The 72,089-nt window shown below is 32.8% G+C and overlaps 1 protein-coding gene across 4 annotated transcripts; it reads right to left on the minus strand.

Annotated features, from left to right (window-relative positions):
• Positions 1-1,776: 1,776 nt before the first annotated feature.
• ich (zinc finger protein ichor) lies at positions 1,777-60,544 on the minus strand. Of its 4 annotated transcripts, XM_068772522.1 has the most exons (4): positions 60,453-60,544; positions 59,417-59,601; positions 32,282-32,317; positions 1,777-4,832 (listed from the first exon to the last, which is right to left on the minus strand). In XM_068772522.1, exon 4 carries the CDS (start codon positions 4,751-4,753, stop codon positions 3,356-3,358), a length of 1,398 nt encoding a protein of 465 aa, XP_068628623.1. In that variant the 5' UTR covers positions 4,754-4,832; positions 32,282-32,317; positions 59,417-59,601; positions 60,453-60,544; the 3' UTR covers positions 1,777-3,355. The 4 variants fall into 4 exon arrangements, 3 of the variants coding, with proteins under 3 accessions (XP_068628623.1, XP_068628621.1, XP_068628622.1); XM_068772520.1 differs by lacking the exon at positions 32,282-32,317; XM_068772521.1 differs by lacking the exon at positions 32,282-32,317 and having other exon boundaries at positions 60,419-60,538.
• Positions 60,545-72,089: the final 11,545 nt, after the last annotated feature.

The following is a 72,089-nucleotide window of genomic DNA, read 5'->3' on the forward strand; positions in this document are numbered from 1 at the left end:
GCGCCTTTGTTTGTCTCGATGTCTATACTAACCTACATTCCGTGTTTATTTTTAGACGTAAAGAGTTTGTTTATGTTCAAATTTCAATGTGAAGGTTTTATTAATCACATTTTACTTATGTATTAAATATATCAAATTATTATTTAAAGTTGAGGAGATTCGGAGACGATGAAAAGTAAGTCATGTATTTGAGTTACATCAAGTATTGTCAAGTCATTCAAGTATGTTAAAGTTCACGTGGCAGTAAGCCTGCCACTTAGCACAAAACAGACAGCTGGAGCTTGTGAAGGTTGTCGGAAGAATTTGGAAGCTGGCAGTTTTCAACAGGTTTTATTAGGGGAAAATTGAATTCATGTGATAGGTATATGTTCAGATGTAGAAGTAGTGAAATATATATATATATATATATATATATATATATATATATATATATATATATATATATATATATATATATATATATATATATATATATATATATATATATAGTTTACCTGCATGAAATTTTATGTCAAATTATTTCTCGACAAATTTATTCAAATATGTATTTATTTATGTTGATTTATCATTAGAATAATGTTGACTTTATGCAAGATAACTAATTCGAATAAATTAATTATAATTAATAAATTATTTATAATCTGTGTCCTAAACAATAAATAAATAAAATTTTAATATCTGTTTGTAATATAAAAATATAATTTTATACAATAGCTTTTTTCTACACGCATAAGAATAAAAATAAGGTGTATTTACCAAAATAACATTTTTTTAATTTTTTCTGCCCATCTGTATTTTCCCAGTTAATTTCTGAAATGTCTGGACCGACTTTGACAGGACATACTGGTAGGTAGTTGATGTAACTAAGGCTTCTTTTATTTAAGAAAAATTCTAAACGGATAAAAATTAACAAAATATTTATTTTGTTAAATTCCACAGTAAGTTATCTATAAAAAAAAAAAAAAAGTTTAGAGTACCTGAAATATTTGAAAAAAGAAACAATGAGTAAGTTAACAAAAAAAAATCTCCATTTATTTTTACAATAATTTACAAAATTTACTTATTTACTTGAAAACCTCTTGAAAAAATATAACATTTTTGTCCTTACATAATAATTCGTTACCTATACGAATGATGCGTTCATCTTTTCAATCTGTTCAAAGGTAATTTTGATTGATTTTGATTTAGAAACTTCTAAATTTTCGTATATTAATATACTCTTTAGAAACGAACATGAATAAAGATACATCCGACATCATTCCGGTTTGGGACAATTTATATTAAAAAATAATTACAAAATTACATTTATCAATAAATACTTATATTCTAGCATTAAAACTATTAAAAGGTACTTTCTTTAAAATCTGCAAATGACGAAGGAAACGCCGAGTGTGAAACACGACTTATTTTTAATCCAAAAAAATTTTTTTTTGTTATAAATGCCAAAGTTAAAAAGTTGTTATTGAATTAAAAATATATAAAAAATTACCTTCCATTTTTAAATAATTTTGACAAGCGTTTCATAGTCGCACGTTTATCCAACAGTGTAAATACTCCCTTAGTATCCTACATAGAGAGTAACAACATTTGCAGACGAACTCATCTAACAATTATACATACAAAGATAGAACGGAAGAAACACATATATAATCATACATATAAAACTATTTATATATCCACTGTAGAATACAATGGTTATTTTTTTCTTCGAAATTTAATTTAAAAAATAATAAAAGTTTTGTTAAAGAAAAATATAACATCGATGAAGTCTCGAGGTTTTCTATGTTCTGAGAGTTTGAACAGCGATTTAAATTAAACCAATTAATGGCCGAGCGATCATGTTTTAGTTTCGGAATTGTCTCTAAATATACGCATATATTTTTTTAAATTAGAAAGTCATGTTCACAATGACCAGTCAAAGTAAGCTATACAGGTCGTACGTGTTTATTGTTAATTTATAAATCTATCACAAGTTTGAGTCAATATTTATTAATGCGAATATTATATAGAACAGTATTTAAAATGTTTTTATTATATTTATGTATCGGCTCATATAATTATTTTCTGAATTTACTCAATAATTAGAGATATTTTATATCACCCAGATTGATATAATGCCTTCAGTATGACGTAATGTTTTGACGTCGGCGCCATTTTTAAAAATGGCCGATACATTTTTTCGGTTCGTACGGCTCTTGATAGGGTTGCGTAAGATCGGATTGTAGTTATTAGAACATTGGATTCCTTTGGTTTTTGTTCGTTTCCCGGACGAGAAGTTCCGTCGATCGCGTGTTTGCGTATCGAAGGACTTTTTAATACTTACTGCATTGCAGACCGACTATTTATTATTAAACGTATATTTTAACTTTTATTTTAAATTTAAATCAAGTTTTTGCTTTCACAAGTCACTGGATGGGCCTGTCTTACACTGGGCATTTATCGGCTTGTTTGATAAGAATTAAACGGATTTAAAAATGTCCATAATTTTACTTAAATCTAACATTAAAATTTTATTATATTTCCGTGTAAGAATAGCAGACATTTGAGCAATTTTAAAACACTTTTGAATATATTAAATTTTAACTTAATCGTTTATATTTTTTTGATCTAAAATTGAGCCTTATTATTACATCATCAATCTTTTAGAAATGAATTTGTGACTTATCTTTTATATTCTTAATTTTGTTATAATATAACCTATATATACGAATCTCTGAAATGAAGCATTTTCATTTAGCGAAATGCGAATGGAAAAATACAGGAAAATACAAGCTACTTAGTGAGTAATATACGATAGTTTATCGTAAACATATATATGTAGCCTCTTTTGCTTTGTCTTTTAATCATATACATATATAACTAATTAAATTCAAAGCGATATTAACTAATAATTTTTAATATATTTGACTATAAGAAGGTAAACAGAGTAAATATTCACAAGATATATCACTAATATACTAAGAAAAATAATGGACGACCGAAGAGGATTACCATCCAGAAAACATAACGCAACGAGTGAGGGTTTTGTAAATACAAAATCACTGAAATATTTAACATCGATAAAACTAAAGGTACTTAAACTAAATGGAATGAAATTACGTGAAATTACTTAAAGAACAACCTTCAGTTCGTAACAAATTATAAACAATGTTATCTACACGAAAATAAATCTGAAGACATCTTAAAACTAGTTAACATTGCACTTGCCTTAGGAGGAGCGATATACTAAAGAGATACGGAATAATACGCGACCTTGTCATGAGATTTGTGTTCCAATAGGTACAGTCCAATACGAGCTCACATAAGGACGCGTTCAATCACTCACACAACTATAATCTAGTGAAATGCTTGGATGCTAGTCGCGGCCGATTCGCTTGTGGATTTGCTGGTGTTTGATCAGGTGCGCCTTCTGTCGGAAGGCCTTCGCGCAGACGTCGCAGCGGAACGGCTTCTCGCCGGTGTGCGTGCGCAGGTGCACCTTGATGTTGGATTTGTTGAGGAAACCTCTGTTGCAGATGCCGCAGCGGTGGACGGGCTTCTCCTTTCCGAGCAGACCGCTGAGTTCCGCCGCTGTCGCTGAAGGGAAGGCGAGTGATGCACCGTGGATGCCGGCGCTTGCTTGTTTCGCTTTTGCCCGACTGCGCTTGCTCTTGTTTGCGGGAGTTACGGTGGTGGTGTGCGCGTGCGGATAGCCCAGCAGGCGGTCGGGACTACAGAGTCCGTCTGACTTAAGCCCAAGCGCATAGTGCGGTGCGTAGCGACCGTTGAGCAACCCGCTCACACCGTCCGTCGTAGACACAGCGTTACCGGGAGGCGACGACGTAGATATCACGTCCATGCCGTAGCTGGTCGAGCTCGGCGCCTCCTGTTTCACCGGCGGCCCGTTTTGCAGCCGGTTCTGCAGGAGAGGCATGTAGCCGTGCGTTAGCAACGTCTGCAGCGTCGATCCCGCTTGTCCGAGGTTCTTCTGGAGAAACTCCTGGCTCTTTGCGAAGTCTTGACTCGGTTTGCAAGGAAAATCGAGTCCTGAGTGGTGACTGGTCTGCGACGGAGGTGGCGAGCCGGGTAGTCCGAACTCGTCGAGGTTTTGCGGAACGATTTTATCTCCGTGCTGGCTGCAGGCGCCGGCGATCCACGCGTCTATGTCCATCCAGCTATCGCGTGAGTCATTCCGCTCCGGGTCCTCGGGTTGCGAGGGTACGGTGGTGTCGGCGATCGCGGAGCCAATGATGGCGGCGATGTCCTCTATGGAGCTTATGTCGTACATGTCCTGCTTGTGGCCCTCGTCGAAGAGCTTGGCGGGCGGCGAGCAGGACTGCGCGCAGCTGTCTGCTGCGCCGGGGGCGGTGGACTCCGTGACGAAGGGCTTCGTATCTGGGGCATCCAAGGCGTAAGGCTTAACGTCCTCCAGGTCGGGCGGCTCAGCGTCAGCGGCGCATGTCGAGGAGGAGACCACGTCGTGGTCGGCGCCGTAGCCGCTCTGCGTGGGGAAGTTGTTGTTCTCCTCGGGAAGGCGCTGGGCAATGGCGTGGTAGTGGTGTCCGGAGATACCGTTGATGGAGAGGTGTCCGGTATAGCCGGTGAAGGGCGGAAGCGGTTTAAGCTCGGCGAGCGGAGGCGGCGCGAGGAGCGAGTCGAGCAGCTCGTGGCAGGTGGGCGGCGAGGAGGCCGCGTCGAGCTTGGGGTCGAGCCAGCAGCCGCCCAGCAGCAGGTCGTCGCCGGCCGGCGCGCCGCCCACCGGGCCGCACTTCATGCCGCGGCGCAGCGTCACGCCCGCGCCCACAGACACGCCGCCGGCGCCATACTTGGAAGCCGCCACCCTGCCGCGCTGTCTGTGAACAAAGAACGCAATTTTATTTGACATCGTAAATAAAAACATGCAACTCTATTATCTTTAGTCGAGGCGTAAGAATGCCCCCACTTTGTGGCACGACGACGTATTCAAAAACGCGGGACGTAGCTGGATACGGGCATGGCCGGTCCTCGTGGCGATTTTTGGGGAGGCCTATGCCTTCCAGTAAGCATTTATCGGCTGACATGAACATGATCATGTGTCTATGTTTATAACATTTTTCACCTACGTTTCTATCTGAAAGTGAACGTTGTGCTAATTGTCTTATTGAAAATCTTTGGGATTCGCTTATGTATAGCTGTGATGTCGTTTGGCTTAAGGTAAGTAAATAAAAGAAGCTACGTTGTTATACGAAACAATATCAACACGTTTTTTGAAAAAACGTTTCTGTATAACCTATATTTTTAGTCCATGGACTTCCTCTGAAAAGCATCAGGCGCGCACAATGATCATCATGATGTCTGTTCCTGCTCAGTCTGCATCTATCGATTCCCTAGATCTTAACTATGTCGTCGATCCACTTATTGTGGAGCCTATTCACGTCGCGTCTACCAGGAGTCGCCTGGTCGCCACTTGAGCACTATTCCCCGCCCACTGCCATTTCAAACGAGTGAACTTTCAAATATAATTAAAAGACATCGTTATCAAGGATTCTTATTAGTGATGTAATAATTGTCGGCTCGTCTTAAATAAGTATACCTATCCCCCGATTTCCACGGTAGATACGTTCTCCTGAGAAAAACGTGTAAATCGAAAATAAAAAAATTTCAAGTCAAAACCGTGTAAATCGAATAGCTTGCAAAAAAATGCATATTTTGCTTTTTAACAGTTGTCATTTTTTTCAATATTTTTAGTTACACACAAAAATAAAAATAAAATACATTGACAAGTTAAAATATTTAATATATTACGGAAACACTATTTTTTTTATTTATAATAATCTATATTATGCACTCACTTGTAATTTACGAATATGGAAAATTAAATCTTTCTGAAACTGTGAAACTTTCACTCAAATACTATTCTCTGTAGATAAAACTTTAATTTTATGCGAAGAAATACAAACACAGTGTGCGTGTGCAGCAAGTCAGCACATAAGTTCGGGATTCCCCGTGAAATGTGTACACAGCACACGTGTTCAATCACAGTAGCATTTAGTAGAGTGCGATAAAAACAAAAAAATAAAACTTTTTTGGAAAACCGTGTAAGAGCGAAAACGTGTAAAACAAGCACCGTGTACGGTTGGGATTGGTGTATGTGTTTTGAACCCACTGGTTCTTCACCAATGGAGAAATAAATTCGTACATTGACTTTATTATCAACTGCATCGTATATTTCATTGTGTTCGATTATTTCTAGAATCTATACGGTTGTGAGATTGTCTTTAAGCGTTTTGTAATTTGGGTCCAGTGCGAAATTAAGACAGCGAATAAATTCGTTGCAGGCGCGCGTGCCCGGTGCCGCTTCAGTAGATATCGAGGCTGCCCGATAGCGGCAACCGACATGAGGCCCCTACTTCACTTGCCAGCAGCTTAACTTAACAGTATTATACAGTATAATACCCCGCTTTACGCGAGGGATACGTTCCAAAAAAATCGCGTTAACTGAAATTCGCGTATAACGAGGTTTATGATTAAACATAGTCAAAAATTATTACAAAAAAATACAAATCATTTTAATCAACTTTAATTCTAGGAACACTTTATGCAACACATACTCTTATTTTTTACGGAAAAATACATCTATTGTCTTTTGGGTAACGTTTTGTTTACGTTCTTGTAAAATACGTTCATAACACCCAACACTGTTTTTTATTGTTTGACAGATGGTCAAGACACCATAGAGAAGTTGATGACTACATTATATTTATACGCACTCTTTCGCGTAATTCGAGGCATTTGAGCGCGAAATTTGCAATTCGCGTTATAGTGAAACCGCGTATAACGGGGTCGCGTAAAGCGGGGTATTACTGTACTTCTATGTATTATTAATTTTATATGTTGTTATTAGCGATAAGTGCCTTTCGTGGCGATCTTTGGAAAGGCTCCCACCACTCTACTTATGAAGATTGTGCACCTGATTTTAAGTTTTAATCAGGAATGAAAAGAGTCCTAGATAAACCAAAATATTATTTACTGACTAGCTAATCCCGCAAACGTTGTTTTGCAAAAAAAAATAAAGTTTTTAATTAACAAATGTAAGATAAGGGTTGATCGTAGAGGGGTGAAAATTTAGGTTTGTATGTATTCTTATATACTGTATCATAAAAAAATAAAAACAAAAAATTTCATTAAAAAAATAAAATTTTTTTTTTAAGTGTGAACAATCTTTATCACTTAGGGGTGTAGAAAATAGATAGTAGCCGATTCTCAGACCTACTGAATACGCATGTAAAATTTGGTAAAAATCGGTCAAGCCGTTTCGGAGGAGTTCAAGTTCGAACACCGTGACACGAGAATTTTATATATTAGATATAATAAAAGAAGAAATAAACTTTGATTAATGTGAAAAGTAGACAGAAGAATAATAAAAGAACTTAAGAAGTATTAAAAAAGAAAATTTAATTAAAAATTACTTTTTATAATAAATTCCATTTCTCTCCAGTAAGAGTTACGAGAGATCCACAAAAACGGAGGCCGTATAAACTTAAGTAACCCGTGTAGATCAAAGTGAACTGCTAGTCGCTGATATATCAATACCGTCAACCGTGAACGACTTCTTCTCACATGGACAGTTGACTTAATGAAGGTCGGAAGTCGTGGTTCATGAATTTCAGGACGTCCAATATTGGACCTTTATTTGACCAATATCGGACCAAAGATCTTATATATTTCAAGAAGGATCCCAGCTGGTCATTTTGCATCTTGTGGGTGGACGTGATGCGTTATGGTTGTCCGTGGTGTCGAACCTTCAGGCTGCGCGATATATGACCTGTCCACTGCAACTTCAATTATCTATTCGCTGGACTATTCCAGTTGCTTGTATCCATTCGAGTTTATTATACTATTTACTATAATATCGTGGTCTTTTATTCTACATGTTTTAGTTGTATATATCTAGATTTTTATCTCTAATTAATCTACTTCCAGTATTATCTGATTTTCCATTTTCATTTTTATTTATATATTAACACTTGTTTGTGTATGTGTATGGTGCAATAAATAGAGGGGGGAAAATAAATAATTCATATGGTACCAGAGGTCTCTACCAGACAACCTATGGATAAAGATGATAGTTTGGGGTGCATGTACATACATTACATATACATACATATATACAAGAATACTCACATATATATACTATGTAAATATTTACGTATATATATATACAAGTATCTATATGTATACGTGGGAAAGGTAGTACATAAATACGAATAATTAAGAGATGCTATACAATATCCTATTTTAGAGGAGGTGGAAGTGCTCTTTAACAATTATTTTAAATTCTGACAGCGATTTAGCGCATCTAATTGATCCTGGTAGCTCGTTCCATAAATTACAGTGACAAAAGTGAAAGATTTCTTCATAAATTTTGTAGAATGAGCAAGCATAGTCAATTTCAAGGTTTCCGATGATATAAGCAACATATCATGTGAGTCACGTAAGAAAAGAAATCTAGATTTAAGGTAAGAAGGAATAAGCGGGTTAAACGAAATATGTTAAAGATTTTTATAAAAAAATTAAATATTTATTGTATTAAGGACCTTCGTTGTTTGACTTTTAGAAAAAGGATACTAATATTTACACAACTTTATCATTATTTTTATGAAATGGGAATCTAACATTATCCAGTATTAAATGAAGTCTACAATGGTGTGATATATTTAGTGAATACATATTAAAAAGACAACATACTGATTAATATACCAGACGAGGTCAGCTCCTGTGTCTGTCCTAGCGTAAAGTAAGTAAAGTGACAAGGACCTTCCGTCAAGTTAAAGTTCCTAAGGGAGCTTTCGAACCAACTTACGTAAACAACGTTTAGTATAGTCGATTTCAGAGCTTTGAAAGTCAAATCCGCCGAATAAGTATCGAAAAATGTCGACAGTTGTATGTAACATTTCAGTAAGAAATATTGTAACATTTTAATTTGTAAAAGGCGTTGAAAATGTAACCTATAATGTCAACACGCACGGTTGGGAACACGCAACGAATTGCGTTGGCTTTTGGTTAGAATAAAAAAAAATATTGTCTATTAAAGCATAGATTTGTCCCGGCCGTCAAGAGCGCGGCCTTGATTGGGTTTTTCGCAAAGTGGTTCTGTAGACAGCTATTGCATTCGGTCGCCCGCGACCGAACGCGCAACACCGAAGTAAAAAAAAAAACAATTACCAGAATCGTATTGCGTTTCGAACGTGACTTTGTCGGCTTTCAAATAAAATAAATAATTTTTAGGACAATGCTATAGATCAATAATTAATTACGCGGATTAATTTGTAATTAAAAAAAGAATTAATTCATCACAATTGTTTTGTAAAGATTAGATTTATGATTGTAATCGATTATTGTGAAACTTATATAATTAGTCTGAACGACACGATTTCAATAAGAAAAATCAACTTAATATAAATGTAAATATTTCTTCATTTCATTAAATTTAAACAACAATTTACAGTTTAAGGTAGCTCCGATCCCCAGCAAATTACAGGAAAGGAGATTACGATGGTATGGCCACATTCAACGAAAACCAGATGACCACGTGGTAAAAACTGCCTTAAGCCTCCCAGAATTCCCAAGAGGGAGAGGGCGTCCAAAAGCTACGTGGTGGTCTAATATCGGAAAGGAACTGGAAACCCTTCAACTTGAAGAGACAACCCAGGATAGAGTGGCCTGGCGCAAATTGATAAGGAGACCCGACCCCAAATAAAGGGAAAAGGGATGGAAGAAGAAGAACAATTACTACCCGACAACTTTAGCAAAGTGGAAGGACGTTCTCTTGCCTTCAACCTCACGGCCCACTTCTGCCATACTCGCTATGTAACCTGACCACTGTCATTTCAACTTGTTAATGACTCGCAGCTGACAGAATAAATATCCTTATTCTTCTGCAATCCCTCTACGAACCGTCTGCTTTCAGTAAACGCGAAACAAACACATTGTATATATAACATCCTATTTTATTCAAGTTCATAAAACACTTGTACAGGTTTTGATTTTTGGTGGAAGAAATTTATTCGTATGGCAAGAACGAGTTATCAAATCTCGATATATAATGAAACCGTGGGAACATTATTGCCAAACCCTCAATAGCCCTGCCAGGGCATCCCTGAAAAATCCTCTTTTTCGTCCTCTCTAGTCAAAATCGCTGCAGAATATAGGATACCTATGTTATTTATCATTTTTTTCTTAACAACAACCGATGAGGTAGTATGTATAAATTAATCAAGACATAGTATCAACAAAGTTCAAACCTCTCACGTTTAACGCTGTAACGTTTTGCACAATAAATGAAAAGCGAAAAGTAAAAAAAATAGATCACCGATGAAGTAACGCAATTCAGTTCACTCTAGTTTCAAGTTAATTGCTTTTAGAAATGACAGCGATCAAATCACAGCGGGTGTCAATAGATTTTTCTTACGATTTCTTTAAAAATAACGCGGTCAACTTCCGTAGACACAAGATATACAGTTTAACTATCTCTAATAGCTTTCTGTAATTTATTCTCGTGTCACATCTTACGGTCTTTATATCAAAATCAGTGCACTTTTTTAAATTATGATTAAATTCAAAGTAAAAATAGCTTTGTAATATTAGATCAGTGATTACCAAAGTGATCTATATCGACCCCTAGGGGTCCATGTCAACCTGCAAGGGGTCTACGTCCGCGAAAAAAAATTTGGGGGTCCATGAAATGAAAATGGGGGTCCACGATAGTGGATCTCAACACATACACTAATAGTATCTATTTACTTACGTCATACTATCTTATAATATCAAAACATTTACATGATTAATAAAAGTACCTATGAAGTAAAAAATTGGCAAGGGGTCCACGATACAAAAAAGTTTGGGGAACTCTGTATTAGATTATTAAAATCATTTATAATTTACAACTTAACATAAAATTTACGTTAGGCCATAAGCGCCACCTATTGATAGAATTAAATAATAGCTTAGAGTGGTTTGTAGTGGTTTATTTACAAATATATTTATGGTTAATGTACTATGATAGAGATAAGATAAAATTATTTTATTTAATATTGGAACTTTTAACAGAACTTTTATTTTATCGACAACTTTTTACGGTTTTTAGTCGATGTTTTTTTATCGCTACTCTGCTACGCAAGGTATAGTTGTGAAGAATAAGCAGGAAGAAACTCCACAACTAAACGTCTTTTAATAAAGTTTAACAATACAGGTATAGATGGACCGAAAAGTAATGTCGCTTTCTTAAGTTAAATTCACGCGACTACATTTTTAACAAGTTTTTATTTCTAATCAACATATCGAGCAATGTCATGTCATGAGTACAGATTCTAATATGACTGCTTTCAAAGCCATTTGTTTACAAATATATAAAACTAAATATTATTTTTTTTGGTCACTTTATAGCAAGGCTTTAGTGATTATATAAACTATCATATACTTTGCAAGAAGTTTTATGGTTGATTAAATGTACAAAATAGTACAGTAACTTCAAAGTTTTTAGAAAATGTTTGACTATTTATGTAAATTGTCGTTAAAAATCTAGATCGGTCAGTATTTATCGATCAAAAAGGTTTTTTTAAACTATAAACTGCTTAAATAATGTGCATTTACTGTACATAATAGTTATTTATTTCGTAAGGAGATTTTAATACATAATCAATGCAATTACGAAAAAAATCGATTATTTCCTAAATATATAGTTGAGTATAATCTTCACTAGATGGCGTTACTTGATAGACATTTTTACATTTTCAGTGTTCGTGATTTATAATTATTCATGACATAGCATAAATATTAATTATTTGATTACTCAAGCTTTGATATAATTAAAAAATAATAAAAGTTTCTCTATATATTGTTATATTTAAAGAATTAATATGCGCTTAATTAAAATAACATGATAACTTTTGGATAATAATAGAAATTATTATAAAATTAAAAAATGTAAAAACTACGTGGAATACAACAGTAATAACTTATATTAAAAGCAAATTACGATTATATTTACCTATGTAGTCTCGATATTGTCAAAGAATAATTTTAACATTCAAGCTTGTCATAAAATAAATTTTAATGAAAGTAGGTGAAAAAGTAAAGTTTTTAACTTTTTTGGATGGCAACTAAAAGCAATTAAAAATATATTTAAAAACATAATAGTAATAATATGTATGGTTGTGTATGACAATAAAAAAAATATGGACACTGTGTTTAAATCTGTATCTAAATGATTAAAATATTTTGAATTCGGTATAGATAGGAAAACTAAATTTGACTAAATTTCTCTAATTCTTTTCGACTCTTTGTAACAAACTTTCAATAAATATTCGAAATTTTTAAATTACCTGTTCACATAGATGTTTTTATAAATAATTCTGTTAATTATATTCTCAGGTAACGTACGACATTATTTTTTTATTTAAATGGTGTAATAAAAATCCATATCTTCCTATACATGATTTTAATTTAATTACGTAAATATGTAAGTATTGGATCCTTTTTTATTTATGTACATGTGTATGTGATTAATATATTAAACTAATTTTATAGGCTATTTTTATAGTGATACTAAACACAATTGTTATACATATTTTACAAATACGATGTCCCATAAATCAACGTCAAGACGCAAGCTACCGTGGTGAATATATAAGGGTTAATCCAAGAAAAATATTTAAACAATTTGTCTTTCAGTATGAATTATCTATCGTGTATAGAAGAAAAAATTGTACCAGCATGAAAGCGTAATATAAATATAACATATAATTATAGAAATTTGTAATTTTTCAGTTACGTTTTTAAAAATTACGTGACATACATGTTTATTAATAGCCATTACATGGCTTGACGTTGATTTATGGTGTACCTGTGTACGGTAAATGAAAACGTTGTTCAACAAGTGGGTTGGTATTCAGAAATTCGTGAACATCTCTGTTATCCTAAAAGAAATCATCTACGACATTCTGCGTCGACGTAGTGAGTCGAAAAATTTGTGCCAACAAGTCCGTTACGTTTGTAATTTGAACCACGTAGAGATTCGAGATCTAAGTAAGTGGCTCTTGAGTTGACATGCGCACGCGCCTGTCAACTCGTGTCGCGTCTCGTGCATAATGATCGGGCTAAGTTAAAGATTATACTTATTTAGTAATTTAGTGTAGATATTTTTACACTTAGAGATTTTTTTAAAACCTGATCATAGGTTTCATTCATCACTATTTATTTCTCCATATTATTGTCTACCTTTCTTTTTCGACTGAATTCTCACTACTGCTCAAATGGCATTTGCGAATCCATGGATTCGAAGCGTCAGGTCGCAGGAGTCTATTCAGACCTCTTACAAATCAAAGAAATAAAGTAATAAAATCTAGGAGAGATGTCGATAAAAGTAAAGCGATGTATGCATTGAAAAGGATGAGTTGGAATGAAATATAATGTGTAGTGAATGAGATGAGAGTGTAAAATATTACGTGATATAATTATTATTGTACAAAATATCCTTGCTCATACTTGGTACTCCCCTAGATACTTCAAGAGGGAGTCCCAGCTCGGGCCACTATATACTATTCAATAAGATTGGCAGACTGATAAGTTTCAACGGAAGTTCCAAGAGTATCCACGAGGAGATTTCAGCTTCGGCTCTTACTGGTCTATAACATCCACTTAGCAATTAAACAAGACTCTAGAACCTTCGAGGCTTGAACGTCTATCGGATACATGAGTCATGTGCTTTGATCACTGCCATTTCAGATGAACTGTGACAATTAAAATTTTTATCACACATTAATTGCCACAGCATGTATGAAAAACAATGGTATTATATATACTGTTTATTATCTGTTCCTGAAAACTTTGTAGTGCCAAAAGTTATTGGCCACTCGAATTCAAATAGAAAGAATAAATCAATGTATATATTACATTAATAGTGATAAATCTATATAGGGTGATCGTAAATAGGTGTAACATCTTTAAACATTTTTGCTTACGAATGAGGTATATCTCTATTACAATTATAACAAATCACCCTGTATACACAACGCGCTTAGAACTCTTGCAGTTAAATTTAACTAATTAAAGTGAACTTTATTAAGTTTTTGTCTTAAAACTCTAATCTTTTTGGTTGCAAGTTTGTTGGACCTCCTTATAATCGCCCGCTCCGCCACAATATTAGGATGATCAGGCATCGTTGCGCATTCAAAGCGAAGGTTTGGAAGCTGTCGCTTGGATTTGATTGTAATATGTCTTATATTTTAGCCATTAGTATATTTATATAGTGTAGTTTAATTTCAGTGATTATTCTCCATTTTATTTTTATTCTTTTATGATATTAACTTGTTTCATCTACCTTCCCAAACGATAAATTGCTCACAGTTATACATAGATTGTATAAGAAGTGTTGAAATAGATAAATATATATGTTTAGATAAGTTTGATAAGGCTTCGGCGGCAAAACATGGTCCAGCCTTGAGGTAGGTTAAACACCGTGCCTGTCTAACTACAGCAGAAGCGGACATCGCTATTGTAGTGAATCATCGCAGTGGAAAACGAAAACCAGATGGCAGCTACGCGACTTTAAACTCTCCGCTATTAGGGTCAAGGTTGCGTTTCCGATGCTCGTTTACAGTCGCTTACAGCCTACCGCCGTCGGAGTTCGACTTACGCTACTGACACACTTCCGCGTGTGTACCGTTAGCCGGCCCTCTTTCGAATCTACCTCCCTCTTTCACTCTCGTTGAGGCCGTATCTACTATCTCGTTCTTCGGGCGACAAATTTTTCAATGCGGGCGCCGTGTGGGTTGGCCTAAAAATTAATTTTCGATTCGATTTTTTTTTTCTCTCGTGAATTCGCTTCACTTGGTGCCAGCAAGTGTGTTAGTGGGACATTTCTTCCAACGTTCTACAATCTGTCTATACTGTTGTATATATAAATAGATAACATATAACTTCACATACATAAATATATACTATGAAAATTTATACAAAAGAAAACAATTCCATTTTCAAAAAAAAAAAAAACTAAATAAACTCACACATAAACTTTTTGCTTGCGTACTTTATTTTTTTTGTAAAAATTTGCTTAACACCATAACATGCGTTCACTGTTTCACTTTCAAACGAAATTAACACTTATGTTTTCTACACGGCGTTTTAGAGACGATAAAAAAAGTGTTACTTTTTAATTTTTCACTTCGGACCAGACGTCGCGATATCTACTGATCGAATGCGGTCTTAAAGACCAGAAAACGGTCCGGTCTCGTGCTTTTAAAATAATGTTTTGAATAAACACATAGGGTATAGTAAACACCCCCTCTCGTGGCCTATTGATACTAATTGCCTAATATAAAATCTATCCGCTTGTAGCAGTACCGTTAGTTCAACGGGTTTTTTTTTGTGGGTGTAGGTAGGAACTTTGTACCGTGGCATTTATTTGTCAACTATTTAGTCCTTATTACGGACATTTTTTATGTTATTTTATCTTTCTTTCGTCACATAATCAATTATGCTTTATTTAGTTCGAACATTTTTAATTCTTACATTCGATTATTTTTTTATATTAAATTATTTACAGCAACTAATGACAGAAGAAGAAAATTAAAATGGAATGAAATATACATTCCTCTGCATGCTTAAAATCTCTTGCAGTGGCGTTTTTACTTGTTCAGCCATAGTTGGAGAAATATTTCATCTATTTACTTAAATCATTTCTATAAGTTTTTTATGATTTTGTAGAAGGTTGTATTCAAAAAATTGAAAAATTTGAAAAATTCCGAAAATACTCTGACTATTGAAAATTCGCATGTTTAACAGTTTACTAGATGAAATATAAAATTGTCGTTTTATTGCCGTATCGCTTAGTATTTACACTATTTAATATTTTTTTTTACATTTAATTAGTAAATTATTTTTTACATTTGAACGCCACAGGCCAATAGCTTCCACTACAAAGTCTTCCATTACATCTAATTGATACTAAAATAGACAAAAATTGTGTTTAATAAATTAAAATGAAAAAGATTTGTAAAACATTTTTGTTAACCTACAATAAAAGAAGACATCTTTTTTACAGTATTAATACATGCGTAATGGCATGTACCGTTGTAGCCATCATTCGTTATCATCAATTCGCCAATGATAGAACGAGGCTGGCCTGACAGGTACAGTATTGGTGTATCAGATAAATCAGCGCGCAATGGATTGCGTGTAATTGAAAAATTACGAGTACAGATAATTTATTGTTTATTAGTGTGGTGAGGAATTTGCGTACTATTTTTTTTAAATATTATTTTTTTTATTTTGGCAGTTGATTTGGCAATTGCAGTGTTATTATGGTATGCAAAGGACGCTGCTGCCATTTCTCTGGCAACTTACAGGATGTTGCAATCCTATGTAATAATTGCACAGAGTGAAATTAAAATAAGATTTAATTCTGAAAATTGAATCGGCGACCCGCGTTCGGAAGTCTTATTCCTCTACCACTGGGCTAGGATTGCCCACTAGTCTTATATTACCTGGTAAGTATGTATTAAACTTGAAAGTTTAACCTTACATACGTATCATAAAGGCGTTCGAGTTTTTATAATGTTTATTACTGTTATTCGTAATTTATTCCGCGCAAACTGTGTTAGTAATTACGCCCCTGAAGGTAATTAGTGTTTGAAAAAATAACGGCGTTCCATTTTCAAAAATCTTACATACAGCCAATTACTTCGCGGGGAAGTCTGTTCTTTTATATCTGTTATGTATATATTAATGTAAAAGTTTTAAATGGGTGAATGTCAAGCATATTTGAAATCAATTAATGTGTATATATATAAGTTTTTTCAAAACTTAGATTGCTACACATTCAAATGAATTATAATTTACTATCTGTCCAATCAGAATTTGAACTTCAAGAAATTATTTTCCAGTCGCATTGAAAGATAGAAAAATTGAATCAGTGTAATACGTTTCCTAGTTGTAATTTTATACGATGTGATTGTAAATAGCCCCTTTGAAGCCTTTTTTTATAGAGATAACATAAAAAAATGAAAAGGTAAACAATGTGTCATAACAATTCATTTATTTTATCGTTCAAAACACAATATATATTAACACTTGCATTTTATTGTCAAATATTTGATTTCAATCGAAACTATAAAACATCGTGCAGTGAAATCTTATTTTAGCGTGTAATCTCTTATTATATGATATGTTTCATATGTTTTTAAACGGTTTTATTTAGTTCGAGCCGTACGGAATTTATTTGGATCAAAATTAGAAATTAAAATTTAAGCACCTTCCCTTTGTCAGATTGATCTGAAATTTGGCACACACATTTAATTTAGATGACAAAACAATATAATAAAATCAATAACATTTTAAATGTAAGATGGGCGCCGATACAAAATGGCGTATTACATATTTTTCCTTAACCCCCTCAATATGGGTATCAAATGAAAGGGCTGCACTAGTAAAACACGATGATTATGTTAAAATTTAAAATTCAAGATGGACGCCGTTCCAATATGGCGGACTAGGTACATATTTTTCCACAACCACCACAATATGAGTATCAAAAAACCGTTTAGCTTAAAAGTTTTTTAAATGTATTTATTTATTTATTGCGACGAGTCAATAACATGACGAAATCGGTGGAGGCAGCTAGTTTTAAATAAAAAATAATGCAGACATCCGTACTCGAAAAAATATGAGTGTTGTTATGCGGTCCGCCTTCGCGGTCGATGCCCGGTGGTTTTTTTTTCTCTCCGGGATAGCCCGGGATCGAACCGTTAACGGGAAAGGGTCGTTGACCCGCGCCCGAGCCTTGACATCGCGCGACCTTGGCGATCAGGGAGAGCACGAAACTTAGTCCCGAGATTCTCTTGTTTTTTTATCTCTAGTTAAGTTTAGATTTAAATTGCCAACCCTTGATAATGAAGAGAATCAACCATTAGTTACATGTTCATTAGTATCAAAGTTCTCGAAAGAATCAAGGATCTCAACTTGAAATATAAATCCTTTTCGAGACAATAAATATATGTTTTATTTTTTCTTTCATTAGTTAAATAATCATTAAACCAAGGTGTTAAATAAGTTACTTTCATTGATTCTACAACTTTAATCACAGATAACATAAGAAATATAAGACAGCGCCGTGAATGTTGTTTGGAAGAATTTTTTTCATCTATTATCGTTCAAAAGATCATAGGTTTCAGATAAGTCAGTACTGCCCGGCTTTGGGCGCCAAAACTTTTTTTAGAATGGTAATGGATTCGAAGCTTTAATTTTGTTGTTACTGATAAGTTGCTATTATAATATATTTTATATTTTAATTTATGAATTATTTTAGTATTATTACTATTAAAACGAAAGAGAAGCCGAAGTTAAGCTGTTAATGCAACGTTATTATTCGAAGGCATTTCCGTAGTTTTAACAAAAGGCTTCTAATAAGTTCGTGGGGGTTTTAGCTAGTAGTCCAGTATAATATTGTCCCCGCAGCGAAGAGGTATCCCAAGCGGAATTTATTAACGAGAAATAATAAAAAATGTTATAATATAAAGTTTAATTTGATTCTAGTTTAAATCAAATTGAGCAGCTTTCTACTGCTTTTAAAAAGTTTGAACGTAATAAAAAGTGTAAAAACAGTTTTATTTTTGTAATTATTTACTTTTACAATTATACAGGAAAAACCTTTAGGTTTAATATATATTGTAAGAGAAATTACGTAAAATGTACGTATATGAGCGAGCCAATAATTGGTTCCATATATAAAGTCAACAATAACTTATGTCATGTTAAAAATAACTTAAAAGTATGCGTTGTACTTAATTAATGGGACGTTAATGTTTACCGCGGTCCCATTATCACCTGGCTACTGTCTTTTCGCTGTGAAATGTGGTCGCAGAGTTACCCTTATACTGACTGACATGCACGTGTGGTGTTCTAGTGTTCTTCGTTTAATTGATTAAGGCTGTATGTACTTCAGGGGTACCCAACCTTCTTGATAAACCAAGGATATTTGGCTAGGACAAATATCGGTAAACGTGCACCCTTATACAAAATGTGTGACCTCCACAATTCATATGTTAGTGATATTGATATATTCTCGTGCTCTCTCGTATCTTTTAAAAAACAATTTCGTTCGAAATTATTGAGTACATACAATGCAATTTAAACCATAATATAAATATATAAACCATAGTCTTTGATCCCTGTTTAGTAATGTTTTTATTTGTTTTTTCATTGTTTGACTATAAATCATTATGTGTTCTCAGTGAGATAGTTATAAGGTAACAACTGTAACTAATTTTATATTTCTAAGCTTCTAAGTTTGTACTTTCTTACTGTCTTTTGTTACTGTTTATATCTAATAAAGTAAATAAATAAGGTATTTTTTTAAATTAAAAATTTTTCGTGAAAAAAAAAATTTTTACAATTTGTTTATACGATAATAAATCTAAATTTTATAAATTATGTATCGATAATTATTTAAAATTTATTGAGTAATTATTTTAGACGCTCCTTAGTTAATGTCGGTGTTTTTAACGATATTAAAAGTCGAATAAAATTATTCTTCTTGAAAATTGAAATATTTGGAAGATTAATCAAAACGAAAAACAAGTGTCATGCGCATGACACTTGTGAGTCGAAGGTTGGCAACCCCTGGTATAATCCGTTAACTATTATTGGACCTCAGAGTAGAATATTTTTGGCCCAACAATATGCTATTTTTTTAACAATGTATTCCATTACTTTATAACTACGTATTTACACGCGCTTTTGAAATGTCGATTATATTAACTATAGAGGTTGTATATTTTATTCTATAAACAAATACTTAAAGGTTTCTTATTCTTAGCCTTGGCATTGATGTCACCTGATTATTTTGATTTCATTTAGGCTTTTATCTGATAAAGTGTATATGTATAAATCTGTAATAAATTTTATTAAAAGGTGTGTTGTTGTATAGTTTCTTCCTGCTTCATCTCCACAACTATAACACCCTGCGAATTAGAGAAATTAAAAAAAAAAGATAATAAGTTGATCAATAATGGTTCTGTTAAAAGTTGACAATGTTGAACATACGTATTTTATGTTTAATTTTTATTAAAATTATGCAAAATAATCATAGACGCGTTATAGGAATACAAGAATTTTCACAAAATTAGCACTAACATTTTAAGGGTAAATAATTTACATAAAATCTAAATGCCACTTGATAAATATCGAAAATTTAACAGTTGTGCGATGCCACCTGTACATAGTGACAAGGGTCAAGCACCCCGCGTGATGGATATCATTGGTTTTAGTTCCATTTCGAGTTGAAAATGCGAGCGGCCGCGACTCGCAGGTGAAACGGCGTTGTACCGCGCAATGGAATAAATTAGACGGAATATTATCGACTAAATTCAACTGTAAACAAATGCGTATGTACTTGTTTAAATGAGCAGTCAGAATGTAAAAGAAACTGCTTATAACTTTTGACTTTACTTTTACGATTGGTTATTTATATTCTAGTGAATTTGACCTGATTTGTTGTCAATAAATGTATGTTACACCCCATAAAAATGATTCGATAGAAAAGGAGTTTTAAAAATTCAAATTAAAATTGATTGTTTTTAACTTCGGTGTGTGCAGATTTTGTACTGTACTGTATATATTGGTTTGTCTAATTCCATTCGTAAAGATTAATTCATATATACCTTAAAATTGTGATCAATTTATACAGGATGATTAGAGATAGGAGATTAGAGGTAGGTGTACGTATTTAATGAAATCAGGCATTACCTCGCGGAAGTCCATCCTAAGTAAGAAAAGGACCAATATTTAGCCACTTTCGCACATGCAGTGGTAGTCGTGCAATGAAATGCACCGCCCGCCAGCCCGCTGATAAATGCGTATGCGGCATACAATGCGAATCACACAACCGCCACCGCCAAATTACTTAACACGTGTTTCACCCCTCCACGGGACATCTTCAGGAGTTATGTTACATAGATTAGTGCCAAACTTTTAGCATTTTATTACACGACTACCACTGCATGTGCGGAAGTGGCTAAATATTGGTCCTTTTCTTATATATAATTCCTTCGTATACATATTAGGATAAACATAAATAAATGTCTTTCTAAAATTATTATTTTTAAAAGTAAATTTGTGTTACAAAAAATATATTTTAAATAATACCTTTGAGACATTGAATAGTAAAAGATGTCGATTAAAATTTACACATAAACGGTGTGACCCTTCAAAACAAAATGTAACAGGAAAAAATTCACTTACATCGCAAATAGAAAATGAACCGATCAGTTTATTTAACAGTGGACCTTAATCCAAAGCTTTAAGGTTGGATTAAGAACGGTACGCGTTTTGCACCAGTGGGTGACAATTGTCAACTTTTTATTATAGCACGTGTTCGCTAATACGGTGTTCTTTTCTTACTTTTTTTCTACTCAAACATACGTTCATAGGAAAGTGTTTCTTTATGTATATGCGTTCGATATTATCGTATATTAAAAAATAAATACTGTCCACTGTTAAATAAAGGCCTCTTTTATGTATTTAGAATAGGATCTGTCTTCTGGATCTGTCATTGTGGAAGGAAGTTCTATGCTTCGCTTGCCGTGGTCTTTGCTCTAGAACCTTAAGCCAGCGGCCATCTGTTCTGTGCTCTATTGTAGTCTATCCTCAACATTTCAACTTGCTAATACGCTGGTTTATGGCAGATATATTCATTTATAATTCAACTTCGTCAAGAAATACCGTAAATAGCTGCTTGCATGATAGATAGAGATATCGATACACGAGTTATTACACTCGATATAATTTTATTGGCATATCAAAGAAAATTGTAATAAAATTACTAAATATGTATGTATGTATTGAAGTTTCGTTGATATAATAAATATTTTGGCCAGTATAGATAATGTCATAAACTTTTAAAATTTTTACATGTAAATGTTTTTTAAAAACATAATATTTTAGTTCGTTTTTAAAAACAAACTAGATGTCAGTTATTCAAAAAAATCATAATAATTAGTACCTCAATTTAGTATTTAACTTAGTAAAGAACTTGCAAATAAATGAACCAAAAAAAAATGGAAATATTAAACATGAATGTTAAAATCAATAAATTAAACGTATTTCGAAGTGATTATCATATTTATTAATTTAATTTGTTAATAATAAACATTAGATTACTTACAAAAATAAAATTTAAGTTTATACTTTAAGATTAGTAAAAATGAAAAGCACAATATTTCTTAATTTTAAGTTAGAAAGTTTAAAAGACTTAAACATTGTAACACGCGAAGACATAAGCAAATATACAATTTCAGGAATGTTAAACGCAGTTAAAACAAAGACACGGACGCTAATGCCTTTTGAATATATATCCTAATAATAAAACGTATTTCAGAGTGAACACCTTATTTAATCATTTAATGTACTAATAATAAAAATCGACTAATAACAAAAAAAAAATTTGTACTATAAAACAAGTAAAAAAGAAATGCACAATCCTTCTCAATATTAATTTGAGAAGTTTTAGAAAAAATATCGTCAATAATATACGTAGTTGTTCAAAAAAGGCACGGACGCAAATGTCTATGGAATATAGATTGTCGTAATTAAACGGTTTTATTTACTTCGACCCGTACGGAATTTATTTGGATCAAAATTAGAAATTGAAATTTAAGTACCTTCCCGTTGTCAGATTGATCTGAAATTTGGTACACACATTTAATTTAGATGACAATACAATATAATAAAATCAATAACATTATAAATCTAAGATGGCCGCTGATATAAAATGGCGGATTACGTATTGTTCCTTAACCCCCTCAATATGGGTATCAAATGATAGGGTTACACTAGTAAAACACGATGATTATGTCAAAATTTAAAATTCAAGATGGACGCCGTTCCAATATGGCGGACTAGGTACATATTTTTCCACAATATGGGTATCAAAAAATCGTTTAACTTAAAAGTTTTTTAAATGTATATACTTACTTCTAAATCAAAACATAACTTTTACTGAATGCAAATGCAATGCATTAGTCTATTACCTTATAATTATTGTAATAAACTAAGTAATTAGGTTAAGTTGCTTCAATGTGTTTACAAACGTTCTTGTTTTGTTATAAACTTGGATAGAAAAGACATAAACAAGTGTAACACTAACCTAGTAATGCGACCATGCAGGCGTTTGCGTGTGAGTGTCCTGTTTCACGCGTACAACGTTTGTGTGAGTTAGTTTTATTATGGCATTCCATACTGCATGTTGATAGATATTAGTAAATAAATGAAATAAAATCAAAAGATATCTATTTAAGCTAGCAATGAATCAAAATATATTTAAGTACGCATTTATATGCACTTTTGAATCGTCGATTATTTTAAATTTTTTAAGTTGTAAGCTACCATACAGAAAGATCCAGAAGATCCGCTCATAAGTTCTACAGTTGCTCTTTAAATTTGATAATTTTTTACAATGTGTATTTAACATCCGTAAAAAAATTGTTCTCTGACCTTCCTTTGCGTATCGCTTAAGTAGTTGTTTTGATTTTACCACCCTATTTTTTTAAATAATCTGTTAAGAAATCATCATTGTATTTATTATAGGTTGCATATCCCAAGTCATCTTTTAAAATACGCGACATGGTGTTAGGTGTATCCTGTCAGAAAGCATGAGATAAATTATTTTGCTTTAGTACAAGATTTATTCCAATTCTTTCCCATACACTGTGATAGCGTTTTTTGTACGAACACTAGATGTGTTTTATTTTTTACCACAAACAGAGATGCTATATGTAACTATATAACTATATATATATATATATATATATATATATGTATATATAACTACATATATATATATTAATATTTACGATCCCATCACTTATAAATCATGTAAATGAATCAATAAACCAAGGCACATGAATTTCGACCAACTTAAACTTAAAATTAGTAAATAAACAAAATGAAATTTATAAATAAAATTTTAAATCTTAACCACTTTTAAATACCAACTCTTTTTATTAAATGTTTAAAAGTCACTTACTAAGTTACTTGTGTATTAGACATCAACGAGTCATGTAACAATGTTTATCTGTAAAAGTTATTTCAATATTTAGTATGAAAATAAATAAAACTGCGTACAAGGTGATATAATAAATAGCTACATAGATTTACCAAATTGATACATATATCTGAGTAAAATAACTAAAAATCTTCAATCAGACCTCGATACCTAATGTAGGTGAATATAAGAATGTTTATTTATTTATTTAAATAATATAGTAACGTAATAAAAATTGTTAAAATATTAATTTATTTCTATTTATCAAAGTTTAGTTTATTTTTAGAGTCCTTGCGTAGTGGCTAGAAACAGCCTGCATCCAGTGTCCTCCAACAACCTTAACAAGCCTATCAATCTTTAGGATCGACTTTCTTAGTTTTCCTGTAGTTTTGATTGAAGGTTGTAAGAAGATCATTAGATTTTAAAAGGTAAGAATCTAGCATAATTTTTTGTTGTCAGGGAAATAAAGGATATTCTATGATAGATTTCCGAAATTCTCCGGAAGGCTTCGTCAAGTTTGATCGTTCCAATTGAGCTTAGTTTATAACACCTTTTCACACTTTTTTATTTGTGCATGTTGCAGTATCAACGAATAATATATAAATATAAATGACACTTTGCTTATTATATTTATATTAATTTAAAGTTTATTAATCTGGCTTCAGACAGATGCTATAGCGAATGTAGATTTATCTGATAAAACCGAACTAATATCAACAACGGTTCACTTCTAGTAGAAGACAAAATAAAGACATTGACACACTGAGTGACCGCGTCTGCGGATCCTTAGTTTTATGTTACTGTAATAAATTTATAACACAAAAACGATAATGAAAAGATCTTAGAATTTAGGTCCATTTTTGAAAAATGCACGTGTTAGCATACATGTAATTTGAAGGTAAGAGATCACATTCTATAGCATTATTGGAGTGGAAAGAATATTTTTGTTATTAAAGTTTTGAGTTTTTTTAAATACTTTTTTTTTACGACCCCCGCTATTGGGCGCCTCTCGTACCCCTATTTATGGTGGGACAGGGACATTATTTGCAATTTATTTTTTCACATAGTGTTTTTATTTTCTTTTCTTCTTTCGTACTTTATTGTCTCTTCGGTCTATTATCTATCTTTCATGCTACAGTTCTTCTATCTTTCTCTTTTGCTCTGTTCAATCTTTCATTCTTTCCTCTTTTGTTATTACATTTTTCGTTTTACAATTTTTTTATTCTACATTTTTATTTTACATTATTATTACTTATCCTATAATTATTCTCTATCACAGTTTTATGTATTTTGCAGTTTTGGTACTATTTATATGAAAATATATGTTTGAAGAACCAATATCACGGATGTAGCTCTAAGAATTTTTTTTTATTTGGAGTGGCAATAGGTGGGACATACCGCTTGTGTGACTATCGGCCGTTGCAAGGCGACATCACATTAGTTGTAAGATGAAGTCATCGTTTCAGTCCATACACACCCACTGCATGGCAAAGGCCTCCCAAAGATATCTAAGGTGTGATATAACATAATCGCCACACTTGGCAGGAGAGTTGGCGATCGAAGTATTATGATATGGACACTGCTGCCCTCCTATGGAAACATATTTGTGAGAAGTGGCAATAATATATGAGACTGTATCCTGAGAATCAAACCCGAGACTTATAATCGCAAGTCTCAGTTTTCAACGCTAAGCTACCATTCCTCGCTGTTGTTGTATAGTTAATACATACATACTCGTACATATTTTTATATTTATATTATTTTATAGTACATATAATGCGTTTAGTGTGTCACTGGATTTATTGTTATAAATTTATGACAGACCAATTTGGGGCGGCCGCAGACGGCATTGCCAACTGCTATCATCGACAGAAGTTTCCTAATGAGACATGATAGTACATTTACGCTTAATTGGCGCATATTCGACAAGAAAGTGTTACATGTTAAGAATATTAAATCTTCGAATTTTCAAAGTCATCACGCTTAATAAATTTATGCGGGTGTGTAAAAATAACGGAGTTTACTTCATTCCGTTTTCGATGTCCCTGCGGAATAAAAATAATTATCAAAAGTAGCAGATCATACTTGTTTTAACAGCTCTAATAGATACCGAACTGTTTGTATTTCGTGCGACAGCGGTAACGCTGTACGAAGCCGAAATTAGCCGATTGTCTCTTTCCAAAGGTCGATGTGCCATATTTATCGTCGGGTATTGTACATATGTGGCCGCTCCGAATGGTCTGTCAAAATTTTTCAGTTTCAGCGACTTCCCGTAACCTTAATCATGTCGTCCTCAAAAACCATCAGTCACGAGTGATGTGTTCCCCCTACCGCCACTTCGGATCATATTCTTCGTGGTACGTCAGTGCTCTTGGTTCTCCTGCGTACCTCTCTCTAACTCTAACCACAGCCCTCTCCAATGCTGTCAAGATGACTTTGAGTCGTTATATGAAGCTTGTCGTAAGCAATCACGTCTCTTATCTGTATTTCATCACACTTTATTCAAGGACCTTCGTCTTCAGTAATTACAATATTTTGGAGATATTTCGGAGTTACCCGAATGCTGTCTATCCGAGTTGGATTTTTTAACGTGCTTTTTTAGAATAAACAAATACATTCCTTTATATTTTTAATGATTAACACATGATGTTAAGCATTTATTATATGTTGCCCACTATTGGGCACTTCAACAACCCCTTTCTTGGGTTCACAGTGACTTTTTACTTAATCATTTAATTACAATTGTTTTTTTATTATCTCACTCTTATGTCCTTTTCAGTATCTCTCATTAATTCTTCTTTTATCCGTCACAATGTTTTCCATTCTTATCTACTCCTTTACCTTTCATTCCTTGATCCTTATCCTTTACCGTTTCTCTTGAATTGCTATTTTCACTGTTTTAAATTTGTGTATTTATTTACTGATTTCGTATATTAGTATCTCACAGTATTATCACTAATTTTATTTATTACATGTTATTACCTTTTTCTCTTTCAATTTTTACTGGGTTCTTTTGCTCTTAGATCTTTATATTAACTAAACTCGTAGATTACTTCAGGAACCTTAGCTGGAGCCGTTATTCAAAATGCATCTTAATCAATAAGAACCCTTAACAAATTTAGTTTCATGAATTATTTTTGGAATTACTTTCCCAAATATTTTTAATACAGCATACATAGCTATACATATTAATATCTTTTGAATTATTGCAAGAATTTTATGTTAATATGATTTTTAAATTTAGAAGATGAAAAAAAGGTGTAGCGGTTATTAAAAAAATTTATACGTGTAATTCTAAAATTAAGTCCGGCGTGAATCGCGTAACGGTTTTCAAGCGAATTTTTCGGCTCTGCTATTTCGCTAGCGCTCCATTATACGAGGCAACCGTTATGGACGACCAATGGACCTGTCAAATAGGGTCATAGACCCTATGCCCGCGAACGTTACTACAGCTAGTCTCATCGCGAATATATAGCTGTTAACTTTTATCACTATTTTTTCGATTATTCAACTTAAAATTTCATAATTATTAAATAACTTAAACAGAACTTAAAATAAAGCATAATAATAATGGCTGCTTATAGATTTATCAGCCATTATAACAATTTAAAAAACATTAAGCTAGTCTTTTTAAAAAAAAAAAACAATATCCTTTTGTTAATCGCTCGCAGTGTGTATTCGCAAAATAAAACAATTACGCTGATAGTTGATCCGGTGTGCGAATCGAAGGTTTGTAAGTTTCTCTCGTTCCTATTCAAAAGACTTCAACGTTTCAATGCGATAACGTTAAGTGCTGTATCATAATTCTTGTTAAACTGGTGTGACCATATTTTCATTCAACTGTCCCGTTTATAAAATGTACATATTTATTTCTATACTTACTAATCGAGATGAAAAATGCACCTAGTAACATTAAGAGATGTTATTTTTATTTTTTATTTATACATATTTACTTTGCTCTCGGCTTCGTTCGGGTGGAATTGATAAAAAAAAATTAATTTATCCACCTTTTTAGCTTTGTATTTAGAATTTTTGTGAAATAAAAGTAACTTAAGTTGCTCCTTATTGCATCAGCTAGCTGCCAGTATAAGTAATGTCAAAATCGGTGCAGCCATTTCAGAGATTAGCCGGAATAAATAGATAAAAAGTAAAAAAATGTAATCTCGGTATATGTACCGTATGTATTTTTATATGCATATAGTATTTATTTATATAATTATAGTATATTGATTGAAAAGTTCTACAGTAGAACTCAATGTCAATTTTTTATAAAACCTTTTCTTTTTTATAAGTTTCTTTTTTATGTACTCCGTGGTCTAGAAGTAAATAAAGAAAGTAGGTATTTTTTTCCTAAGTTGGTAACGCTGTCTATAACATTTGCGAAGCGTCTATTTATCAAAATGTTTAATTATCTCCGAGCTACACATGTTTCTATTGGTGTCAAAATAGCTCAATTTTTTGGAAAAAAAAACGTCAATAATTTGACTTATCAAAAGGAAAATACGGATACACTATTTTAACACAGTTGCGAAAATAAAAACTGTATCAGAGAAGGTCTTGAAGATTATGCCGAAAAAAAACTATTTCGACTGTTTCCAGGACTGGAAAAAGCCTTGGCATAAGTGCGTTTTATCGAACGATAATTACTTTAAAGGAGATGAAATAGATTTGGTAGAATAAATAAAGAATTTACATTTTATAAACAAATTTACCTTACTTTTTGATCACAGCACTGAGATATTTTATGGCATATTCATAATCATTACTTTGTATTTTAATGTTAAATACATATCGGATATATTCCATTGTCATGGATGCCTTTTCTATTATTATCTTTACAAGTCCACGATGGTAATCGACATCTTAGTGGATTGGTTAAAAATGGCAGTGAACAGGCTATATAGTGCACAAAACTAATGGCTAATAGATGGTCACTGGTTTCTGGAATGGAAAGCACGTATCGGGAAGGCCGTGGTCAGGTTATATTTTGGTGCATAGCGAAGCCTATTGCCTTAAAAATGCATACGTGTCCAGAAGCATGTCGCCTTTTGTTTTTCCCAAAATTTCAAAATTTAACAGGTTAATTGTACCGAGAAAATATACATTTGGTGAACAAAATATAAATACAAAGTACCCGTGAATATCATCTCGCTAAGTGTCTCTCCGACGATTGACCCGTTTTAGTTGCACCTTATAAACGACTTCAACGAATTTCTTGAACAATTTTGGGATCGGTCGTGCATTTACGCACGTACACCGTGTGTTTTAACCTCAATGAAGAATTGTTGTTGTTTCCACTGTGAATACGAAACGTTTCACAATGTTATATGTTTATAAATTTGTTAGAAAATATATTGTTAAGAATTTAGTAGAACTTCTTATAATTTCTGGATGACTTATTACTGAGTCTATCTCTAATAGTTTTGTGACGTAATAATTATTATATGTACATATATATATATATATATATATATAGATACATAATTAAATATATGTATATGTATATATATGCATATATATATGTGTGTGCACATATATATTGAATTGAACCAGAGATCGGCGATCGCGTCACAGTCCTCAATCGCTGAACTACTACTGCTCGCTATCATTCTGGATCATTCATATTGATAACTTCAGTATATCCAGAGATGAATCCCAGAATAAGTTTAGTCTTACTAGTTTGATATATATTTAATGGAATCAGGCGTTACCTTGCGGAAGTCCATCCAAAGTAAGAAAAGGACCAATATTTTGCCACTTCCGCACATGCAGTGGTAGTCGTGCAACAAAGTGCACCGCCCGCCAGCCCGCTGATAAATGCGTATGCGGCAAACAATGCAAATCACACAACCGCCACCGCCAAATTACTCAACACGTGTTTCACCCCTCCACGGGGCATCTTCAGGAGTTATCTTACATCGATTAGTGCCAAACACAGAGTCTAGTAGTTTGATAAAATCTAGAATCAAATAGAAGAGCTATTACGACATGCGTGTGGCCCTATTTTTATAAATTATTTTATTATCCACTTATGGTTACTTACACTATTCGCTCGTATACGTCATGTGAAGACCGAAAGAACAATTGAATTTTACAGAAAGTAAAAAAACTTTAATCAAATTTAACTTGCCTGTAATAACATCCTTCATTTTAAATGTAAGCATAAAACTTTTCTTTTATTATCACTTATGAAACATAACTTACTTTTACTTAATACAGTATAAGATCAATGTATGGTAGTTTTAATATTATTGAAATATTCGATGCTACGCCAGACAAAATGCAATGATGTGTGTCTACGAACACTCTACGATGCAATCTAATGCAGTAACATGAAATTATTGAGTTCTACGAAGTTTAAGTATTTTAGTTTGTTTTAGTTATATATGTATAAAAGTATCAAAACACCACAGTGCTCTTTGTTTACAGATGAGACCTGTTTAAGTTTTAGTTATATATAGTATTTACTGTATATCTGAGAGCTTACTATATCTTCTTATCTTTTACCAGAATTAAAAAGAGATTATTTTCAGAAAATTACAGGAACGGTTCAAATTTATAGGAGATTATAAATATAAGAACGTCATTCAAAATTTTTCACAGGTATAGGAAAAAATTGTTGAGTCCTAACCTCCTTATAAGGTCCTATTTAAGCAGACGTTTTTTAATAAAGCATAAAGCTTATTTTCCTGAAAAGTATAACTCAAAATTTTATCTCAGATCCCGTTTCCGTTCAAAGGCGTGATATTTTTTTTAAATTAAAAAACTACTATATTTTTGTTTAAAAAACAGATGAAAAGACAAAAAAATTTAAACGGCTTCCAACCAGCGGAGCCTTTCTGTCGACAGTCAAACTGGTAAAGAGAACTTAAGAGATATTTAATGGAATCAGGCGTTACCTCGCGGAAATCTATCCTAAGCAAGAAAAGGACCAATATTTAGCCACTTCCGCACATGCAGTGGTAGTCATGCAATAAAATGCACCGCCCGCCAGCCCGCCGATAAATGCGTATGCGGCAAACAATGCGAATCACACAACCGCCACCGCCAAATTACTCAACACGTGTTTCACCCCTCCACAGGGCATCTTCAGGAGTTATGTTACACCGATTAATGCCAAACACAGAGTCTTCTTAAGTTACTTAACTCAAGACATAGTTTAGCCTGAATGTTTTAACTTAAATTGAACCTGTAACTTAACCTTAGCATCCTAATCCACTCGATGGCGTATTTAGACATCACATGCTTTACTCAAACATCTAGTAAAGTAACTAGAAGTACATGAACTAGGCATGGATGACGTCATAGTGTGACGTCACAAGGCGGGTCAATCATCTCGTTGTATTTGCGTATAATCTGTTGAGTTTGTTTCTGCGTGTCACGGTCCGACGGTCTAGCGGCTCTCTGTTCCCGCTTTGTTAGTTAGTGCCATGTTAATAAACGTTTCGATGTTTGATACCGTTACCATCTGTATCATTATAGTTGTAAAAAATAATTATAATTATACGTAAATAGATTGCGATTTTTATTTAAATTACCTACATATTTGAAGCTAAGCTAAAAACTCAAGCAAGCCTTGAAAAACCACCAACCATTTTAAAATATAGAGAAAAAAAATTCCAAAAATAGTGAATGCAACACCTCTGTTTCTAAACCAATCGCATTGTAAATTCAAACATCTATCTCTTGCTAATAAAAGTTTTTTCGACTTAGTTCTAAAGAAACTTTCAATTTCATATAAAAACATACACAATTACATTCTGATCAAATCATTAGAGACATCAGATCTATTTTTTATAGGATTCTTAGTGAGCATAGACTGTCTTTCAATGCTTTCAACAATGCTCTCGTACTAAGGTATGTATTTCAATAACGTCGAATATAGATATCGCCTTCACCGAATAAAATAAAAATCGTAGTGTTTTATACTGGAATTTGCAATCTAAGAATTAAAATACACCTTGTCAATTTTTTTCATAATTTTCTGGATAAAAATGGCGGAGATAGATAAACTTATCTTTTTTTCTCTAAATGAACAAGGTAAAGTACAAACAAGATATAAGTAAAAACTTTACTTCTATTCGACATGCTAAGAATGTATACAATTATGGTCTTATAAATATTTCCAGTTATAAGAAACAAATAATGTTCAATAAAGTGAATCAAGATTATAATTTTTTTGAAAAATTTACCGATATTCTTTTACAGATTCTATTATATACTCACACATTCACGAATACGCCAATGTGATCCGGTATCTACCTGTAAAGAAATTGAATAAATAATTAAAATATTATCTAATTAATATAAACAATAATAAATAGCATGTTTTAATTAATTTTTAATATGAGATCATTAAGGTATATAAATATATATGCTTATATATAATCACTATTTGCTTTGGTTACACCTAACTTGAAAACGTACCATATGAACTTTATTCATATTTTTTGTAACTTGCCTAATACTTGTCAGGACGTACTTATATTAAAAAAATAAACATTGCGCATTAGACAGTTCGCTGTGAACTTCGCACGATTGACAGTTCAATCGCGCTGCAAGTTCACGTTGTCGAATGACAGTTGCATCTGTCAGTATTTATCGATTTTTTTTTTAATCTAACCATAAAGTGGTTGCTGTGATTTTGTTAGTTTTATTTACTATTTATTATTTCTTTCGAAATGTAAATGGCCAGTAATTAACTTCTGTACAATATATTTGGACAGCTGGTAGTCAATATATATTAAACAAGATATATATAAGATAATGTCAATAGAGATAATAAAATCGATTTTAGCTTTTAAAACTCAAAATCGAAATATGTCAATGGTTTAGTTAAATTTTGTCTTAAGCTTTTAATTGAATAATCAATAAGTGATTGTTGGTGTGAACATCTGTTCAGTATTATTTTTTTAAACTATTACATTTATCTTGGTGATGTATTATAAATATAACGGTATTAATTCAAATTATATTTTAATTAGAAAAAAAAATCTAATAAATTTTCTTTTAAATTTTACATAATTGTCTTTGTTCTATGCAAAACAATAATAATTTAAATGGAATGATGATAATTTATTTGTTTTGTTAAGTTGATAATAACAGTGTTATTATTAACAAATCCTTTACTATGCAAAAATTACATAAGAAGTTTTCGTACATTTTTAACTTTATCTTTTGTGGTATAATAAAAACTTAAATGATATACATGTGATATAAATTTTATTTAGTGATTAAAAACAAAGTAATTGTTGGAAAACTCTTATAATAAAAAACACAAGTCAATTTAACTTGTGTAACATCTTGTGGTATAACAATCGTTGTTGTGGACGCCATGTTGAGTGGAGCGGGTCCTGCCGAATTGCCGCGTCGAACAGGTTTGGCTCCCGGGCTAACGGGACCGGATCGCTGACCCCAATCGACTTTTGGTACGCAAGCGCCGGGGCGGGCATCTCCGCGGACCAACGTCAGGTCTCCGAGACCAGATTTATCTGTGTTGATGGCACTTGACTTGGTTTTTTTTCAATAAGTTTTATCTTTAACCTTTACATGAATGTTTTTAGAAACAAATTTTGTTCCATAACACTCGATTTCATCATGTAAATAAAACTATATATAGGCAATGTATATCTTTATTAAGATCTCAGATAATGCATAAAAAAGTTTCTATATATAGGTAAAAAACTAGCAAAATATAGGTTGTCTGTTAAAGGTTTAGACACGGTAAATAACTATAAGAAATAACACGGTTTGGTAATGTGTTCATCTTCACACATTTGAGATATTTAAAATTCGAATAGAATGCAGACTCAGTTTGATGTCATTAAGAGATGTGACATATGGTTTGACAAAATTTGAAAGACATCCCCTAATTAAATATTATAATTTCTATGCTATGTGGGTTACATAGTAAATATTTAACGGTTCAATAACAAGATGTGCTAAATTACGTATGCCGAAGTGAATAGAGATTGATGAACTATCAAAGAGCTCTGCCGACAGGTGTAGCGGCAGAAACCACGTATCCATCGTTCGAATAATGATGTCAATGAATAAGTTATTAAAAAGAAAGCAAAACAACGCAGTATCGATATGAATAATTTTCTTTTTTTAAATTTTCGAAAAAAGAAATTTTTTAAATTTAGTAAACGAAGTTAGCTTTCGAAAATTTTAACCCAAATATGCTTAGCAACAAAGCAAGACGTTTTAATAAAGATATAAAACTATCTATGCATTTCGATATTGTTTTATGTTTTAATTTTTTCAAGTGAAAGGCTTTAGTGGTGAGGTTATTCATACTTAATGATATCAAAAAATGTTTTGTTTGTCCGTAAAAACGTTTTAAAAATATTTCAAAACAATAATAGACACGGTGTTAATACAAGAAATTTAAATAAGCTGTTTACTCCTTGTTTACTTTAAAAAAAATCATTTATGACACGAAGTATACGTATGTATAATAAAATCCACAGTTAATTTTAAATCTGCTACTGGAGAGATTAAAACATATACATATTATTGTATGCAAGAGTACTATACTGATGTTAATGCGTGGAATTAAATGTTGATGCTCATTCAGGAAGCTAATTATTGTCGCTCGCTCTTTATAAAACTATATTTGTAAAGAGCAACTATTAAGTTTCTAGCCGGCTTTTGGCAGAAAGCCTTCTTAGTCGGTGGTAACTTCCTACGACAACAATGCCGACATATTATGTTGATTTATGTACTTGTAATAAAGAATATACGAATCTTTTAACAGTGTCAATGAATTGCAAGCGATAGTAAATCCTATAAATGATTTGGTTTAACTAGAGTTTTATGGATTTAAAAATTCTCGGCTGAGTTTGTGAGTTCTTGCTGTGGTGCGTTTAGAACCTAGAGATTTAAGTTGAAGGTTGCATTTATTGGTAAACTACATATAATTTTTGATTCTCCAAATTAAGCTTCTCTTACATTATGTAAAGACGTACACATGTGATCACTGTACACGATTCTTCTGGGAAAGTAATATGATTAATATATCCTTACTAAGGATCACACCTTAACATACCAACATTCTGTATAACAATTGTATTTTTGGAAAAATGTCTGTGAGATTTCATTTCCGTTTCGTTTCTACACGACATACATACGTATAATTCATATTAAAGTTTAAAATATTTACGATAGATTATTTTAAAATTTATTCCCAATGAATAGAGTATAAATTTCAAAGTCAACATAATGGGGTTTACCCAACGTATTAGGTCGCGTTTCGTATACGACCCAGTTTTACGCACAGCATCCTTATACATGCGGATGCCGACAGCTCACCCATTCATGATGCAATAAGAAAGCATTTGATACATACCAGTTAAAAGATGAATATATAAATAACTAGCTGTCTATTTATTTTTTCTATCTATTTATTTTTTATTACATCTATAAAACATTTAGCAAACACAAAACTAACAAAGCAATAATAGTAACATACATAACACTGTGCAAAAACTTTTCAGGGTGGCTTTGAACAATTAAGCAACAAATGTTAAACCTAAATATATATATACTAGCTGATCCCCCAAACGTTGTTTTCGAAAAAAAATTAAAGTTTTTAATTAACAAATGTAAGATAAAGGTTGATCGTAGAGGGGTGAAAATTTAGGTTTTTATGTATTTTTGTATGCTGTATCATAATAAAATAAAAACCAAAAAAATTGTCTAAAAAATTAAAAATAAAATTTAGGGGTGGACCACCCTTATCACTTAGGGGTATGGAAAATAGATAGTAGCCGATTCTCAGACATACTGAATACGCATATGAAATTTGGTAAAAATCGGTCAAGCCGTTTCGGAGGAGTTCAAGTTCGAACACCGTGCCACGAGAATTTTATGTATTAGATATAGATATAATCACTTCAAGTACTTTAACCAACATCCTAGGCGAAGGCTTTGTCTTGCAGTTGGCGTCTATCGGCTGATAAAATAACAGTAGATCCTTCATAGATCTGTACGTATATAATAAAGTACCACATGACATTTTAGACCTTAAATAAAACTTAGTATAGAACTCAATAGTGTTTATTTGATCGAAATGTGTGAATATTCGTTTGTTGACTCATTTACTTGATTGATATAATTAATAAATTTCATTTAAATGAGCAACTGTTTAGATTCCGGCTCTTAGAAGATCTGCTTTTCGAGTAGGTGGTAGTTTACTGCTTATAATGATAAAATAATCGACGATTTAAAAGCGCTTGTAAATGACTGCTTAAATCTCTATTTACATTTTAAATTTGGAATTGACTTACACTTTGACAGCATTGACACTTTTTTGTATTTACTTTTTAATTCCAAAATTCTGTTTTTGAATTTCATCTGTATTCAAAGGATGTGTAACTGGCCTATCTGATATAGTCACTTATCTAAATGTATATATGTCGTGAACTTAAGTTATTTCGCCTATATCTACTTAAATAAAGATACTTTTAATTATTGTTCTAATCACCTTAGTATTTAACCTATGATTTGAGTGGGCATTTATCAAGTAAAAGAGGCAGTGTGCAGGCAGAACAGATAGCTTTTGAAGCCTGAAGGTTTTTAAGTGAGAAGTATGTGCTGGTAATGCAGCGTGGTGCATCCACTCACAAGGTGGCCTGGTGACCTTGTTAAGGTTTTTCGGAAAATGGAGACCTTTGTCTAGTTGTGAACATCTCACCTAAATAAGGATGCTCTAAGTAAACTGGCAGGCTCTCTATTAAGTGGACTAACGATAGGTTGTAAATTTTCGTTGTCGTTGCAAATTTTGTGATAAGGCTTTTATGCTGCAACAGCTGCAATGTTGATGATAATGATGAATTAGTTTAATATTCGGTATACTATAAATTTTTTGGTGTCACCACTCGTTATAGTAAAGTTTAGAGGAAAAATAAAATATGATTTGCGAATGTTTATTGTCGTGCAACGCAGACCTTCGGGCCGTCGATTTCTAGTCAAACTTTTGCAACGTTTCTTGCTCTCTGTAATAAATTTACAAAATCTTTATTATATTGGTGAAAACTTGATTACTTTTTATATGAATCAGAACGACAAGTGGAACGAGTAATACGATCAAGTATCAAAACCAATTATGATAGGTGGATTGATTTTTTTGGTATTTTTTATAGTGATGTTACAATACTTACAAACCCATATTTCCGGTATGATATTAATAAATATGGAATAAATATTATTATATACTTGATTAAGTAGATTAATTTAATTTTTTTTTAACAAAACATGTGAAAGCGTTCACCATTCAGGAACCATTATAACTTCTACGTCTTTCTGAATTCGTTTTTATATATATTGTTATAGAACAGGACTTCTTAAACTGTGGGTCGCGACCTCGAATGGGGTCGCGAAACAAAATTCTGGGGTCGGGAGATTTTAATGTCAAATATTTATAAATACCATTTTACTACTACTTGAAAATATTCGAGCGTATTGAGACGGTAAGAATTCACTTTTATGTTTGAAACTATAATAAATTTAATTTTATAATATTTACAAGTTACAAAACGAATTCTAAATCTATATATTTTCATGTGTATATAGTATATTGCTACCTTATAAGTAAATCATCAAAAAATATTAATATATTTTTCTTTTGTGTCGTCGTGAACGACAAAAGTTTAAGAAGCCCTGTTATAGAATATATGTCGTTGCTTCAGCCCATAAAAGCCTACTGTATGGCATAAGTGTCCCCCACAGATATCCATGGAGGGATATATACCACAATCGCCAGGCAGGTTGACTATCACAGTGTGGTATTATTGTATACAGAGGACGCTAATCGAACCCGCGAACTGCGATCGTATGTCTCACTCCTCTACCGCTGAGCTAGTACTGATCACAAGCAATGAAATATTAGCCGCGCTAAATTGATTTTTAGTAAATCCATAACGAAGCTATACTTTCACAATTCCAATAAAAAAAATTTATTAACCATTGTCTAAAAGAGAATTAATTTCACACGTCGACGATAGTGGTCCGTAACGTTGGTACCACTTCGCGGGTTAACGCGGCTGTGAAATAAATAAAATAAAAAAATTGGTTGCGATTATTTTTGGGGTTTTTAGCGCGGGCTAACTAGACATTCGTGTTAAGTGGCGTTTAACTTAGCCGGAACGTGGCTGAACACGAAGTTGGTACTTGACTTTGAAAGAAGGTTTCGCGGTCAGTGTGCCGCGCCGTGGACGGGGGGCGTCTCAAAAAGTGAAAAGCCTCTCTAACTGTTCTCGACTGATTCACGCCGGCAAATGTATATTTGTTTTCGCTTGACGACCCTGAAGGCTTTTGAGGGATTTGTTGACTCTAGTGGTTACTGGAGTACAATGCAAACATCACAAATAATAAACGATTCATAAGCTGTGAAAACGTATAAGTGCACAGATAGTTTATTTTACTGTTCGTATAATATATATATATATATATCTAATATATAAAATTCTCGTGTCACGGTGTTCGAACTTGAACTCCTCTGAAACGGCTTGACTGATTTTTACCAAATTTTATATACGTATTCAGTATGTCTGATAATCGGCTACTATCTATTTTCCATACCCCTAAGTGGTAAGGGTGGTCCACCCCTAATTTTTATTTTTTATTTTTTAGACAAATTTTTTGGTTTTTATTTTATTATGATACAGCATACAAAAATACATACAACCCTAAAATTTCACCCCTCTACGATCAACCCTTAATTTTTTTTGCAAAACAACGTTAGCGGGATCAGCTAGTACATATCTGTAAACACATATATTTATATATATATATGTGTTTAAAATTTGTTACTTAATTGTGCAAAGCCTCCCTGAAAAGTTTTTGCGAACTGTGTTATATATGTTACTATAATTGCTTTGTTACAGATTTGTGTTTCCTAAATGTTTTATAGATGTAATAAAAAATAAATAGATTTTTTATGGAACTTTTATGCGTACATTTAATAAAAATTCAGGTCGAAATAACAAAGCGTCTTATGCGATTTTCAACCTATATAAAAATGTTTTCTTCTATGATTTCCTTTTATACTTCGTCAACGGATGACCGTTAAAACGTAAAGTGCCTTCGCAAGTAACTATTACTTTCTCTCGTCTTTCACAAAATACAACAGTACCGTGCGACGTGATATTACGTACAATTTGTTTGTTGGATATTGATTACTTTCTTTTGTTCAATGACTTTATAGAAAACTGTAAAATTATTTATGATACAGTCGAAAGTTTTTCCTCACTTTAAATCTATAAATCTTCTTTTCTTTAAGACATATTTTATATCTAATATATAAAATTCTCGTGTCACGGGTGTTCGAACTTGAACTCCTCTGAAACGGCTTGACTGATTTTTACCAAATTTAATATGCGTATTCAGTAGGTCTGAGAATCGGCTACTATCTATTTTCCATACCCCTAAGTGATAAGAGTGGTCCACCCCTAAATTTTATTTTTAATTTTTTAGACAATTTTTTTGGTTTTTATTTTTTTATGATACAGCATACAAGAATACATACAACCATAAATTTTCACCCCTCTACGATCAACCCTTATTTTTTATTTGTAAATTAAAATATCATTTTTTTTTGCAAAACAACGTTTGCGGGAACAGCTAGTACTATATAAGAAAGCCTTACTTTTGTTTAATACATTATATTATTGTATTATTTCTTATCTTTAATTGGCGAAACAATAGACATCGGTCTTGCCTGATGTTAAGCGATGATGAAGTCTACGATGCTACATGCTTACTTAGAAGAAACCTTGCATTGAAAACTTCTAAGTTATAGATCCCTGGAAATAATGACGCTGGAAGGTTTTTCCACTCTTTGGCTGTTCACTATAAAAGTTTTAGCGAAACGCTTAGTGCGGTTGGCGTATTGTTGTTTGATGGAAGAAAGTTTAATTTTAAACTTAATTAAAGATATTGTCTAATTGTGTCTATCTAATATAAGAGATGGAATCAAATTATAAATATTGAAAACATATGAATATATACATATACTAGCTGATCCCGCAAACGTTGTTTTGCAAAAAAAAATTAAAGTTTTTAATTAACAAATTAAAAATAAGGGTTAATCGTAGAGGGGTGAAAATTTAGGGTTGTATGTATTTTGGTATGCTGTATCATAATAAAATAAAAACCAAAAAAATGTCTAAAAAATAAAAAAATAAAAATTAGGGGTGGACCACCCTTATCACTTAGGGGTATGAAAAATAGATAGTAGCCGATTCTCAGACCTACTGAATACGCATATAAAATTTAGTAAAAATCGGTCAAGCCGTTTCGGAGGAGTTCAAGTTCGAACACCGTGACACGAGAATTTTATATATTAGATATAAGAAATCCTTATTCAAAGGGTTATTTTTGTTTAATATATTATATAATTGTATTATTTCTTATCTTTAATTGGCGAAGCATTATATATCTGTCTCGCCTGATGTTAAGCGATGACAAAGTCTATGATGCTACATGCTTACTTAGATGAAACCTTGCATTGAAAACTTCTAAGTTATAGATCCCTGGAAACAATGACGCTGGAAGGTTTTTCCACTCTTTGGCTGTTCACTATAAAAGTTTTAGCGAAACGCTTAGTGCGGTTGGCGTATTGTTGTTCGATGGAAGAAAGTTTAATTTTAAACTTAATTACAGATATTGTATAATTGTGTCTATCTATTATAAGAGATGTGATCAAAATATAAATATTGAAATCATATGAATATATACATATATTTATTTAGACGTATTGTATGTCGATAATTCTATATAAATTAATAAATAAAAATGTAATGGTTGGAAATGGGTGTGAAAGTGTTAAACAGGATAATGTACCTCATTTGTCAGTCTCTCAATCTGCAAGGATAAAGAGTAAACAATATTTATTTTTAATATATCATCACGTTATTTATTGTTTCTTTACCTTTTGATTTTTATATAGTGTGTCCTAAACATTAATTTTCAACAAATGAACTATCTAAAATGGTTTGGGCCTGAGCAAAATGATATTCCAGCTTTTTACAAACAGACGCTTTGCAAATGTTATAGCCATTCCTATCAATATAGGACAAAATTACTTGCTTTTCTAATGGTCTGGAATTTTAAATGACTATTTAACTTTAATTTTTGATCACAAAGTACTTTGATATCTCATTTCTCAACTTATATTCTCTTTTCAACTTAAGTATATTTTCGAGCAGATTCTAAACATTTAAGGCTTTCTCTAATGTTGGCCGAGTAATATTAACAGACCAAGTAAAAGACCAAATTAACAAAATTGAACACATATTACGAAAACACACGTAACTTGGAGATAATTAAAACTGTCAAACAGATGCTTGGCAAATGCTATAGGCAATCCTAACAAAATAAGAGTTCTCTGAGTACCTTCACAGGTTCAAGCTCAAGGAGGACCCCTCGTGCTTCTGTGAACCGGGCGTGGGCCAGACCGTGGTCCACCTTGTGGCCCACTGTCCGCCGTTCGGGACTGCGCGCAGATTCCGAATGCCGGATGGGCAAAAAGATAGAGGAAAGGAATGTCTCGGCCATCATGCAAGACGAAGGGGAGAAAGAACGCTTCCTCAGCTACTGCAGGAAGGTGGTAATAAATGCAATAAGTAAAAATAAAACGGAATAATACGTGTTAAATATTTTAACAATAAATAATGTTGCAAAATAAAATAAATTACTAGAATTAAATAGTCCCTGTCCCACACGAGATAGGGGAACGAGAGGTCCCCCAACAGAACCATTAAAGAAGAAAAAAAAACAAAATAAGAAAGTTCATCTGCCTTCCTATTGCTAGTGTTTTTTATTAGCATACAGTTCATCGTCTATTATGTTATTCAATGAGAATTAAAAAAATAGGAAGTTAGAGCAACAGGAATAAGTAATTGATTACTTTTTACTGAATATAAAAGATTAGTGTTTGTAAATGATCAATAGATTTACGTTTCTATTTGAGTTGCGACAGTCGTCTTGGTAATTGTTAAGTGGAGCGGCGCGGTGGGCGATTGTTGGCAACTGTCATAGGCCCACTGTCGGGCAATTAGTTCATTTATCTATTAATATTGTTATCTATTTACGATTATTTAGAACAGGGGTGAGCAACCTTTTTAAACTACGGGCTAATTGAAGGGCCAACATCGTTAGGCGGTTAAGATATATATATATATATATATATATATATATATATATATATATATATATATATATATATATGTCGTATATCAGAGTGATAATTTTAGAAATTAACATAATAAACAATGAACAATGCTAAATAGACTACCGCTAGATTATGATGTTATATCTAGGTTAAACTATTTTTTTATTCCATTTTCTCTTTCCTTCTTTCACAATCTCTTATATTACAATTTCCTTCTGTTCTTCACAATCTCTAACTTTTTTACATCAAAATAATCTTCCATGCATTACCTTTCTTCTATTATCTTCGTTCGTAGGTGGTTAGGGAACTAAATTTTATTTATAATTTTATTTTTATACAATTATGGCCAAATTCTAGTCTACTAGACCACTATAAGCTCTAGGCTGCTATAAGCTCTAGATTGCTATAAAATCTAGGCTGCTATGAACTCTAGGCTGCTATAAGCTCTCAATCATCCTGTATAAAGTGATCAAAATCGGATACACTTGTAACTTTCGGTAGTACGGAGTCTAAATGATGTTAAAAATAATTAATTTTGATATGTAATAACCTGAATATATGATATACATTAATCACTTTGAGTTATTTACACCTATAACCGATCACCCTGTATAACAACGAGTTCCGTTACATGCGTGTTCTGAAAGTAGCGTAAAAATATTTGCAGAGTATAGTAGCGTGGTTTTAGATGCTCATTATCAGTCAATGCATGCGCTCCCAGTACGGTCGGTGCTCGGGCATGAAACGGCCTTGCTGCCCCTTCCCCCCGCTCCCCTCCACGCGTCCGCTACGTCACGCGGCCCGTACTCTAACTGTACTGCACGTGCCCACCCATGCGTACCGAGCACAACCTATCGACACATCTCGAAACGATTCACAAAATAAATTGAACTTTAAAATGAAAGCGATAAAACTCAATTTACAATACTACTTTGTTAATAACATAAGACATTAGTACATGCCGTTACTGTATTGGAGAATGCAACTTATCGGTAACCAGATAAGATTAAATTTTACTTGAATAGTAGCTGGTTGAACGTAAGTTGGTATATCTTATCAATTGTACGCGTTTAAAATGCTACCGTATTTGTTTAAACATAAGGTTGTTTTTAAATGTACTTTGTATCGAAGACGGTACAAAAGACCGTGCTATTACGTAAGAGACAGTTTAATTGAATAATTCATACAGGTTCGTATTTTGTTCGTTGAAAATATTGTATCGGATTTTAGTCCAAATATTTACTTTAAAACGTTTACAAATATCTTTTTGTACACATATATGATAAAGTTTCACAAGATATCTTCCTTTCCTTAGCTCTAAATCAGAGTTCCCCAAACTTTTTTGTATCGTAGACCCCTTGCCATGTTTTTCCGTGTTGGGTAGACCCCCTACTTACCTGATATTGATTTTCTGTAAATTTCTAACTGTAGTGAAGTTTGGTGTATGTTCAAAATGTATTGCGACCACAAAGCGAATACCAACATCCTATAACTTACACAATTTTATAAACATATTTAATAATTTTTGTACTTCATAGGTACTTTTATAAATTATGTAAATGTTTTGATTAATTAATAGTATGTAATTAATTTAATAGTATGATGTAAGTAAATAGGTACTTTCAGTGTAAGTGTTGAGATCCACTATCTTGGACCCCCATTTTCATTTTATGGACCCCCAATTTTTTTCGCTGACGTAGACCTCTTGCAGGTTGTCATAGACCCCTAGGGGTCGATATAGATCACTTTGGGAATCACTGCACTAAATCTTTAATTGAAAGTATATTATTAAATAAATCTTGTTGTGGCATTATTAAAATGTGTATAACTTAGTTTGTTGACTCATTTGTTGAAAAATTGTTAAATTTCATTTAAAAGAGCAACTGTTGAGTTTAGAGTCGACTCTTCTCAACAGATCAGCGTCAATCTATGATAGCATACTATTTATATTAAAATAATCGACAATTCAAAAGCGTATGTAAATGGCTACTTAAATAAAGATACTTTGAATTTGAATACGAAGAATTAAAATGGTAGAGTAGTCAAAGATCTTACTTTGATAGTTACGTAAATATTACTATATTTATCAATACTATATAGTTAAGGATGTCATGCCCACGGCTGGACATAGGCATCTCACTTTTATTTCCAGTAGGTCCAGTTAGAAGAACCTTGCATTCTGCATCTTCTATCAAACTAAACCAGGACATCTATCTTCTTTGAGGTTGGACGTTTTACGCTACATTTGCCAGTTCATGACCTCCATCTCTCCTTAAGGCACTTTCTGCTATGACTTCAACTAAGAAAATAGCTTGTCAATATTTCTTAATCGATATTTCTTGACTCGATGAAACACGTGTTTAATTATTTTTATAAATCCTTCTTATATTATCAATAAAGGCAAACATAATATCGAATGAAAAATATTAATGAAGATAAATAAATTAAATTAAAAATTATAATTATTTAATAAAAATAACATATGTTAATAAGTTATAAATAACATAACGAGATATGTTAAAAATAGCCTCATCTGGTACGGGCGCTCACACCGTTATGTCGATGCAAGGACCTTATGTAAGAGTGCGTTTACACTGGCGTATTTTTAAGACTGACTTTCAATTATTTTTTATTAGTGAAATATAAACCAGGGCGTTCATCTCGTGTGATAACGACATAGTAGCATCTAGTCAATACATATTTGTTATAAGTTTGAAATGGTTGAGTGTATTGCTATTTTTTTTTTCAATTAATATATCGTTTACCTTATTCAAAAATCAACGGTTTCAGATGTAATAAAAACGTAATAGTAATATAATAAGAAAAAATCTTATTATATTATTGTTTACTGTCTGTCCGTGCAGATTTAGTATTGCCAGAAGTTAATAGCCTTTCGATAAATTATTGTAATGTATACTGATAAGTTTAGAAAGGGTGATGAAAAATGAGATAAACATTCACCATTTTTTTTTCCTAATTGGCCTCCGCTATTGGGAACATCGCGTACTCCCTATCTTGTGTGGGACAGGGACTATTTTACATTATTTAATTTTTCACGAACATTTTTATTTTCTCACCCTTCTTTTGTTCATCATATGATATATCGTTCGTTTTGTTTCTGTCTTACCACAATTCTTCTGTCATTCCCTTTCATTCGCATTCTAGCCTAACTTAACATTACATTACCTAACATTCACCATTTAAAAGATTGTACACCTATAGCCAATTATATATGGACGTGATTATCTATACTTTGTTATCTGTAGTAAGTCGCAGTGGTAGTTTCAGCGCATAGGTTTCTTTACGTGAGGCATATGGGGGATCCCTCTGGAAACTTGTTTGTGAACAGAGGGAATCCTATATAATTAATGCACAAAGTGTGAATTATATAAGATTATCTCTCGGGAGTCGAATTCGCGACCTATGATCGTAAGTTTCAGTTCTCTACCGCTGTGCTACCGCTGCTATGAACTTTCGTTTGCAAATTATTGAGTTGTTTATCATGTTGTTGTTTCAAGGTACCTTAATACTTTAAGAAGAGGAATTAACAGTGTGTCCTATAAATCAACGTCAAGTCCAATTCTGACTAAAATATAATTAAAAATTATAAAAACCTAAGAAAATAAATTTGTATGTATAGATTATCATTATTTATACAATCCGTATGAATTTTGACTAAATAAAATTATAACTTTAAAAAAGATAAGCATATAAAAATAACACAAGTGTGTACGCAGCCTTATCTAAGATTCCAGGCTCAGTCGCTCTCAATGAAATGTGGGTCAAGTTTATTGACAAACCAGGACATTGCCCGCGCCCCGTCTCTCTCTCGCTTATACTGCCGTCTCGCTCACATGTTCAGGCTTTGATAGGATTACCGGCGGAGGTTTTATTATGTTTAATTCATTTGATCCTACCTTATGGGACATTTAGAGGAATTTGTTCGGATCCATTAGTGGAAAAGATTTTACGATTTTCATGTACACATGAATGGCTTTCCTTTACATTTTATTTATTATTCTGTGTAAGTATTTAAGAATCTATTGAAATATTATTAATAATACATTACTTCTTAACTTGATAACATGTTGCGTGTCACTTTGTTATTGGAACCACGCATTTGAGAATAGGCTTCCTACAAACTCTGCTCGGTGTAACTTTCTCCATTCTTCGTCTTACTTCTCCATTTTCTTCCCACTATTGCTATTATTTAATTACTCTACCTATTTACTTAAGTAGCCCCATTTTTGTCTACCTATTGGCCCTTATCTTATCGCTTCGATTGTTCTATCTCTTGTTGTATCTTGCTAGATAGGCATCTATCGATGGATTTCATTATGTATGAATTTTCGTTATATTTACTAACACGGCTTTGTAAGAAATTTCTAGTTTATTTTAATATTAGTTTTAACGGTGTTAGGATATACGAATTTATCAGTTTTATTTGGGTTCAAAGAGAAAGATCTATTCAGAATTTTAACCAAAATTCTGAATAGATCTATTATTATAGATCCATTTATTATTGTCGTTTTATTTTTTCTTCGTTACTGTGTCTTGTTATAAAGTTTCAAAAATAAATCTAAGTGAAAAATATTAACATAATATACTTAAAATGACGTACAAGTTTTTTAGTAGATGGCATAGGTTTAAAAAATTGAAGGCTTTATATTAAGTAGGTCATGATTGATATCTGACAAAAAATAAAAGAGGGTGTTGAGGTACACAAAAAAGGCTGTTACGGAAGCTTATCTAGTATAACCATTACTTCCCACCCTTAACATTGTTATAGGTAAACAACCTTTTATTTATATCATCCTTAATGCGGAAAGGAGCGGAAATCGTTCAAGTAAACGGATGTTATAAACACGTGTGGTAAGCTGACACGCAACAAGAAAATATCCTCACTGGGTCAATAGGCTTGATGCTATTTAATTAGGTCGTTCTATTGAATGAAATTTTACATGGAACATCTTACGCATTATAAATATGACATATAATATAATTACAATATATATACAAACTCTTTATGTAGATGTATGTTTTAAAAACAAGTGAATGTACAGTATCTATAAAAAAATAGCTTCAGTAATACATAACGATAATGTAGTAAGAAAAATAGTTTTAAAAATTTGTATTAATATAAAAACTTCAAACCTTTTAGCTGAGTTATGAGCTATACAATAAGGCTTTTATTTATAATCAATTCTGCTATATATATTATACTGTTATATGAGATTTAGCAAGTGAAGAGTAATAGGTAAAGGTGAAGCCTAAAACAATGGCCGACCATCGATGGTCATTGGGGCCGAAAGGTTTTTGAGCGGCGACCACAGCTAGTAGATGCGGTAAATAGGTCCTTCACTAGGTAGATGGATGACATAAAGTCTTGGAGAGACTTAGGCCTTGCAGTGGGTGTCCATCGGCTGAAAAAGATGAACACAACGGAAGCGACCACATCCATAATAGGCATCCGAATTCAAATCGGCGTTCGAATTTCAAACGCGCAATAATTGACATTAAAGTTTTGTGTTCGTAATAGCCAGCGATATGGAGCGTGGATGCAAAGGAGGTTTATATTGATTGAATAAATTGATTGAAATAAATGTTATATTTAAGATAGAATGAATTTACACAAAATGTTCGGTTTGTTTGTCAAAAATAAATTGATTATATTTATCATGAGAATTGAAATTCAATACAAGATAACGGTGTTCGAATAAAATATATATTGTTATATGTATATATGTAAATAATTAGGTAAGGTATAGAAAATTATTACTTTTCTTTTTATCGTTTTCAATGTTTCAAATGAAGACATGTTCACACTGTTGTTTTGTAGACATTTACAGGTTTCGTGGAACTAGGCGCCGGTCATTTTTTTGAGCGAATTATGTCCTTATTTACATAACAATTTTTTCTTTTTGTTTTTATATCCATACTCATCTTTTGTCCATCTCTTTATATTTCATTCCTTTTCATATTTTTACCTCCATACATCGCCCCACTAAAGATTTCTACAGTTTTAAGTTTACTATTTTTATGTTATTTATTTATTCTTAATTCTTATTTATTTTCTTACTGTATATATCTAACTTAATTGAAATTTCTAATATATCAGCTATTTTATTTATAGCCTTATATTATTTTCCCTTAGCTTTTTGCAGGTCTCCAAAAAGATCTGGTGACATGCCTCTTTACTCACCAGTAAGGCGATGTTCTCCTTATTTATTTTCTCTGCTGACCGAGATTGTTATCCTGGGCTCTGGTTGGTTCGAAGATCGCTTCGAAGAAGTAAAGATTGATTGGCATAAAAGCCAACAAGAGGAGAACTGGCTTAGGTTGACTTTTTATTTTGTGTTCTAAATTTGAAAAAAAAATTATAATCTGAATTTGAAATATTAAATTTTAGACTTTCAATATGTTGTTAAATTTCTTCGTTTCCCATTTGATATTTTAAAGAAATTCCAAGTATTTCACATCTCGTCGTGTTATGAAGCATGTTGTACAAGATTTTTTTTGTAAATGGAAGAGAAAGCGAAGAATTCGACGGTTTTAAATTTCGAAACAGCACGTTGGTACTTTTGAAAATAAACCGCGAATGTATTTGGGAGTAAACAAAGATACTCTTTAACACATGTGCCTCCAGAACCCAGGTCGCCGGCTACACTTTCCCATCGCGTGAGGCTTTCTCCCGACAATAAAGGAGCTGCGACAGATGTCCCGGCAACCCTTCAATCAGTCAATATTTGAATTCGAATTCGGGACGTCAGGTAGGCATTGGACAAAAAAGGAACATGTGCTTCCTATGGGAACACGGCGTGTACCTGCAGACCTCTTATAATTACCGCGTACAATAAATATAATTTTTGGAAATCTTTAAATATGATCTTTAACCTACAACGCGTTGTACAAAAGTACATATGGGAAGTGAAACTCTGTAATAATTACGATGTGATTAAGAGTTATTGTAACAAAATCCTTCGCAAAATCCTCTTTGCGCTTATTTCATGAAAATTTTAATCATTGAAATTTTAAGTGCTTTTATATATATATATATATATATATATATATATATATACACTTACGTAAAGAATAAATAATTATGTGTGTATCTAGAGTTGACTTTCGAATTGACCCCTCAATAATCAAATTGCCCATCTGTGGAGACTTAGTCCCACGTTGAGAAACTCTGGCATATAAGTTAGATATTGTTACAGTCGTCTGATACATTAGACATCAACGAGTGCTTGCATGAAAATTATTTTCTTTATAAAAATTACTTTGATTATACCATTAACTATTGTAATATTTATACTATGAAAGTAGATTCTTGTTATTTTATTTATAACTTAAATTATCTGTTTTATTTCTTAATCATATCTAAATTAAACTTATATATCGTGTTTTGGTACGTTTCGATAAGCATATTTGAAACGAATATCAAACTAAAAATATATGCAAATTAACTATCTATTAGTAAGTTAGTTCTATTTATTAGTAAGTTTGTTTTAAATTATTTCTTTTATATATATTACTCTAAGCCTTACACGTAAATATTTATAACTACAAAGTATTAATTTCTGTTACATTTTGTAGAAGTTTCTAATGGAATAAAATTTAATTTTCATCGGGGTTTACATTATATCCAAACATACATAACATGTGATTGGTGAGTTTTTGTAGTATTAATATAGAATAAACACGCTTCTAATTTGTACAAATGTCTTATTTATATCTAGGTAAAGATGAGAATCCTGAAAATTGTTTTCAAATAATTTACTAATGTCTTCTGTGTTACTGTACATTGTTCATACTTATAAGTTGTATGGTTACTTTACATGGGCAAGTACATTGGGAACGTCTTAAGTTATAACGCTGTCAGAAGGTGCAGCTTGGGGCTACCAGTTGGTTGTAGCTTTCTCTCTGAGCGCGGCCGTGAAGACGCACGGGGGGTATCAACTACGGTTGGCAATGCGAGCTATACAGAAATATTTTCATACAATATATATTATGAAATGTATTGATCTAATTAAATTTGTAGAATAATCTCATAAGTATAGGCTTGAATATTTATAACGAATTCTGATATTAAGTAAATAACTAACAAACATAACTTTATCAAATATTAGTTACTACTTATGTGAATATATATGCGATAATTGGAAAAAATTATTAAATAAGTATTTTTCCCTGTAAATTCAAATTTTCATCTTGGTACTCATCACGATTTCTCTGAATTTACAAAGTTTAGAAACTTAAAATTTTGTACAAATATTTATTTTATTATTTATAGATCAGCTAAGAACTGTATTTTACGAAATTATGTTCCAAAAATTAAATTTGGACATAATATTTTTTAGCATGTTAAAAATAATCAAGAATGGATTTAAAAAAATATCACACATTTAGGGCCATGAAACGGGCGGTGGACGGATACTGTATAATAGACTAATAAAGGTTTTTTAACAGCAGATATATAAATGTCCATGAAAAGGGCGGTGGACATATACTGTATAATAGACTGATAAAGGTATTTAACAGCAGATATATAAATGTAATATCATGGTAACCACACCAAATAGCTAAGTTACCAACCAAGGATACGAACACGTAAGTATAACACTCACACTTCGTATTCTCGCACTGTTCTTGCCAAACTTGTGTGGCCTAGTATACGAACGATAAATTTTGCACGCAACGGTCTGCAAACATAAATCAGCGCTGGTGTGTCGCGGGGCTCCGTGGAAGGAATCGCTAAGCGCGGCCGGGCATTGGCCACGGCGGAGAAAGCGCGGCGTACGATCAGCTGACCGCGTCTGTGTGCGTCACTGTACACCTTACGTATGTGTGCGAAGTTTGAATGGAAATTTTCTTTTTAACTCCCTACACACGAACACTTTTCAGGGATACGTATCTATTACGTTACAGGCTTATGTCAGGGATGTAAAAAACTGCGTCATATTCGCCTTGACCCCTCAAGGATCAATCAAGGATCAATGACATTGAGTTGAAATTAAATTTTGTGATCTACGATTTTTACCAATGATGTATTTTAAATCTATTAACAACATATTAAGTATAAACACCACTATCATTGACTCCCTTTCACTACCAACATTATTATTATTGCCTTATATCCTGATATATCTTCTTCTCACACGATGGACGTCTACAACAAGGCTTAGATCTATTCCAAGAGATCGTCACGATGAACATTCCTGCCCGCATTTAGGGACCTCCCGCAACTTTATGTCATCGATCCCTCCAGTAGGGGGTCTATCAACGCCGCGTCTACCGGTTCGAGTGGCACCCCGCACACTGCCACTTGAAACGTGCAATTCTTCGAGCTGTATCGGTGATCTTTGTTCTTTCTAATATGTATATTTATAGCTATATATATGAATATATAGCTATATATAGCCGCCCCTCACAGATTTCTACAGGACTGGTTGGAAGCGGCTGTATCCAGCGTGTTTAAAAGACCTTCTCAAGGTCCTCCACATTGTGGCTGGACATCTTACTTTGCAGTTACCAGTCCGATGTCGCCGCTTCAACCTTAAGGCTCTATCGTTCGTTGGTCCTGGGCGATATCTGACTTTCCCACTGGCACTTCCACCACTGGTATAGTATATATATATATATATATATATATATATATATGTGGTAAACTCGAAGGCTGCCTATGTAGTCTCTTGGCTGCTACATACTAGAATATCACCGGATTGGACCTTAGCACAAGGGCTTCGTATAATAACCGTTCAGCATTCAGTCTCAAGGGCACCTTAGTTGGCGAAAGCGTAGTGTTTCAATAAAAGTAGTCAATAGACCTGGGCTATTAGCCGTAAAGAGTTACGCATAGCTATTTATCCCCCCATAAAATATATCTTAAAGGATTTTTGAAGGAAAAAAGAAATATATATATATACGAGTGAAACTCTTGCACTTGACACGGAGGCGCATGGTCATTGCCGCGGCGTGCGCATGCGCATCTCAGGCGCGCGAGTGAAAGTCGTGCACCCCCCTCCCTCGCCCCGCGCTCGTCGCCCGCAACGCTCTATATGTGTCACTGGCAGACCTAGGTAGATCCACTGGCATGTTTTCTAGCCCGCTTACGTGACGCGATCGTACGGTCTGTTCTACGGGTTTTATCATTAAAAGGCATACACATGTACAGAAAAATAATATATACCTTTACTTAGATATAAAACATAGATTAATTAGTCGTAAATATTTTTAAGCCGTTAATATTTACCGCATAAAAAAGGAATTCTTATATAGAAAACAACTCGAAACAGCTCAAAAAATTTTGAGTGTTTTAATTTATAAAAATACCACGGACAACAAAAGCGACGATGTTTATAAATAAAGAAAAGCATGTTATTCTCTATAAAGTTAATAACACCTTTGTAAGTAACTATGCAGTCTAAGATTACTTGGTAAATATTTTTTATCAAATGTGTTCAAAAATTACAATAGCGTGTAAAGAATTATTTAAGTGATTGTAGAAATGAATTACAATTGCTTTTTAAGGAATTGTTTAAAGTAATCCCAAAAGTTACTCAACAAACTAACTTAAATAAGTTAGTATGGCATTCTTGGCACAGATGTATTTGAAACTGGTTTTTAGGGTGGGGCAGGGTACAGAAGGTGCCTAGTCTAACTAGATCTGAAAAAAGAATTAGGAGCCAAAATAAACAGTGGCAGCATCGCCTATCTGATGAGAAACTCAGGAAACCGCCAATTTCTAGCAATATGCTAAAATGATAATAAAGGAGGTAATAGAAATCAAGGTCTGTCATAAGAAATAAACATGTATATAAAATAACTGTGATATAGAAAGAAGATATATTCAAAAATTAGAATTGTCAATAAATGGTATAGAAATCATAGAAGGTACGTAAATAAAAGCAATAAGGCCAGACATTGTGACATACGAAAGAAGAAAAATAAATAGAACAATACTGAAAACTAAAAATCAAAGTCCCTGTCCCAAAAAATAGCTGAACGAGAAGTCCCTAAAAATGAAAGGCTTAAAATATCCCATTTTAAGGTAGCAAAGCACGAGACCTTCCATAAGAGCCTTGACTCGCAACATTACACTACATTGGGATGCAGCAGAGATATATATCTTGGGCTAACGCATCATAGATTGACTAGAAACTAGGGCCCCCGCGAGGGGATCTAGGCTTGAATTGTAACTCGATAATACGCGCTTAAAGTTCCGACACTAAGGCGCCTGAAATGGTAGAACCTTGATTTGGTTGCTATTACCTACTATCAATTCAAAATGCATTGCCTATGTGAGAAATGGCGGAAGAACATCTAGTTATGATTCTGTTTAGTATGATGGGGGTTGCGTCGAACTTTTCGAGTAAGTTGAAGCATAACTTGCCCTTAAATTAAGTTCCGTCAGAATTCTTCTCTTACTTACATTATATTAAGTTTTTTAATTGTACATGATGGTTTGACTACCTTGTAAAATCACATCTATGCAACGTCCACTGGTGTCATACTCATAAAATTACGAATTAGATTAAGTATTATTTTTAAATACAGTTGTGTACCTACAGGGCTATGAGTGCCTATTTAGATAAAGCTGTAATCAATCGAAGCCTATTTATAATGTTTTTTGTTTATATTATTAACATCAAATAATAAAACTTATGTAAAATATGTCTGGATGTATCAAATAAACCGTTTCGTTAGATTTCTTTTCGCAATTATTCGTTCAGAACAGTAACATCAGTATATTATTGTGATTTAGAAAGTCGTGTTCACATTGACCATTTAAATTAAACTTCAGAACGTCATTCGTTTTGTTAATTTTAAAAATGACTACCTCACAAATATATATAGCACAGCCAAATATCATTGGCGAATATAAAGCTCAACGAATCCGCTGGCTTGGTCACTTGGAGCGAATGGGATCGGATCGGAGCGTGAAGGTAGCGTACCTGGAAAAACCGAGGGGTCGAAGACCAGTGGGTAGACCCAGGTATCGCTGGATCGATCGCGTTGAGGCAGACTTGCGCGAATTGAGTGTCAACCAATGGCAGACGATGGCGCAAGATAGAGGAAAGTGGAAGTCTCTCTCTTCGAAGGCCAAGACCCACTTTGGGTCACTGAGCCAGCGGAGTAAGTAAGTAAGTACCGCACAAATGACCTATTGGTCAAGAGATTGACTCTATGATGACTTAAAACAATGAGTCATATTTTTTTGAAACGCATGCAAATAAAATATCATCCGATATCCGTTTTATTGTCGCACAAGTGTGAATTGATGGAGGTCGTGCGATACATTCTTCGCCAGGCTCCGTCTAAAAGTCTGTGGGTTCTTTGACTGAGTCACCGTGTAAGCCTGCGGTTAGGCAATACAGTGGGTGTTACAAGGAAATATGTTTTCAATATTGATTGTCTATTAACCTATGTTTTCAATATACAATTATATCACGCTTATATTACAATGTTCAAAAATCTTCCATTTTTATTATAATCACTAAATATTTCTAACGAAATTACCTATATTATTTATAAATACAACACAATAAAAAATATTTGGAATTTAAATGACAGGCAACGACATATGCTTTTAAAAAAGAGTATTTTTGAAAATAGAATTTAGATTAAATATATTTAATTTACCAACATATTTTAATATAATTTAAAAAGTGAAAAGATAATTAGTGTTGTAATTTATCTTTTTTATTAATTATTTATTTAATTAGAATAATATAAATCTGTCTGTATATTATTTATAAATACAACGCAATAAAAACTATTTTGAATTTATATGACAGGCAACGACATGTGCTTTAAAAAAAATGTATTTTTGAAAATAGAATTTAGGTTAAATATATTTAATTTACCAACAGATTTTAATATAATTTAAAAAGTAAAAAGGTAATTACTATTATTATTAATCTATTTTTTTAATAATTGTTTATTTGTTTAAAATAATATACATCTTTGTGTTAAGATTTACTATATTCCAAATGACTTCATAAAATATATCACGCGTATGGAATGAAGTGTATGCCCTCAGTGTACTGTAATGTTTATTAAATATGTCGTGCTATAATATTTAAAAAGATATATAGTTCGCTCTCATGCGTCTGTTTCTTCGGTCTGAGATACTTGTAATCCGATTGTAATGTAACCATTAGTTTCTAACTTCAATTTTACTTTATTTATTTTGATGGACGCACATATGGATATATATCTTGATATATATCTTCTTTTCCTGTACATGAAATGTACACGCCCAATATATCCTCGTACGGGATTGCAATTGCCACAATTAGTTGTAGAAATTTTATATATTTATCTATATTAAAGCTAAGTATCAGATTATGTATATCAGTGTTTCCCAACGCAGGGCAATTCCTAAGTAGGATCCACTTAAAAAATATATATGTTGTATATGATGAGTAAAAACTTTTAATAAGGCTGTATTTATTAAGTTTTAGTACACAAAAAGATTGAAAGATATTAAGATAGATACTGTGTTTAGGTATATATTGCTATATCTTTAATGTCAAGTTAATACAAGGCTTTATAAGGGCATTAAATTGTAACAGGTTTTTTACTAGTGATAGAGATAAAAGGTTACTACCATTCTACTAACGAAAAATAACAGTTTTTATCTAGATTTAGAAAACATTTTTTGGTTTTATATTATGGCTTATTTTATATCTATTTTATGTACATTATAAAACTAGGAGAATATTTTTTTTATTTCATATCAAAACTAGATTTTAAAATAACATGTTATCAAATAATATATATACTAATTTTATTGTCACTTAAACCATTTCGAATTAAAATGGTCGAAGTGTTTTTGAATATAAAGCGGTTTAAAATCATTCGCAGGATTTTGTGTGTGATTAATATTAACTACGATACGAATGAATAATTTCGTTATTTTAGCCCTTAGATGCCTACTGAAAGTCATATGCCTCTCTTAAAGATATAGATGGATATACCATAATCGCCACACATAGCAGGCAGGTTGCTGATCGCAATGTAATAGCTGTCAGTCTTTTGGAAACTTATCTATGAGCAGTGGCAATCCTATATAATTACTAGCTGATCCCGCAAACGTTGTTTTGCAAAAAAAATTGATATTTTAATTTACAATTAAAAAACAAGGGTTGATCGTATAGGGGTGAAAATTTATGGTTGTATGTATTCTTGTATGCTGTATCATAAAAAAATAAAAACAAAAAATTTCGTCAAAAAAATTTTTAAGTGTGAACAACCTTTATCACTTAGGGGTATAGAAAATAGATAGTAGCAGATTCTCAGACCCACTTAATACGCATATTAAATTTGGTAAAAATCAGTCAAGCCGTTTCAGGGGAGTTCAAGTTCGAACACCGTGACACGAGAATTTTATATATTAGAAGATTGCAATAAGTGTAAATTATATAAGATTATAAGAACGCAAGTTTCATTCCTCTACCCCTGGACTACCACGACTCTTAAAGGTTTATAGATGACTTCGTGGTTATTGTGGTGAAGGCTATGTTCCGAATTTAGTCGGCTAGGATGTACTGTTTATGACTTTTAAGTAATTTTTTAAAGTTACTAGATGAAAGTTGAATAGTTTTATTTATTAGAGTTGGAAACTTTGTTAAATAACTTCGTTGAAATACTAATGATCGCATTGTTTGCCGCATACGCATTTATCAGCGTGCTGGCGGGCGGTGCATTTCATTGCACGACTACCACTGCATGTGCGGAAGTGGCTAAATATTGGTCCTTTTCTTGCTTAGGATGGACTGATTCCATTAAATACTAATGATTCAATTTAGATAGATTATGTACGTACGATTTATGGAAAATAGATTTAAATATATTTGTAATTATTGAACGGAATACAAATGTTTTAAAATAACAGATTTGAAGACGTAAATAAGGTTATTTGTTTGAAACTAATAATTTAATGTGTGCAATTTTGGTTACTTGTTTTAAAAAAATCAATGTTACTGGATTTACTGCGTACATTTTTACTATGTCACCTCTTTTAGAGAGCATTAGTTCTCGCTAAATAATTTTGTCAGTTAAAATTATTATTTCTTATTCTTTTCGCTTACATATCATAAGTCTTTTCATAGCCTTTTATATCTTCTTTTTTAGATTACAGTTTGAATCGCCAGTATTTTTTTAATTTACTTGCCGCAAGGTCTTGCACGACTCCTACTCTACTTTTAACTTGCGTACAACTTAGGTTACTTGTTAAAAAAATATTTTAAAATTTACTTTTGTAGCAGACGTACTATTCTTATCATAAAGCAAGACTCTAATGCGATGCTACGATATATTTTGTATTTTAAAATGACACTGTTTTATAGCAATGAATGTAACATAAACTGGTTATAAAGTTTAAAAAAAAATGTCAAACTGTCACCGAAATCTACTTTGTGGCATGTTAACTGTACTCGATGCCATCTTGATCGACGCGCACGCCATTTCGGAATTAATGAAAACACCATATATGGAACTAATTTATTAAATGCCATTCGGAAATTATTGGAAATAAGTTCGCCGGTGTTCTGTTTTTAAAACTGTGAAAATGAACGTTACTAGCTTTCGCTTCTCACGCCATCTGTTGATTAAATTTAGTAATAGGATTTAGTAAATACATCAATTAAAAATGTGTTTTACTTTATCTGTGTCTCTATCTAGATTTAGATTCAAGCAATTTAAATATCGATCGGTACTGTAAATTATATATTTAACTGTTTCTATATTGCTACTAGCTGATCCCGCAAACGTTGTTTTGCAAAAAAAAATATTTTTAATTTTCAATTTAAAAATAAGGGTTGATTGTAGAGGGGTGAAAATTTAGGGTTGTATGTATTTTTGTATGTTGTATCATAAAAAAATAAAATCAAAAAATTTCGTCAAAAAATTAAAAAAAAAATTTTAAGGGTGAACAACCCTTATCACTTAGGGGTATGAAAAATAGATAGTAGCCGATTCTCAGACCTACCATTCTCAGCCGTTTCAGAGGAGTTCAAGTTCGAACACCGTGACACGAGAATTTTATATATTAGAAGATATACATAAAAAGTTTGTATATATTTTTCCTTTTCTTATCATTTGACTATCCTAAGTCCATATCCTTAAAATCCAACTCAATGTAACACTATTTACAATCTCATTTGTTTTTATATCAATTTCTCTTCAATTTTTGATTTTATTTCCTTAATCTATCTTTTTTACTTAAATATAAACACTAACATTTATATTGTCATTTCTATTGTTACTAATTATTTTTAAATTATCAGAAATATGTTGTATATATATAAAAACTTTTTATTAACCTTGTTAAATGTTTAAAATATATATTTTAGATTTATTTAGATTTATAGATATTTATTATTAAACAGTAGTTCTAAGTCATTAATGTGTCGGTTTATAATCACAAGTTTTTTTTTAAATTCAAAATTTATAGAAAAAAAAATTAACTCCTATATATCTGCTCTCCTCTCTCTATATCTATCGCACGAAATTTGTAAAAAAAAATTAAATAAGGTTAAGAAAGGCACTGCCATTTAGGCTAAATATTTTTAACCCTTTATAACCTAGAGTTTCAATTTTGATACCAATCTTTTAAACCGAATGTTCACATTACTATTAGTTTTTTTATATGTTGGCTGTACGTATTTTACTGTTGTATAATATTCTTTCCAACGAAATAAAAAAAAAAAAACTATTTTTCCCTTCATCTAGACCCTCAAACACAGTAATTTTAAAATATCACTTTCGTAAATCAGGCTACTAAAGGGGTAAAGTTTAAGTAAGATACCATAAAAGTTGCGGAAACAATAATAAAAACATCACTTCTGTTCTACCATACAAACTACAGAGTAAATTAAAACACCTGTATCTAGATGTCAAATATTCGATAACAAAATAGATCGATCGCGTGAAAAACATTACTTACTAAATACTTTTAATATGCAAAATAGATTTTTTTAAATAATTGACACTTATTATTTATTTAAAATTTAACTATGTATAAACAGTTTAAAATAAGATTAATTTAATTTTTTTTAAATTATAAAATGTGTTCGGGCATGTTTTGAACAATATTATTATCATATTAAGTTACACAAGTAAATATTATTTTCATATTATGGGCGAGATAAGCAATATTAATTTCATATTACGTTACTTACCTGTTAATCTGCAGTAAGATGTTCTCGCGATACGATGTATGTCAAATCCAAATGAACATTATACACTGTGTGTATATATCGGTGGCCCGAGTCCAAACACTTCCAAGTTCAGCGCGTAGCACTGCAACGTGCACAGGACAGTCCGGGTTCGATACCGGGGCAAGAGGTGTGGGGCGGGGGACAGACTAGAAACAAGAGATAGAGACGCTGTAAGCATAGGAGATCGCTAAAGACTACTTCCGCTCCACCTAACTTCTCTACTCTACTTGGGGAAAATTGACACCGAGTATCGAGTATTTCTTTTTTAAATATACTTTAAAATTTTTTTTTTGTATTATTACAATATTGAAATAATGATTTTTTTTTGGATTACTTTCACGGTGTGAAATAAATAGTGAAATATAATTTTTATAATGAGGTCGGCGTTAGCTAAAACAAAAACAAATGAATACGCGTCGGCACGCGCGCCGTTAGAACTGTAAAAAAAACCTGTCAAGTGACCTTCGTATTATCAGCCGAAAAATAAAAACTCGCGTAGACGCGCGGAAAACACAGTTTTCCAGTTCACGTCTCTGTCGAGTCACAATACTGCCGCGTAACCGTCCGGAAAAACGCATGCGGTTAGTTAAATCAAGCAAAAGTTAAAAAGAGAAAGAAAAGAAAGAAAAAAGTTAGGAAAACATGTGATTGGCATGAATAAAAGATGAACGACAGTAAAAAAAAAATTGATATTCTTTTCGAATATTTACAAAAAATCGAATACCAAGACAGGGAATACAAGGAAGTTAAAAAAAAATGTAAAGAGAAAAAAAAATATAAAACTGGCGTCCAGAGTGCATCCGATGACAGACGATCCACGCCTCGCAGCACGCGCACGTCACTTTATTAATGCCAATTACAAACATTCCCCAAAACACATCGTTTGCTCCGATTTTGCGGTGTGGAAGGTGTGAAAATTACAAAAAAAAAAAAACAAATGAAATTTTGAAAATGGAACAAAACCGTGTTTTGTCTTTTTTCTCCCGTTGGAACGTACACTGTCCGGGCGGGAGGCGGGCCGTGGTCACTTTGGTCGGTAGCACTTCACTTCACTTCACTTACGGCCGAGGCGGGCGCGGGCCGCGCGTCTGTTGGACTGACTGGCTGCGCCGGCGCACCCCACTCACTTCCCACCAAAAATTTTCTTCCACCACTATCCGAGTGGGGCGCCGAAACGCGGCCCGCTCACCCACCTGCCGCGTCGCCGGCAACACTAACTAAGCCAATGATAACGCCGCCACTGATAAGCATTATAATTAAAAATTTGGGACTACAACCACGTCTTTACCTCGTAGCAATATTATTTATTTATAAATATTTTTTAATCGTGATTAGTTAAATGCATAAAAGCATATATAGTTTCAAAAGAGAGAATATACGGCTCATATGGTGTCAGTAGTATTTTCAGAAATATTAAATAACATAAATTAAATTAAAAACTAAAATAAAATTTACTTAGTATATATTAAAAATAATTATTGTTTACTTTCTATCGTATACTCCAATAAATAAATTAATATTACATATTTCATACTGATAATTTTATTTAAGGGTTTTAAAGTTTCCTGTTCATAAATTAACTATACATTGATCCCTTTAAGGCTTACACCTATAACGAATCACCCTTTATATCGCATATGTACTCGCGTATGTGATAATGCGTAATTTACACGTATTTATGTTAAAATTGTTTGACTCAAATACTAGAGGTCATGCTTTTTGATGAATTACATGTTGTGTCAAGGGCATTAATAGCTGGTGGTAGATGGTCAGGAGGGCCACACGATGAAGACGATTTTATTAAAAGTTTAGTTTCATAAAAATATTTATCACTTATATTAAAAAATAGTTTTATCATATCGCATTATTTAAATGACAATTCTTTTTTTAAATCACTGTTATATACGGTCCTTTTAAAATAAATGCATAAAAAGGTCGTAACGAAAAAAATATTTATATAATGCGACGCATTTCTCCTGAAGTTGAACAGCCCTGGCGCGCGCTATCTCCGTTGCGTACACGCACACCTTTACACACGGACGTCGCTCACGCACACATACGTACGCCACAGGCCTACAGACCCACAAACGCGACTTTCGCCTCGCACAGGTCATCGCCCCTTGTCTATAAGTTCTAAAATCGCTTGTCCAAGCCGCAGTATGATTTTGGTCAATCAGCTGGTAAGTAGGACACCACGATAAATTTCTTTACGGGCCCCGCAAGGTCCTATGGTCACAGCAAGCGACGGGTTACTACACTAATTCATTTTAATTTTCGTCTTTTGTTCCAAACAATGTCTTCTTTCAACCATAAACTAAAATATATTCTTTCATACTACTTTGCTTTACTTTACATTGGTTCGTAGAGTAATCACGTGTTATACGCACTATATACAAGAATATCAAAATAACAGTTTCAATAGAAACTTGAATCAAATTGTGCAAACATATAATTAAAGCCTTCAACATAAAATAAACTTACAAATATTACACAGGCTATCTAATTAAAAAAGAGACAAGAACATTGCGGTTTTTATGTGACCTTTTTCAAACTTGAAAAGTCTCATAAGTATTTTTGAAATTGTTTTTTTTTAAAATTAAGATCTATATTCCACAGACGTTAGCGCTTGTGCCTATGTTTTTACATTTACTTTTTTTATTAAAAAAAAATTCTCACATTTTTGCATATTACAATGTTTAAGTTTTATAATCTATTTTCTAACTTAAATTTTAAACTATTTAAAACTAAGTTACAGTCAACTAACTATAATATTTTTTTTAAATAATTGTCTTCTTTATTTTTGATGACGTCTTAACAATGTTCAGTTTTTAAAATTACAGTTCGATATTTAAATTTGTTCATATAAATTAAATCGTGACTTGCAATATATTTCGTGTTATGGGTTTACCGTGTAGAAAGTAATGGAGAAAGAGTTAATCACTTTTGAGAATATGTGAGATAATTTCTCCTTTATATTGCAGTCGAATGTCTGCACAATGCAGCGAATTCGATGACTTAACATAATATTAAATTAAAATGCACTTGGTTTAATTGATTGTTAAACCTTTCTAGAATAAGAGATTTGTCCTCTCTCTGCTTATTTGATTAGTCACTTCATGAATCGTCTACCTATGTGACCTGATCTCTTCGACATGCAAAGTTGAGAAAATAAATTAAAATTATATATAAATTACTTTAGAAATAGTGAAAAAGTATTAAGATTATTAAGCTCGTGAGGTCTTAGGGAACCTGGGCTCAGGCCATTACATACTACTATTTTACCGGATTGGGAGATCACAAGGAGTGACTGAGGTCAAGTGGCCCCACCAGGTAACCTCAGCTTAGCCGGTTGCAAATGCCTAGCAATAAAGTTACATGAATAAATATGTAACACTAGTACATTATACATATTAACTAAAACTTTGTTGTAATGAAAGTTTGCAGTTATTTATATATAAGAAGAATATAAATGTAAGATAGCATACACAATTATACAAATGTAAAATCCTGTGATATTTGACGAACGAGGCAAAGGGAGTGAGGTGGTGAATGAACGGAAATTAGTACGGAAAAAAATGAAAGAAAATTGTAGAATGAAAGAAAGAGAAAGATAGAGGAATGACAGAAGAGCATAAGAATAAAAGGTATGTGAATAAAAATCGAAAGAGGAAAAGATAGATCTTAAGGGAAATCACAGAAGAGCATACAAGATAAGGGTAAGAGAGCTATGTAGATGTGGCTTGAGTAAGCCCTACTTTATTAGGCCTCCGCTATTACAAGCCTCTCCTGTCGTACAACCTCCTGGGATACACAAGGACATCATTCTTCTTAATAATTCTTTCACTTAATAATGTTATTTACATCCTTATCTCTTGTCCTGTTCAATACCTCCCATACATTTTTCTTTTACGCGTCACATCATCTATCATTCCTTTTCATACTTTATTTTGCTTTCTTACTTCGCCTTCATCTCCATACTACTTTTATATGTTTATATCTATATTCAAGTTTTTAAATATTTCATAGTCTCACAATTTATACCTCATTTACCCGACGAGGACTTAGTTCTTTTAATTGTATCACTTATAACCTTTTTGCAATACTTTAAGGTGATGTGGCGTATTTTTTCTTCTTCTTATCATCATTGCGATGTTGCTCCACTCTATTCTTTCCTGAAACCTTCAGGCCTCTCACTTGGTAGACTGTTGATAAAGTCAAGGTTTTTTGGAGTAGTTGGACGACGGCAGGGCGAGGCTGATTATTATAGCAGTATTTGGGAATAGCCCAGGCCTTACAGTGGGCATTTGAGCTTCCCATCCGCAGTCAGAGACCTGGACATTGGAGGGTGATATACCGCACCTTTCTCCAACTCCTTTAGCATGACCTCGGCGACGGAGTCAAGGTTATCTGCCGCAAGTAAGGAGTCGAGGCATTGGGCAACCGCCGTTGAAACCAGTAGTATGTAAAAGCGTTCCCAAAGTTTCAACAAAAGGCGTTCAAGGAGACCGTGGACTTCTAGTCGGTAAGAGTCTGGCATAACCATTTCGTTGCCCCTGAAGCGGATGGGTAACCCATGCAGGATTTCCCACAAGTTAAAATAGGCTTTACAGTCTTTTTTTTTATTGGCACCCGCTATTGGGAGCCTCTCGTACCCCTATTTTGTATGGGACAGGGACTTTATTTAAAAATAATTTTTTTCAGGGTTTTATCTTTATTCTACACTCACTTTCATTCTTCTCAATTTCTTTTATTCTTTCCTTTTATCCTTCACAATATCAAACAATTTTTTTTGTTCTTTCATTCCTTCTTGCTTTCATCGCCTTCCTTTCCTCATCTTTTTTTCACTCTTAGGTGGCTAGGTACAATTTCATTTCTAATCTTTATTTTATTCTTAAATTTTCTATCTTTATCTTTTAATATCACAGGTTTGTTTAGATTAGACTTTTTAATACATTAGACTCTAGTCTTACATTCTATTATTATTTAATAAGTTCTTTTACATGTGCATATAATTCATTTTGGTTCAAGTTTTCCTATTTGGTTTTGTTATTTTTTATTGCATTGCTTACCACCCTGCGAGCAAACGACAGAAATGATGGGCGAAGGTTGTCGTCGCCCATCATTAAGCCGATGCTTTCCGTATCTATTTTCATTTTAGTCAACGTTTCCAGGGCACTACACATCCGTGCATGTGCGGGACAATAGGCCACAAGGTGGGCCACGGTCTGGTCCATGCCCGGTTCGCTGTATCACGAGGGGTCCTCCTTGAGCTTGAACCTATGAAGGTACTCAGAGAACTCTAATAACTAACTAATAAATAAATATAACTCTATGAAGGTACTCGGAGAGATGCGATACTGAACCAATAAATAATATTACTTACATTAATATATCAAAACACTATTGAGGTTATTCTGACGACATACGTGTAGATGGAGATAATTATAAACAAACAACGGTCGACCTGTTAAGTTTTGAGAGTACTCATTTTTTTGTTGAGTTTGCGGTACAAATTGAGTCATAATTGCTCTACGATTGGTTAGTCACTCGACATTGCGCAACTTTAGCGTGGTCGGCTATATCATGAAGTGTATTTTGCAAGTGCCAAGATCATTGGTCTCCGATCACTGAACATCTGAACCGGAAGACTTAGATATTTTTGAAATGTAGTCTTTTGTTGCATGAACACCTTCTGTTCCTAGATATAAGAAGAGTGAAATCTAGAATATTCTACAGGATGGTTTATTACAGGTTTAAAAAGCTTTGAATGTATACACCAATACCTCGTTTTGCGTCGTTTCTTTTTTTTTCGAAGTTGCGTCGCTGCTTAATTAGTACTATTTTTCACTGTGCGTCATTAGATTTTCGAGGTTGCGTCGTTTTGGGTTCGAGTCTTTAATTTTTTTTCTAAAAGATGGCAATACTTTTGTTTCTGATTGCGCCATGCCATCAAAACTCGGGGATTCCCTTTATAACTGAAAATCAAAGCAATTTGAATAGTTTTATTTTATTTTTTTTTTGCTAATTTTAGAGTTCAGTTTCAATTACGTGGTGTGTTGTAATATAGTGTGTTGTGCTTTTTAAAAAGAGAATAATAAATTTATATAAATTATTACGTGTTGTTTCTGGTTACAAAAAAGGTAAATATTATTCTAATTTATTTATTGGCAAAGTTATATTATTTTTCAAATGTTTACTTTGTATAATTTTCTTTTTAAAAATTAGTATTTTCGTGACCCTGGAATCTATCTTCGATCTTTACATGGTTTGCTATAGAAAATCTTAATTCATTTTGCGGCGTTTCAATTTGCGTCATGTTTTTTTGGAACGTAACCACGACGCAAAGTGAGGTATTGGTGTACCTCATATGTCAAGAAAAATATATACAGTTTTTACATGCAGTTCTAATCACTTGTATGAAGTCATTAAAATAATACTTTGTTAATTTGAAATATGTTTAAGATATATCCTATATTAACAGCAAATAAGCTTTGCATTGACCCCTTTATAGCTTTTACATCTATTCATATTCATACAGTACCCGGCGATGAATATTGCACATCGACCTTTGGAAAGAGACAATCGGCTAATTTCGGCTTTCTAGAGCATTTTCTCTGTCAAACACTGCGTGTGACGTTTTGTCAGTTGTGCGATAGAGATATGGCTCTACGAAGCCGAAATTATCCGATTGTCTCTTTTCAAAGGTCGATGTGCGATATATATCGCCGGATATTGTACCGTATACTCATATTGTATATTGTAGAAAAAAGTACCTCCGTGTTTCACTCATGTTAATTCACGCGTAATACCAGGTCCAGGAGTCCTGGTCGTAAAGACCAGGTTCATTTGGTGAGGTACGTACACAATGAAGACCAGCATCGACCTAAAACTGCCACCGATCACCAAGTTCCTAAAACGAGCATCGATATATAATTAGATTCTGATAATCAACAAAAAATTTACTGATTGATGCCACAGACCACAATATATTGACACCATGTACATTCAAACGCCGTACCGTCCGGAAATCGAGACACCTCGAATTTCCGGACAAAAAGACAAATCTATTGTAGATACATACGTAACTTTTCTTCTTTCTTTCTTCTTGATGACTTGACTTCCTTTGTTCTTGATGAAAACGAGACAAGAACTTATTTTAAAGGGACGTCAATCTCTGATAGAAGTGTAGCTGGAGTTTTATTCTCCAAATTCTTCTACCATTGGTAACGCTATCCGAAATGGTAGTAGTGATATAAGCGAGGTAATAGCAACCTTTTGGGTGTCTATGTATCGGAATGTTAGGCGGTTTTGATCGTCGACCGCCCATGCCGAGGTCCCTTTGCAGGCGCCCTTAAAGCTCATAGTCCTGTAAAGTAGTAGTATGTAACGGCCCTAGTCCAGGCTCCTCCGGGAGCTAGGCTACATTGAAAGAGTCTTAGGTTAGGCATCCTCTGCACCTTGCTACCTTGAACTTACGCAATCTGCAAATACCATATAGACAGCAGTGGTAGTCTGGTCTAAAAAGAAAAGAAAAAGTACAAGTAAGAAAAAGAGTTTTCAATGCTGAATGCTGGTGGTTCATCTTATAATACTATCTATGCAGATTTAATCCTGTCAAAAGTTATTGGTAAGAAAAGGACCAATATTTAGCCACTTCTGATAAATGCGCATGCGGTAAACAATGCGAATTACACAACTGCCACCGCCAAATCACTCAACACGTGTTTCACCCCTCCACGTGGCATCTTCAAGAGCTATGTTACACCGATAAGTGCCAAACACAGAGCCAATAATTGGTTTTTCTATAGAAAAAAAATGGAACATATTTAAGAATGATCACTTTATATAAGGTTTGAAATATTACGCATTTTGATAAAAAGCTTTACATTTGTACCAAAACCAATCGCCTTGCATATTAAAATTTTTGTGTACGTTTAAAGTTATACGACTCTTAACTTGCAGCTGAAAAATGGATGCATGACTTGACATTTTAAGGAAAGAAAGCTTGTTAAGGAGACTGTACAATGTTTGTTATAACGGTGACAAGACGAAAGAGTTTCTGTTAATCATAGAGTTAAAGTATTTTCCAGGTCAATTAAGTCGATTCAAACGCGACACGGACTCCGAGAGTAACCGAGATACAATATATTAAGTATTAACCTACAAAAACTTGCCATTCTCGATTATAATACGCGAATTAAATACGATTTATATTTGTCAATGTTAACCCATTCTATATGTGCTGTTTGAACTTGAGTTATGTTAAAAATGCCCCAAAATATCCGGATAGTGGCTCGCACAAGTTCGTGCAACATCTCAATTTGATTTATTCGATTTTAAATCTTACTTATACGTGGTAAGGACTATAATGGCATAGATAAAATCGTAGGTATGTGATGTATTTCGTGGCCGCGTGTACGGTTAAGTGGCGGACAGCATAATTTCGGCTTCAAAGCGACCGATACCGTTGTGTACGATACTCCTCCTTGTTAAGGGTAAGTTATTCCATAATTTTTTTTTATTAACAATTACTTTATAGATAACTAGCTGATCCCGCAAACGTTGTTTTGCAAAAAAAAATAAAGTTTTTAATTAACAAATGTAAGATAAGGGTTGATCGTAGAGGGGTGAAAATTTAGGTTTGTATGTTGTTTTTGTATGCTGTATCATAATAAAATAAAAACCAAAAAAATTGTCTAAAAAAAATTAAAAATAAAATGTATGGGTGGACCACCGTTATCACTTAGGGGTATGGAAAATAGATAGTAGCCGATTCTCAGACATACTGAATACGCATGTAAAATTTGGTAAAAATCGGTCAAGTCGTTTCAGAGGAGTTCAAGTTCGAACACCGTGACACGAGAATTTTATGTATTAGATTATATATGGTGAAAATTGTAAAATTAAGGCACTAAGGAACTTTGGCCACAGGGAAGGAATTATGTATAGAAGAAAGTAGTTCTAAGCTCTTCCTTGAATTAGTTCCCGCCTTTTCATGGTGAGATGGAAGTTAAAAAAATAAATTCAAGATATCTCTTTTCAAATAGTCATTTAAACGCGTTTTTCAATCGTAGATTATTTATAATAATGGCCGACCAGAAACTCAACAGTCGCTATTTTAAATGAAAAATACAATTTTTTTTTTCATTTATTCCTTATAATATTAATCATATAGTAGTTCCAAGTTTCACACATTTCGATGAACTAAGAAACTCTTGAACGATTTAAGATCTATTTAATAATATACTATTGACAACTAAGCAACGGGAGGTCTACGATTTCTTGTTGAATTTTATTTTATATATATACATAGTAGATTTAACTCGGGACTTCCCCTTAACGCGATCCATTCCGCGTGCGCCGACGCACGTGTTATGCTGATTCTGTTCCTAATTACCGACCGCTAATTGAGTTCGAATTTAACCATTTGCTATTTAACATATTTTATAAAATTAACTATTATAATTTATTTTTGATTCTATTAATACTTCTTAAAAATTTTTTGATTACTGAGATATGTGATTCTCTTCTTTCTCGATTTGATTTTACTTTTTTATTTTATTTTTCGTGTTTTATGATATTAACTAGTTTCACCTGCCTTTATTAATTTATTTATGAACCATCCAAACAGTTAACATATAATAAATGCTTTCGGCATTAACTTCGCCATTGTACAAAAATGTATAAAAAGTTTTTTTTTAAATAAATAAAGATTCATTTACATTCATTTAGATTTTATAAAAGCGTCGAATTGATATAATTAGTATTTATAGTTATTTCGTGTTATGAAATCTGAGTCTACATTGACACTTAGAAGCAACCTATAACTAATTTATTTACTGGGCGCCTAGTCTAGATTTTTTAAAAATTAACCAAAATAATATCAATTTGTTGTAGGCACTTATCAATTAGTCTTGTTTGGAACCTTCGCAGCTTTATGGTAAAGGATGCCATGAAAAACATATAGATAGTAAATAAGAAAAGGACCAATATTTAGCCACTTCCGCACATGCAGTGGTAGTCGTGCTACAAAGTACACCGCCCGCCAGCCCGCTGATAAATGCGTATGCGGCAAACAATGCGAATTACATAATTGCTACCGTCAAATCACTCAACACTTGTTTCACCCCTCCAACAGGCTTCATGAGTTATGTTACACCGATTAGTGCCAAACACAGAGTTTGACTCTTTGTTGCACGACTACCACTGCATGTGCAGAAGTGGCTAAATATTGGTCCTTTTCTTACTAAGGATGGACTTCCGCAAGGTAACGCCTGATAACTAGTTCTTTATATAAAATAACACAGTAATATTATAATTGTGTTAAATAATTGTATTGATTGTAATAACTTTAATATGTGAACACAATGCGATATGTCGAGCGCTGCATTACAATTCATAGAGCAATTACTATTCTTGGATTCGCGGATCGATTTGTTCAAATGTCAAACAATTAATTTGTAATTTAAAACTGTATCACTCTAAACGAGCTCTAAACTTCTTTTTTCAACCTTATAAAAGAGTATAATGGGTAATATGTGAGTTTTCTCTACATATTTCATAATTTCTTTGAAATAAAATGTCGGCTATTGCGACGGGCGTTCGTGTATCGATACGCATAAAATTCTATCTGTATATATATTTTTATTTATTCGCTATTGTTTTATAATCATAAAACATATAAACAAACATCTGTCGATATATTTAATTAATGAACATTACATTAAATAAATTTTATAGTTAAATAATTATACTATAGGGTCACATACATGCCTTTTTTTGCACTGAAAATGCGGTTTGCCTTTGACATTTACAACTTCAATGGAATAAGCTGTAAAGGTGTTTAAACTAGAATTTTTCACAGCAATTGTAAAGCTATTGTAGCTCAGCGGTAGATGATTGAGACTTGCAATCATAGGTTACTGGTTCGATTCCGAAACAGTCTTATTAATTATAGGCGGTACGAGCGATTTAAAAGCGAAAATCAATAGGTTGTGATAAGCAAAGTTCGGAACGTTCAGCAACCTTATAAATAGACGAAAATGTCTAAATAGTAGAAAAATTGGTTAGACCAAATATGCGGTTGACGAAAAACGTTTTAAGGTAGGGAGATAAGGGACAGGGGCGTTTTCTTTTCTTAATAATTTCTTCCCATATTTTTTGCATTTACGCGCTCATCTTAAATTCTTCTTATGATTTCACATTCTTTTCCTAGCTTATCTACTTTTCTTCTATCTTTCCCTTTCATTCCAATTTTCCCTTTTTTACAAAACCTCTCTATCGTTGTCTCATTTCTTAATTATTACAGATTTTAATTTTAATTTTATCTCACAGAGTTACAATACATGATCTTTATTTTATTTACAATTTTCTTAAGATTTTAACTTTTATTTTAACTTTTTATTTGTACAGCAATTTTCCTGCATAGCTTCAGGAATTATGGTCTTGTCTCTTCTTCCTTGATTAGCGAGGCTATAGTTTTCTTGCAGATCTTAGTGCCTAACCGGCATTCGGAGTCGATTCGGAGTCCTTTAAATCCAGGACATTTGGCTACCAGGTGGACCACGGCCTGGTCCACGTCCGGTTCATAGAAGCACAGACCCCTCCTTCTTGAACTTGACATTTGACTGTGAAAGAACTACGGTAGAGTAGCTAAAGGGCCTTTCGAAAGAAGCGTTTTAGAAGTGCTTCCAGTTGTGGAATCAACGCAGGAATAAGTGGGTTGCTAGCAAAGGAGATTCATTTAAATTTCGATGTTAACTTATTTCTTTATTCGCAATAAAACTGGTCACAATATTTTTAATCATACCTCGTATATTATTGTAACAGATATGTATAATAAAAGTTGTAACTGAAACCATAATTATAGAGTTCTAAGAAAGATTAATTAAGGTTTCTTCAGACAAGATCATTGGTTCGTAAAACGGACTGCGGCTTAAACAGTCGAATGCTTTTTCGGCTCAGACAGAAAACCGCAAGAAGCCTCCAGCATCCGAAACGGACACCGAAAAGCTGTTTTATAAAAATGGATTCGTGTCACTCAGCAAACTAGATCGCTGTCTTACGGTAAACTTCGTTCTGAGCCGCGGTGCTGATAAAATAACCGGTAATTTGCATTAATTAGGTAAAAAAAAATAGTTTAATTTATTAAAACATTTATAATGAGATGGTTTTATTATACGTGATCTATTAATAAATATATCTCATTCCGTTTATATTTAACATTGACTTGATTATATTTTGGAATGTTTTTCATTATTATAAACATAAAGATACGTTTATAAACGAATACAGTATACATGTAGATGACATTGAAAGTGAAGTTTTTTTCCTCCATTCGAAAGTCATTAAAGAAAAAAAATGTAAACTTCTGCGTTTGACGAAAAGTTGCCAGGATATCGGTGTTATATAAACTTTCTCTTTAGGAGGTTTTGTTGTTTACAATACCTTCAAGTTGATTGCGATACCTTCAGTTCACGCTAATACAGTGCGGACAGCCAAAGAATGAAACAACCCACCAGTGTCATTGTTTTCAGCCAACTATAACTTAGGAGTCTAAGTTAAGGGTGAATAGGTTTCTTCTTGGCATGTACTATCGTAGACGTAGACTGAGGTCAAAGGCTTTACATCTAAC

The sequence above is a fragment of the Battus philenor genome, unplaced genomic scaffold (genome assembly GCF_028537555.1).
Source record: "Battus philenor isolate CCGP_79_NKW_IND1 unplaced genomic scaffold, ilBatPhil1.0.hap1 SCAF_5, whole genome shotgun sequence".
Lineage (NCBI taxonomy): Eukaryota > Metazoa > Arthropoda > Insecta > Lepidoptera > Papilionidae > Battus > Battus philenor.

Bases quoted from the DNA above. Each gene is read 5' to 3' on its own strand.
- ich (XM_068772520.1), bottom strand. From the start codon at position 4,753: ATGAAGTGCGGCCCGGTGGGCGGCGCGCCGGCCGGCGACGACCTGCTG.